A 72,089-nucleotide genomic window follows, 5' to 3' on the forward strand; every position below is an offset into this window, starting at 1 on the left:
AAGATAAAAACTCAAAAATTTTCCTTATGTCCACCAAGGTCAGAGCCTCTAGAAATTCAATTAGAAGAATTAAGCTCTCAGGTGGCTTATTTGTGGAAGTTCAAGCATATATTGAGAAAGTCGCGATTTGAGAATTTCAAGGGCTCCTATCTACTGAATCATCTGTGGTTACTCTAGTAATTTTGGAGGGTTTGAAGAGGAAGATTTCCAAGGCTGAGAGTCAACTATTGTGCATCATCCCATCTATTGAAATATTGCTAGAGTCCATTAAGGGGAGTTTGGCTAGTGTGGCTCTCATTTGTTTTTAATTTATGTGGGTTTTATGGGTCAAAATTTACTTGGTGCATTAATAGACAATAAGCACATTTAGGATCGTCAGAATATAGCTTTTGTCTTTCTATATTGGTTAGAAACAAAAGCCTTCTTTCAAAGACCAACTTCCCAAGGTTTTCATTTGATCATCGCCCGCTCTATAACAAATTATTGAATCACATCTTGATACATAGACAATTCTGATTCTTGAAAGACATGAATGATTTTGTTATGATTATTAAGGAAATGTGGAAGGAGAGGTGAATGGCACTCCTTTGTTTAGGTTTTCGTTAAAACTTATAAGATTAAAAGAAACTTTGAAGTTCTAGATAAAGAGGTAGTGGGAAACATTCATCAAAGACTTAAAGAGGTTGAGATCAAAGCTCAAAAGTATGGAGGAAAATTTGGCTACTCCTAGACGAAACAAAAAGTGTATGTAGAATGTCAAAGGTCAAAGAACGGCTATACCACTTGGACAAGAAATGAGGAATTTATTTAGAGAAAGAAATCCTGAATAGCTTCTTGACTGGTGGGACATAAAAACTAAATTGTTTTTTCATATGTCTACCAAGGTCAGAGCTTTAGAAATTCAATAAAAATAAATAAATTAAGCTCTTAGATGATTCATTTGTGGAAGTTCAAGCAAATATTGAGAAAGCCGTGAATCGATAATTTCAAGGCTTCTAATCTACTAAATCACTAGTGGTTAATCTAGTACTTTTGGAGGGTTTGCGGAGGAAAGTGTCTATGGTAGATAGTCAACTATTTTGCATCGTCTCGTCTCTTTAAAAACTACTGAAGGCCACTAAGGGGATTTTGGACAGTTAGCCTCTCATTTGGTTTTAATTGATTTGGGTTTTAGGAGTCAAAATTTACTTGGGTGCAATAATAGACAGTGATGTAAGCATATATGGGGTAGCCTAGATATAGTATTTATCTTTGTACATTGGTCAAAGACCCTAAATCTTCCTCAATGACCTACTTCCCAAGATTTTCATTCATCATTGCTCGCTATATGTCACATCTAGATACATAGACAATTTTTATTATTAGAAGATGAATATTTTTTTTACGATTGAGGAAGTGTGGAAGAAGGTGTTCAATCAGAAAATTTAAGCTCCTAGATGGTTAATTTATGAAAGTTCAAAGAGATATTTAGAAAGTCGCGATTTGAGTACTTCGGGGACTTCTATCTACTAATCACCAATGATTAATCCAATACTTTTGAAGGATTTGAGGTGGAAAGTGTATAGGACTAAGAATCAACTATTGTGCACCATCACATCTCTTGAAAAATTGCTAAAGACAATTAAGGGGAGTTTGTCCAGTTTGTCTCTCATTTGGTTCTAATTGATGTGGGTTTTATGAGTAAAAATGTACTTGATGTAATAATAGATAGGGACGTAAGCGCATATGGGATCGTCTGGATATAGTTGTTGTATTTGTACATTTGTTAGGGTCCTTAAAACCTCCCTCAATGATCAACTTTCCAAGATTTTCATCCGATCATCGCCTGTTTTATGTCTAGTTATTGAGATCATATCTAGATACATAGAAAAATTTTATTCTTGGAAGACGTAAAAGATTTTTATGCTTATTGAGGAAGTGTGGAAGGAAAGGGTTTATGGTACTCCTTTGTTTAGGTTTTCGTAAAATTTAGAAGATTAAAATAAACTTTGAAGTTCTAAACAGAAAGGTAGTGGGAAAATTCACCAAAGACTTAAAGAAGCCGAGATCAAATTTCAAGAGTATATAGGAAAGTTTGGCTGCCCATGAATGGAACAAAAAATGTATGTGGAATGTCAAAAGACAAAGAATGACTATATCACTCTAACACTAAATGTAAAATCAATATAGAGGTAGAAATCCTAATTAGTCTCTCTTAAGGAGGGAACTAAAAACTAAATTTATATGTTGTCGAAGGTCAAAGCCTTTAGATATTCAATAAGAAGAATTAAGCTCTTAAATAGTTCATTTGTGAAAGTTTAAACAGATATTTAGAAAGTCGCGAATCGAGAATTTCAAGACCTTCTATCTACTGAATCATTAGTGGTTAAATATTGTGCACCGTCCAATCTATCAAAAGATGACTAAAGACCATTAAGGAGAGTTTGGCCAGTTTGTCTCTCATTTGGTTTTAACTAATGTGGGTTTTATGAGTCAAAATTTACTTGCTGCAATAATAGACTAGGACGTAAGCACACATGGGGTCACCTGGAAATAGCCTTTCTTTTTGTACATTGGTTAGAAACCTTAGAACTTCCCTCAATGACCCATTTTCCAAGATTTTATTTAATCATTATCTGTTCTATATCCAACTGTTGAATCATATATGGATACATAGAAAATTTTGATTTTTTGAAAACATAAAATATTTTTTAATGATTATTGAAGAAGTGTGGAAGGAGAGGGTAGATGGTACTCTTTTATTTAGGTTTTCCAAAAAATTTAGCAGATTAAAAGAAACTTTGAATATCCAAAACAAAGAGGTAGTGGGAAACATTCACGAAAGACTAAACGAGGTTGGGATCAATTTTCAATAGTATGGAGGAAAGTTTGACTACTCATGGATGGAACAAAAACTGTATCTGGAATGTTAAAGGGCAAATAACTACTATACCACTCTGAGAAGAAATGAGGAATCCATTTAGAGTCAAAAATCTTGAATAGCCTGTCTCAAGGAGAGAGATAAAAGCTAAAAAAAATTTCCATGTGTCTGCCAAAGTCAGGGTCTCTACAAATTCAATCAAAATAATTAAGCTCTCAAATGACTCATTTGTGGAAGTTCAAGCAGATATTGAGAAAGTTGCGATTGGGGAATTTCAATGGCTCCTATCTATTGAATTACCAGTGGTTAATCCAGTACTCTAGGGAGATTTGAAGAGGAAGGTGTCTAGGGCGGAGAGTCAACTATTGTGCACCATCTCGACTCTTGAAAAACTACTAGAGACAATTAAAGGGAGTTTAGCCAGTTTGCCTCTCATTTGGTTTTAATTAATGTGGGTTTAATGAGTCAAAATTTACTTGGTATAATAATAAACAAGGATGTAAGCTCATAAGTGGTCACATGGATATATCTTTTATTTTTTTTTACATTGGTTAGAGGCCCTAGACTTTTCCTCAATGACCAACTTCCCAAGATTTTCATGTGATCATCGCTTGCTCTATATCTAGTTATTGAATCATATCTCGATACATAGACAATTTCAATTCTTGGAAGAATTGAAAGATTTTTTAAGTTTATTGAGGAAGTGTGGAAGGACAGGGTGCATGGTACTCTTTTGTTTAGGTCTTCGCAAAAACTTAGAATATTAAAAGAAACTTTGATTATTTAGAAAAAGAGGTAATGAGAAACATTCACCAAGGACTTAAAAGGATGAGATAAAAGTTCAAGGGTATCAAGGAAAGTTTGGATACTCATGGATTAAATAAAAAAGTGTATTAGGAATGTCAAAGGGTAAAGAACGACTATACCACTTGGAAAATAAACAAGTAATCAATTTAGAGAAAGAAATCTTGAATAGCCAATCTCAAGGAGGGAGATAAAAACTCAAAAAATTTCCATGTCCACAAAGGCCAAAGCCACTAGAAATTTAATAAGAAGAATTAAGCTCTCAGATTATTCATTTGTGGAAGTTCGAGCAAATATTGAGAAAGTCGCGATTCAAGAATTTCAAGGGCTCTTATCTATTGAATCATTTGTGGTTAATCTAGTATTTTTTGGAAGGTTTGGGGAGGAATGTATCCAAGGATGAGATTCAATTATTGTGTACCGTCCCATCTCTTGAAAATTTTCTAAAGGCCATTAAGTGGATTTTGGTCAGTTTATCCCTTATATAGTCTAATTAATGTGAGTTTTATGGGTCCAAATTTACTCAGTGCAATAATAGACAAAGACGTAAGTGCATATGCGGTCGATTGGATATAGCTTTTGTCTTTATACATTATTTAGGAACCCTATAACCTCCCTCAATGATCTACTTCCCAAGATTTGTATCCGATCGTTGTCCGTTTTATATCCAGTTATTGAATCACATCTCGATACATAGATAATTTTTATTCTTGGAAAATGTGAAATATTTTTTTATGATTATAAAGGAAGTGTGAAAGAAGAGAGTGCATGGTACTCTTTTGTTTATGTTTTACATGAAACTTAGAAGATTAAAAGAAATTTTGAAGATCTAGAATAGAGAGGTAGTGGAAAACATTTACGAAATTCTTAAAGAGGTCGAGATCTAAGTTTAAGAGTATGGAGGAAAGTTTGCTACTCATAGATGGAACCAAAAAGTGTATCTGGAATGTTAAAAGGCAAATAACGACAATACCACTTGGACAAGAAATAAGGAATTGATTTAGAGGGAAAAATGCTGAATATCTTGTCTCAAGAAGGGAGATAAAAATAAATAAAAAATTTCCATATATCCTTCAAGGTCAAAGCCTCTAAAAATTCAATCAGAAGAATTAAGCTCCTAGGTAGTTCATTTGTAAAAATTCAAGTAGATATTGAGAAAGTTGCGATTTGAGAATTTCCTATCTATTGAATCATTAGTGGTTAATCCAGTACTTTTGGAGGATTTGACGATGAAGGTGTTTAGGGTTGAGAGTCAACTATTGTGGACTGCCCCATCTATTAAAAAATTGGTCAGTTTTTCTCTCATATGGTTCTAATTGATTTGGGTTTTATGAGTCAAAATTTACTTGGTGCAATAAGTGACGGGGAAGTAATCGCATATGAGTTTTTATCTCTATACATTGGTCAGAGACCCTAGAACTTCCCTCAATGACTCACTTCCCAAGATTTTCATCCGATTATTACCCACTCAATATCCAGTTATTGAATCACATCTTGATAGATAAAATTTTTTTATTCTTGGATGACATGATAGATTTTTTTATAATTATTGAGGAAGTGTGAAAGGAAATGGTGCCTCGTACTTCTTTTAGGTTTTTCAAGAAACTTAGAAGATTAAAAGAAATTTTGACAATGTTGAAGAGAGGTACTAGGAAAAGTTCACCAAAGACTTAAAGATGCCGAGATCAAAGTTCAAGAGTATGGAAGAAAGTTTAGTAACTCATGGATGGAATCAAAAAATATATCTGGAATGTCAAAGGGTAAAGAACAACTATACTACATGGACAAGAAATGAAGAATCGATTTAGTGGTAAAAATCCTGAGTAGCCTCTCTCAATGAGGGAGATAAAACTCAAATTTTTTCATATGTTCACCAAGGTCAGAGCCTCTAGAAATTCAATCAGAAGAATTAAGCTTTTAGACAGTTCATTTGTGTAAATTCAAGCAGATATTAAGATAGTCGTACTTCAAAAATTTCAAGGGCTCTTATCTACTGATCATCAGTGGTTAATCCAATACTTTTGGAGGATTTGAGGTGGAAAGTGTATAGAGCTGAGAATCTATTATTGTGTGTCATCCCATCTCTTAATAAACTATTAGAGACCATTAAGGGGAGTTTGGCCTCATTTGGTTCTAACTAATGTGGGTTTTATGGATCAAAATTACTTGGTGCAATAATAGACATAAACGTAAGCACATATGTGGTCACCTGGATATAGGTTTTGTCTTTGTACATTGGTCAGAGATCCTAGAACTTCCCTCAATGACCAATTTTCCAAGATTTTCATACAATCCTTGCTTGTTCTATATCCATTTATTTAATCACATGTCGATACATAGACAAATTTGATTTTTGAATACATGAAAGATTTTTTATGATTATTGAAGAAGTGTGGAAGGAGATGGTGCATGATACTCATTTGTTTAGGTTTTCTAAGAAACTTTGAAGATTTAGAATAGATAAGTAGTGGGAAATGTTCAACAAAGACTTAACGAGGTTGGAATCAAAGTTCAAGACAATGATGGAAAGTTTGGCTACTCATGGATGAATCAAAAAGTGTATATGGAATGTTAAAGGGAAAATAACTACTATATTACTTGAACAAGAAATGAGGTTTGGCTTTAGAGACAAAAATCTTGAATAACCTGCTTCAAGGAAAGAGATAAAAACTTAAAATTTTATATATGTCTACCAAGGTTAGAGCCTCTAGAAATTCAATCCAAAGATCTAAGCTCTTAGATGGCTTATTTGTAGAAGTTCAAGTAGATATTGAGAAAGTCACGATTTGAGAATTTTAGGCGATCCTATTTACTAAATTATCAGTGGTTAATCCAATACTCTTAAAAATTATCAGCGCATTCCCCTGCTTCTGCTTATGTTTCTACTACGGTTGCTACTGATGGTACTACTAGTGCTATAGTTATTTTTGTGGAGCTTCCTACGGATATTCAGATGCAAGCAGGGCAGAGTTTTGCCACCTCCAGGGAAGACAACCTTACTCCCGACCTTCAACCGTGGAAAAGACGTCGACTGATCAAGAAAAGCCTGAGAAGTCCCTCTTCTATAGAGGATTCTGAACACGAGGGCCCTTCACTTTGCAAGACTCCTCTGGAAGCAACCGCTCTTGCTTGGATGAGTCGCGAGGCTTTCCTCCGGGATGGGAACGAAAACAACATTTTTCGACCCCCTTGCCATGTCTACAATAAAGGTTGCAGGGTGAAGAACCCAGTAATCGATGGCTCCTGACTCTTCCAATCTATCTCTCCCATAGACTAGGATGTTGTTAACCAGGCTAACGCTGACCTGAGTTTTGGTCGTTTTACCCACGGCATTCACCAAGTAACTTCTGATCTTTATGTTCTGCTATCTACTTCATAATTTCTATGCACTTACATTTTTTCCTTGCTTCGTAGGCTCATGTTTATGGGACTCTAGTTTTCCTGAAGTGGCGGGAGGTTGAGAACCAGGTAGTTATCCTGACTAGAGAGTATGGAGAGAAAATAACCATGTTCCAAGTTGAGTTAGCTTCTTTTAGCCAATTTTCCCGGGAGGCTAGAGAGGAGATGGAGGCTAATCTGGTTCAATTCTCCAAGGCCAATCTACCTTTGGAAGCCTCTAATAAGAAGCTGGCCGATCTTTAGGGTTTTCTTCAACTAGAGCTAGCCAGCTACAAAGAGAGAGTACAACAGAGAGACGTAAAACTAGTGGAGCTCCAAGAGAAAGTGCAACAACAGGTGCTCGAACTGAGTTCTCTGAGAACAAGTGTTGATTCAACCAGAGCTACTAAAGCTAAAGAGGACAAGACTGAAACCAAGAAGCTTCTAAGGCAAGTGCAAGCCCAATACTCTCGGCTGGTAGAGGAGGCTTCTACAAAAGCCTACCACGAAGGCTTTGAAACTGCTCAAATTCAATATGAAGAAGAAGAAGAAGGGGATGATGAAGAGGACATGGACAATGCTCCTTTGGTGTCTCCTGTTAAGAATGTTCCCTGGACCAGACGCCTTGAGCGTATTCCCTCCTTTCAACTAGATGAGGAAGGAAACCCCATTGCTATCCTTGATTAGACTCTTGGTGATTTTTTGGAGGCTAGTGCTACCTTAGAATTGAATCATGCCCCAACTGCAGATTCTTCCGTCCAGTCCAGCGATCCACCCCTACTCTCCCTTCCAACCAGCCATCCATTCTTGGTGAAGATCAGAGTGGAGTTGCTAACCTCTCAAGTACTACTACTGAAGCTGATCCCTAGACTTCTCTCTCAACTAGTCAATCTCCCCCTATTGATTAATGACATGTTCTCAGTTGTTATGCTACTACTTTTTGTATTACCCCAACTTTGGGATCTCTTCACTATACTCTTCCCCTTTACTACTAGTAGAAAAATTATGCATTTATACATTTTTTGTCACATTTGCATTTTTTTCTTACCTTTCTCTTATCACTTTTATGCTGCACACATATTCTATTAGTCTGCTTTCTAACTATATACTACGCCCTTCTTTTTCTATTGTAACTCTATTCACACTGGTTAAACTGCTCATGCACACACTGGTTAGATTGCTTATGCGCACATTAGTAAAATTGCTTGTTGCGTATTACTTATGCTGTTATTCTACTTTTACAATCAGTTCATTCTGCTTCAGCTCATTCTCATGCACAAACTGCTATCCTGCTTTTACAATTAGCTTATTTTATTTTAGTTAATTCTCATGCACAAACTATTACCTTGCTTTTACAATCAGCTCATTCTACTTCAGCTCATTTTCATGCACAAACTACTACCTTGTTTTCACAATCAGCTCATTTTTATGCACTTTCCCATTTTCCCCCCAGGTTTTACCTAAAATAATTTTTACTTTAGGTGGAACCTTTACTGGGCTAACTCTATAATGCCTATTCGAGTCACCATCCTTGAAGAAAGTTCTAATTTTACTTGAGCTTTCGATTATAATATCCAGCTAACTTTTCTACTAGTGAACTCGTGATAGAGTAGGGCCCCGACCAGCTTTTTACTTTGCCATCGAGGACAGAGAAGACCCACATAGGTTTGGATCCCGATTGAATCCACATAGTGCTTTTATTACTCATATCAGAGTTTGACCCTGACCAACTTCTTATTCTGCCACGAATGGCAGAAAAGACCCACGTAGGTCTGGATCTCGGTTGGATCCCACTTTAGTGCTCTTGAAACTCCTAACAGAGTAGTACCCCGACCAACTTCTTACCCTACTAATGAAGGCAGGGAAGATCCACGTAAATTTGGATCCCAGCTGAATCCACATAGTGTTTTTGTTACTCGTGTCAAAGTTAGGCCTCGATCAGCTTCTTACTCTGTCACAAATGGCAAAGAAGACCCATGTACACCCAAATCCCGACTGGATCCCACTCCTCAGCTAATTCCTATACAGAGATTTAGAATAACTAATGCATCACATTTATTGATAATACCTCTTCAATTACATACATTTCACGGTCTAGGCAACTCCTAACTAGACATTGTGACTAGTAATAGGCACCATTTTGGCCCACTTTCATCCCTTTATATGGTCCTTCCGAAATTGTATTCAACTTGCCATTATTACGCTCTTCCATGTTTTGGAATACACGTCGCAACATTAAGTTTCCTTCCTGAAACTGTCGGGGACGAACCTTCTTGTTGAAGTAGCCTTGTAATCTTTTGTGATAATGCTCCAACCTGACTAGCGCTCTCGTTTTTCGTCCAATGGGTTTAGTTCTGCAACTATATGTTAGTCATTTCTATCAATTTGTACTACTCTAGACCTCACTATGGGAAAATTGTTCTCTATAGGGATTACCGCTTCCATTTCATAGGCCATAATGAATGGAGATATCCCTGTAGAATTCAAGCAATTGTCTTGTAAGCCCATTTGACTCCGTGCAAGACTGCTGTCCACCTGCCTTTTACCTCCGTTAGCCTCTTTTTCAAGGTGTCTATCAATACCTTATTTGTAGCCTCGACTTGGCCATTACCCTGGGGGTACTGCGGTGTGGAAAACAATTACTTTATTTCATGCTCACTGCAGAATTCTCTGATCTGTTATTCAGTAAATTGTCTTCCATTATCGGAAACTATGGTGTGCAGCAGGACAGACCTGCATATAATGTTCCCCCAGAGAAAATTTTGGACTTCTTGCTGTTAGACCCTGGCTAATGGGAGTGTTTTCATCCATTTAGTGAAATAGTCCGTGGCTACCAGCAAGAAAGTCAGATTACCTGGTGCCTTTGACAACGGGTCTAATAAATCGATTCCCCACTATGTAAAGGGCCACGGGTTGACAAGGAAGTTGAGTTGTACTACTGGTTGCAAGATTATCTTCCCATGTTTTTGGCAGCTGTCATAGTGCTTGATGTGCAGTGTTGCATCCTTCTGTAGATAGGGCCAAAAATAGCCTTGTGAAAGTACCTTATGCGCTATAGATCGTGCCTCTAAATGATTTTCACAGTCTCCTTCATGGATTTCGCTTAACACCTCGTTTGCTTCTTTCGGGGGTAAACAACGTAAGAGTAGCCTTCCCACAGACTTCATATACAGAATCCCATCCAAGATAGTGTACCTCTATGCTCGACTCCTAACTCTCTGGTCTCCTTCGAATTACTAGGTAGCTCCTCCTACTGCAAAAAGGCTAGGATTGGGTTCATCCATCCTTGGTCCCTTACAACCGCTACGATACTAGCCAACCAGAACACTCCTGATAGCCTAACAGTAGCTCTCTCCTATCATGCCCAGCCAATATCGAGGTAATGTAGGCTAGGGTATCTGCATGTCTATTATATGTCCGGAATATATGTTCTATTTTTATTCCTCCCACGCAACACATAGTGCATCTGATCTTCTCTAGGTAGATCTACATCCTGGGATCTCGAGTCTCGAACGTCCCATTGATGTGATTTACTACTAATTGTGAGTCATTGCAGACTATGGCCTTAGATACCCCCAAACCTGTTAAAGATTCGAGGCCAAGTAGCATTGCCTCATACTCCGCTTCATTGTTCGATGTATTGAACCCCAGTCTAACCACCTTTTCTATTCTTGACCCGTCTAGGATGATCAGCACTACTCCGACTCTTGAGCCTTCAAGATTGGACGATTCATCCACGTCGGCCATCCACCCCGGATCATTTTGTAACTCTTGTTTACCATCTGTTTGGTATAATTCCTCTACCAATAGATATGTTTTCTCTTCTACTAGGAAGTCTGTCAAGAAATCAACCACTGCTTGGCCTATCAACAAGACTCTAGATTTCAATTCGAACCAAAACTCTGCTAATTGTACTGTCTACTTTACCATTTTACCTGACCCTTCCTCCTTTCCCAATATAGAATTTAGAGGGAACTCTATGATGACTTGCACCCGATGTGCCTAAAAATGTGGTCGTAGGCGTAGTACCATATATACTAAGGCTAATACTACCTTTTCGAGTCTTGAGTAGAGCATTTTTACATCCGTAAAGGTCTTACTCAGAAAGTAAATGGGCTGCTTTGTCGCTGCCTTGTTCCTGACCAAGATTGAGTTGAGCGTATGCTCTGAAATGGCCAAATACAATCCCAACTCTTCTTCCACTTCTAACTTTAAGAGTATGGGTGGTTTGTAGAGGTATCTTTTCAGTTATGAAAAATCGTGTTCACACTCTTTCGTCCATTCAAACTTGGAACTTTTTCGTAGCAATTTGTACAAGGGTCTGCACTTATTGGAAGACCTGGCTATAAAACAGTTTAAGGTAGCTACTCTCCATACAAATTTTTGGATTTGCTTCTGAGTGCTTGGGGAAGGCCTTTCCAATAACGTTCTAATCTAATCTGGGTTGGCTTTGATTCTTCTCTTCGTGACTAGGTAACATAGGAGTTTTTCTGAGCTTAATGCGTAGGTGAACTTCTCTGGGTTGAGCTTTATCCCCATCTTCCTTACCCGGGAAAAGATTTCTTTCAGATCACTAACATTGTCTTCCCTCCTCTTGCTTTTAACCAACAGGTCATCTATGTACACTTTTATTATTCGGCCCAACAAATCTCTGAAGGGCTCCATTACCAACCTCTGATATATAGCTCCCGCATTCTTTAGGCCAAAGGGCATCACTTTATAATAATAAAGCCCCTGCTCTGTAATGAATGTTGTCTTCTCTTGATCTTCTGGGTTGAGCTGTATCTGATTGTACCTAGACTAGCCATCCATAAAGGACAGCTTCTCGTGACTGGAAATCGCATCTACCAGTTGGTCTATCTTTGGTATTAGGAAATTATTCTTAGGACAGGCCTTGTTTAAGTTTGTGAAGTTTATGCAGACTTTAACCTTCCCATTCTTCTTAGGCATTGCCACAATATTCGTTTTCCACTCTAGGAACTGCACCTCCCTTATGAACCCAGCCCTGATCAACCTGTTCACTTCTTCATTCACCGCCTCCCTGAACCATAGCGCTAATCTCATTGGTTTTTGTTTGACTGGCTTGAAGTTGGGCTCTACATTCAGGTGGTAATAAATCACTTTTGGGTTGATTCCTGACATCTCTTCGATCGACTAGGTGAAGACATCCATATTCTTCCTCAAACACTCTGCTAACTTCTTCAACTCATCCGACTCCAGCTTCGCCCCTGCTCTTATTTGTTTTCCTTTTCCCACATCTACTATTTGAATGCCTTTTAGGCATGAAGGTCCACAAGGCTTGGCCTCCCCCCACTGTAATGGTTATTGTTGTCATTCAGTCTCGGACGACCCATTCCTGCCTAGGGTACACATCTGAGCTGCCACTTAATCACCCACACATCCCACATCCCCTACGACACGGGGAATCGAAGGACTTGGTAATACATAGATGGGACCGCTCGCATCTCATGGGTCCACCATCTCCCCAGAGTAACATTGTAGGGTGAACTCGCCTCTACAATCACGAACCTGGTCATCAAAGTTACCGGTCCCGCCTGTACCGACAACATTATTTCCCCCCAAAGTTGATTGGATTTCCCATCAAACCCGATCAACGACGCTTCCACTGGGGAGAGCACCTTCCTACTAAGGCCCATCTTTAAGAAAGCCGAAGCATACAAAATATCTACTAGGCTGAAGCATACAAAATATCTACTAAGCTACTATCAATTAGTACCCTCTTGAGCATGAAAGTGCTCACTCACAACGTTACCACCAGCGCGTCATAAAGGGGCCTCGCTACCCCTTCCAAGTCCTTCTCAAAGAAAACCATTGTTTGTTCTCCAAGGTGCCCCATCTATTATGTTGGCCCGCTCTTTGCTGTATAAAAGTGAGTCAAATGCTCAGCTCTTCTTCTTTTTATCCTCTCATTGGTTCTGTCCTACCCTGACTTTCTGTTCTCTTCTCTAAAGACAACATGTATCACCGCTGCCCTTCCCTCCTGCTCTTCAGCAGGTGGCTGGTCAACCATATGGTTCCTATCTCAAGGCAGGGTCTGCTCTTTGTTTTCTAAACAGGTCTCTCAACTTGCCTTACTCTGTCAGTCTTTGTAGGAATCTTCTCAAGGCTTGACATCTTTAGTGGTGTATGCCCGCACCTTATGATACTCATAGTATTTCTCATTTCAGTTAATCTAATCTCGAGGAAGAGGTATGGACCACTCAAAATACGGTTCATATGTGATGAGAGACAAGATCTCACTGGGGGCATAACAAAAGACATCCCTCCTCTTTTCCTCTTTCCATCTTGTTCAAGCGGCCTTTTCTTGCCCTACTGTTGTGGCTAATGCTGTTTATTGGACTTTTCCACAGCATGTATAACCTTATTCTTCCCTGTTGAACTTCGAGGATTATCTTCTAAGCGGATGTACTTTTCCACTCTTTCAAATAATTCGCTCAGAATTTCCAGTCTCTTTTTCACTAGGGACCTATACAACCCTGAGTTGGATGGTAAGGAATTTCTGAACGCCATCACGACCGTTCTCTTATCACAACTCTCTAGAGACATCGCTTTCTCTTTGAATCTCCCCATGAATTCTCTGAGACTTTTCCCATATCCCAACTTCATGCTAAGCAATGCATTGACATCTCCTCTACTCTTTCTGTTGCCAATGTATCATGCTACGTAGGCAGTGCAGATTTCTTCGAATGAAGTGATGGATCCCCACGGTAACTTGTGGAACCAAGTCAGTGTGTTCCCCTGCAAACTCAAGGGGAACAATTTACAAATCAATACTTCCTTCTCCTCCCACAACGCAAGCATCTACTAGAAGTGGAAAAGATGTTGGATCCTTCGTCCTTGAATAAAGGGTGAAATGCGACGGTACAAACTTCTTCGGGATCTCTTTAATTAAAATTTATGCCGTAAAGGGAGACTTCTGAATCCCCCGAACAACTTACGCAGTTACCATGCCTACATCAACATTCTTCATCATCTCTTTCTCCTTCCCGATTATCTCTCTAACCTCCTCTCGAGTCAAGCCTGTTACAGGTTCAGTCCGAGTGGTTGTAGTAGCAACCTCTATTGCACCTTCTCTCGTAGGGATCAACAGCGGTGTGCTTCTTTCTGTACTTGAAGCATGATCATCCTTGCTTACCGGTGGAGAGTCTCTTGGTAAACTATCTTGCCTTACCAGTTGTTTGTTATCGAGTGGCTGGCTCAAGTTCCTGTTCTGCTCAACTAAATCATCTATTTTTTTCTACATCTCCTCCTGTTGTTTTCTTATGGCATCCAATATCGTCAAAAGTTACGCATCTGCGGCTGGAACCACTTGTGGGGGTACATTGACTTTGTTTGTTCTCATGAATCTCAACATTATTTAAACCCAAATTAATCTGCTCTTGGTGTTCCCACAGACAGCGCCAGTTCTATGTAGTCAAAATCTGTTAAGCGGCTATGATGAATCCGACTTCATTGATTCGGAGTGGTTCCTAGCACCTCCCTCCTCATGACGACGTGGTACCTACCAAAATCACTCCGACGCTCAAGTTAGAGAAGTAGGGGAATAGTCCTTACTACTGGTTAGACTTTAATATCTCCAAAAAGATCCCTTCCAATTGTGCTTACTGTACTATTTATCCCCCCTAACTGTCCATAGGATTTTCTCTTCTATAGGCTGTAATCAAGAGATCTCTACTAACTCTACGAAGTTATTTACCTAATTGGGATCTTCTAGATCGATAGTACTTATCTGCAAAGATCTCTTCTGAGATCTCCGGGATTGACGTGCACACAATAATTTTACGATTTTCTTATGACCTGGCCTGCTTGGCAGGCCTAGTCTGGATTAATTCTATACTTCCCTTCCAGTCAGACTAATAACGTCCTTGCTCTGACCTGCCTTGCTTGTAGGGTTGATTCCCATGCACCATTCCGCATCTGGTACCACTTAGCCAATTTGTTTGTGTGTGCGCATGATGAATTCTCTTCTTCCTTTACTTTGTTTTGTTTTTTTTTGAAAGATTAGCAGGGTTAAGGCAGATTTAGACTAGCATAAGAAGGAATTCAAGGGGTTTCAACCTAAGACCTTGGGAACAACCTTTACAAGATCTTATCACTGAACTAAGTGGTCCTTCTTTCTTGATCTTACTCCCCTTCAGCTCGTGCAATGACCCTTGAACGAACAACCATCCAATTGGTTTTTGCTAGGTGTCGGATCAATCTCGTCTTTACCCTCGACTCATTTAAGCAAAACCTTATCCGCAGTAAACACCCGCAAAATATGAGAAAAATTGAAGTTCAACTTGTGCTTAAACATCCATTACGGGGGAGGGTGAGTTCATCTATATTCATTTAATTTCAGCTGTCAACATTTGTGAGTCACATCAAATTGTGGAATCCACCCAACTGAGATGTTCACATTGTGTGTCCTGTCTGTAATCCATCAAGAGTGTTTCACAAAATTATTGGTTTCATCAAAATAAATAAATAAATAATTGAAAGTAACTATTTGTAAATATTATCTAATTTGGTGGCAAATATGCATGCATTACAAAAATTAGGATTTATCTAGGACTCAAATTTTTATAATTATTTTAAAATTTTATATAAGATAATCTAAGTTTGCAACATATTTATTTGTTTTTGAAGATAGCGTATTCGAAATTTTGGAAAACTAACTAATTGCATGCCATTTGACAAAAATGACCTTCATAATAATAATGACGAATACAATTGTGGTATCCAACGACTTTACTCTTCCTCCTCTCGTTATAATAGTAAAGACACCAAAATTTTCTAGGTGTCAATGAAAATGCCTGAATTAGGCGTGGGGAAGATGGGTGAACTTATCACACTCTACTTGCTTAATATTTCAAAAATAAGTGTAAAATGATTTGGTCCAGCCCAGCCCGGTCCAAAAATGACCTGAATTCAAGTGGGTTTTGCTAGATGTGGGCCATGCCATACATAGATATTTTGTATTTGGTCCCGATTAGAATAGCCCATTTACAGTCCAGCCCAATGCACTATATGTATTAGTTATTAATTTTTAGAGAGATTCTATTGTCACACCAACTTTTGCTAGTGATACCCCTATTCATATGTAAATAGTATACATCTTAGGGTGCCGTTAGTAGAAGTTGGTGTGGCAATATAAATTCTCTTAATTTAAATAGAAGATTGAAATAAAAAACTCAGTTACAAACAAGAACGAAGCTTGCCAAGAACAGTGAACCAAGTATTGGAGTATCATAGGAAGCAATGTAATAAGGAATGTAGTAATACATCACTTCATAGTCTAAGATTAGATCAAATTTTAGAGTTTAGGATTATATCTGATTGTGGGTTATCAAATCAGTTAGAATGGTTAGGATTTTTTTATTTTTTATTTTTTATTTTTATATTTCTAGATATACCCTCTTAGTGCTATTGTACTCAATCAATCAAATTATCAAAGGAATCCTTAATTTATCACCAAAATCCTCTTATTGAACTTCACATACATGGCCTAATTTCCAAAAAAAATTTGCACAGTTTTGCTTCTTCTACTTAGACAAAGAATCATTTAATTTGCATTTAAAGTACAAAAGATAAGTTTTCTTGAATGAAATCATCAAGTATGTAGTATCTAAATCTAATCTTTGTTTTAAACAAGAAGAAGAAAAAAGTAATTTGAGTTTCTCCAAACTGACTCACCTGAAAACCATGGAGTCGTCTCACTTCAATAGATACCCATCCCACAGCTTCTTATCACGGAATCGCAGTAAGGCAATGGAATTCTTCATTAGAAGGAGAAAAGTGGAATTAATTGAAGATAAATAATGTTTTATGTATTTTGGACACAGAGTTATATGGAGGTTGAATTGTGTGTGTGTTTGTGAATTGTGAACATCGTACGGATTTAAAAGGAAGTCAAGTTAGCCTTTCTTTTTATTTTTTATGTGCCATACTTGTTGTTTGGAATTGGATTGACCGGTAGATTGAATGGTGTTGCGTGTGGGACTCGTCTAGACACGGCCCATTGTCCGGACAGAGAGAGTTAGGGAGACTCCCAACCAAACGTTCTAAAGCTCTAATAAGAAGTCTACTGTTTTAGTTGGGACCAAACCTTCTTCTTTACTTCCTCTACCCTTCCAATCTACTTTTAATTTGAGGGTATTTTCGTTATTTTGAAAGGTCAAGTCAGATGTTATGGTCATTATCATACCATGATGTTTGATGTCCTTTTTTTCTTTCTTTTTCTGGGTAAATTTTTGGATTTTTCTAACTTGAAACAACTCTTTTGAGATTGTCCTTCCTACACATGAGTGGGAAAAAAGGATTTCCAATACATCAGTTTCGGTCTTCCAGGGATTTTTATAATTTTTATTTATTTATTTAGAGATTAATTTCTAGGGAATCCCAAAGATTACTAGGGAGTGGATCCTTTGTGGTACTTCTTTCCTTGACTACTATAGATGCAATTTCTTGCACTACCTCGAAATCTACAATTTCTGCTTTGATTTTGATCTTCCTGAGCTATGGGGTGTGCCTGCAACATAATCTCTCTGACGATCTAGTCAGAAATAAGTATTCAAGTATGTAGAATTTCTCCTCTGTCCTAGAAAAATATATCTTTTGTGTGTTGTTTCTCTCTTGTTTATAGAGATTTCTCCATGATCTTTTTGGGTTTCCTTCGATATTATCTTCTCTAAAATTCGATGTATTAGTTGGAATGTATTTCCTCCTTTTTCAGGTCTAGATTCACGGAACTATATTTAGTAACGACTTCCTTAAATATAGAAAAATCCCTAGTTTTCTTTCCCATTGATCCTTTATATTTCGAGGGTTCGATTTTATGTTCCGTTTCGTTAATTCCGTGTTTCGACCCAAGACTTTATCTCTTTTATATCTCTCGGACTAGGATACTTGTGACGTCTTTCCGTATTCATGGGATTCGATTCGTATTTATGCCACGTGTCGTGATCTCAAGTTATTTCTAGAATGACTATCCACAATACCTCCTCTCAGGGGGTTCGGATTTAATTCAAATCCCTGAAATTCGACTTAATCATTTATGACATGTGGCACCCTTCCTTTTGTTAGCGTGCTTTAATTATCATGTCGATTCATCCTCAAGAATCCGATAGGCATTTATTATGGTAATTTAATGGTTGCGTAACTTGCGAAACCTGATATCGACGCACTTATTGTATTTTCTATGTGGCCTCATTTGATTGATTCTTTGGCACACATGCTTGTATTAGTCACCTCGATCATCGCATTCATTCACTGCAGAGGTTGCTCATTATTAGCACGTTCTCCTACGCCATCCCATCTGTTCATTTCGAATCACGAATCTCGATACCCCTGGGTCAATAAATACCTTCAAACTCCTTCCTTTCCTTCTTTTTTCACAATCCTTTTTACTCTCATCCTTCATCTCTCTTGCTTCTTCGTTGATTTATTGTCTATGTCTCCATCCAAGCCAAAAACTAAGTTGAAGGACACTTCTCTTTCTTCTCGATTGTTCTTCTGTGTTAAGTAAGGGCATTACATTTCATTTGGGAGTTTTCTTTCTCTTCTTCTTTGTTTTTTTTTTCTTTTCTTCTTCCATGTCTAAGGAGAAATCTTATTCCCCTTCTTGCCTTCTCATGGATGAGATTAAGGATGCCTACAGTATCCCTAATAAAGTTGGGACTTCTTATATTGAGGAGTCCCCTTTCTCACAAAATTTTCCTCAGAATACCATCATGGTATTCTGGAGACAATTTAAAGCTAGCATCTGAGTTTCGCTCAGTCAACTACTTCAGGAGGTCCTAAATTACTATAGGAGAGCCCCAGGTCAAATGAACAGTAACTTCTACTGACTTATGCATATTGCTGAGCAAATCAAAGCTCGACTAGACGAGGGTGAAAAGCTCGGCTTATTAGATATATGATCTCATTTCACCCTCAAGAGGTGCCCTGGGAGGAAGGGCTTCTTTTACCTAACAAAAAGGAGAGGAAAAACCCCCATGTTTGTTTTGCCCAACTCGGATAAGGACTAGTTCTTGTTTCCGATCAAAATGGTCGGAGAATGGGAGCATGCAATTGGGGATAAAGGCCCCTCTCTCTCTTTCAATACCTTCAACTAAACCAGTGAGTATCCCGACTTCCATTTATTCTTTTTCTATTATTTTGTGCCTTTTTGCTAATCCATTTTCCTCATACCTTTTTTCAGATCTGAGCAAGGATAAGAAAGTCCTGAACTCGGTTATCATCTCTAGTATTCTTGCCAACCGTACCCTTTATAATAGGGTCATCGACTTTCTATTTGTCGAGGTTGACGAGGAGAACGATGCAATAAAAATAAGCTCTCCAGGCCCTCTCCAACAACTTCACGAGGAAAACGAAGACCTCGACGACATGGGCTTCATCAAATCCCGCGCTTTTGTTGATGACTCTGACACTAAGTTGTACTCAGGAAACGTGTTTGCCCCTGCCATCTACTTTTTGTTCTCCCACTACTACCATCATTGCTACTACTACCGAAAAGACGTCTTCACGACCACTCAAATGACTCAGAAAGGGTGGTTTATCCTCATCCATCCCTATAGAGATTACTCCTCCTAGAGAGAATGAAGGGATCCTAGCTTGTGCCCATTCTTCTTCTCCTCCCTCTTTTGGCAAAGGGTCAAGTTTAAGGGGTTCCTACCCATCTAACTTGGTCTAAGATCCTAAGGGTTGGTGACCTTCAAGTCATCGACCAGTACTTCGTATTCAATAAATCTCAAATGGAGAGTGTTAATTTCATATTTTGTCAATCCCGAGACTTATGTTAAGTGTCGGATCAGTTTGCATTTGAAGGCGTATGAAGACTCCAATAAAGCAGCTCAACCTCAAACACCTTGACAAAAAGCTTCAATGTGTGTGCACAAAACCTAAAAGGTAATGAGACCACCAAGAAATTTCCCCAACAGCTAGATGATTTTTAGGTCGGCTCATTTTTAAGACTATCTTTTTTTTCGACCCGTTTTTTCATCGAAACTTTCGAGAGTCGAAAATGGCTTGTCGGAAGTCAAAATGGCTAAAAGGGTATTTTTATAATTTTACCACAATTGGGTCATCCCCCATCCCTTAATGAGTGTTTGGGGATTTTATATTGGCAAGAACTTGGAAATCCTTGAACCCTTTAATCATCGAACCTCCCGAGAGCTCAAAATGACCCAAAAGGGCATCATGGTAATTAACCTGTCGCCACCAAATAAAATGATTAGGGCCCCCGGCAACACGTACCATGTTACACTAGGGCCGCTGGGGTGTTTACTAGGGCCACCGGTAGAGTCACTCCAACTGTCCGAAATTTTGAAAATATGATCGTTGGAGTTACCCTCACCCCTAATAATTAACTCGATGCCACCAGTAGGTTAATTTTGTTTACCAAATGTCTTTAAAATTCAGATCTTGAGTTCATTCTTTGGTTAGCTCAGATACTAGAGAAGACTTGCTCCCATCCCATATCATCTAGAGAGTCTCCTATAGCCATGGAAGGTCCAAACCTTAGTTGAACCCACCTTCAACCTTAGTCCTTCTTTGTTTGACCCTCTTCATCCCTTTACCCTTGCCTTGCAAACATATTAGAACACATCAATAGAGCTTGGAGCATCCTCTTGAAGCAAGGAGTACAAAGTGATGAAGAATAAATCCTCAAGGACGTGAAAAACTTAAGCAACTAATTAGAAGATCAATCAACTTGAGTCAAGTCCTTGTAAGTATTTTTAATTTTCTTTCATTATCTAAAGGTTCTTAGTTCCAAGTCAAAATTGAGCTCTTGAGAAGAGTTGATGACTCTACTCATGAAAATTAGGTTGTGGATTTTCTAGGGATAAAATCCACAAGTTTGAGGAATAAGCATTGTTCTCAAACCATAAGCTTAGATTTAGCCTAAAGAAAATTTTAAGTTTTAAGGTTCTGAGATGAACTATAAACCTTATTTGTTAGTGGAACCCAAGGCTTGAAAGTAGGGTCTTGGTAGTGAATGTAGGCAAGTTGCCGAACTATTATAAATCTTGCATCTCCTTTACGATTATGTTATATGCTCTATTTTAAATGAATGACATGAATTCCATAACTGACATATCAAATGTTTACTAAAATTTCTATATTATATTTTAGAGTTGTATGCTTTGTCATGAATGACTTAGGTTGATGTGACATCCCGCCAAACGCTAACACAAATCCCAAGGCCGCCTCGAAGTACTAAGTAGCGCCTCGAAATTTTAGTATGGTCTTCTCTGTTTATGTTAGCGTTTCACGGAACTCAAACCTGGTAAACCAATCCAAATAATCCTGTATAAAGTAATATATCCACAATGAATAAGCAACGGAAGATAGAAGATTTTATGAACAACAAAAAACAAGGTCAGAATTGCGCAAAAGGGATAGAATTATACAGGATTACAAAATTTTATCCTCACTCTAACATAGCCATATCACTTGGCCCAAAACACTATGTACACCTCCTAGGACGAACTAACTCCTAGGAGAAATAATCCCAATGCTCACCGGGACAATGGTCGTCGATCTAACCAACTAGATGCTCCTGAACGGATGGCTCAACACTCGCCTCCCCAAGCACTGGCTCTACAACTAAAAAAATATGGAAGGAAAAGGTGAGTAACAATGGTTACTCAGTAGGTCCACAAACAATTCCTACTAATAACCTCACCTAACGTGATCGAATAATCATACTGCATTATTTCAAAACATGCATGTTTTACAATTGAAACTACGATTAACTGGTACATATAGCCAGGGATGAGCAACTAAACAGTTTAAAAATTACACATAGCATCAATCATTCATACTCATTATACATTTTCCATTTATGTAAATACCGTTGACAACATTGAAATGATAGACATGCTTTTCAATTTATAATTCGAAATATAACAACAGATACATAGTACAAGTGGTGGAGTAATGGAATTTGAACTTTGGGATTCACAATTGGATCGCTCCTAGTCGGGACATGATGTTACAACATAAATCTGACTTTTAATTCCTGATTTAGTGGCCGGTCGCTGCGCTTACCACACTGGTGACCATTTATCCGACTTAGGCGGGCCGTTTGACGTGAGCATAAGCAATGGATCTCTTTTCGATGTGTCAGAACGTTCGACTACTACTAGATTATTAGTGATCACTGACCAATCATCTTCGTCTATGCCTATCAGGCGTGCATATGTTCCAAAATAACACTCCACTCGTATACGACCACCTTTACAATACATTTTCACTAGTAAATATAAGAAAGGAATGAACCCGGATTCCAGTTGTGACTCCACTCTCATACGCGTCCCATACCACGTATGAGCTTAGTGGTCCCTACCGTACATCCCAGGATAGTACACCCCTCCGGATGATGTGACGCACTATCTCTTCAGGCATTCACAGACCCTTTAATAGCTCACAAAATAACTACGTATATATATGATTTTTCATTTAAAACAAAAGAGAAATTAACAGAACAGGGTTGAAAATGGATATCCAGTTCCTACCATGCAACTGTGGCTACCCGGCCTAAAATAAATAATAGTACTCAGCACACACGCTAACATAATCGTAAATAAACATGCAACCCTTTCATTAATAATCTGGATATCCTTTCACCAACCTACATACAACATACAATGTAAAATGCAAACATCACCCCTCGGGTGTGATTCTGACATTTTACCGTTCATTCCCTTTTCCCATTCACTCGACATTCTCACTTTTTATTCTTCAAGTCAAACCATTCATTTCTAATCTTTCAAAATCATTTTTGGTCTTTCCATCGAAAACCATCAAGGTTTATTCAAAACGGGGTCCCGACAATGCACGGGACCAAAACTGTTAAGACAAGGAAAGTTGGTGAAAATTTGACTAAGTGTCGAAAACTCAATTTTTTAAAGTTCTCAAAATTGAAAACGGGTTTTTCGAAATGAAAGTCTCGATCACGAGATTCGACACCATATAGTTTTTGTAATCTAATTCAAAGTAATGCGAAAGTTATTACATTTTGAAAATTTACCGAAAACGTCGAAATTTACGTTTTGTTCTTGAAACCTGTAGACACCCCATTTTTGCATCCGCCTGATTAATCAACTTGTCAACCCGATCGCAACGATTCCCAATGATAAATGTTTATTCCATTACTTTATTTTGTTATCAGATATGTTTCAGAAATCCGGATGAGGTATCTTGAAATGACAAAACTGTAGAAATCACGCTATGCTAGGAAAATATAGTCCCAAAAACTTAGAAATCATCATTTTTTAGACAAAAAGAAGCTTCATGATAAAAATCACTAAAAAATGATCAAATTATCAAAATACCCCTAACCTTAAAATATTCCTAGAGCCTACGTTACGCTTAGAAAAACCCATAATTTAACAAATCGAAATCAAATAAATCATTTCGCCAATTTTCACAAAATTTGACAAAATTACGAAAATGCCCCTCATTAAGTTCACGATCATTTCACACAAAAAAATTCTTAAATGATACAAACCAACATTCCCATTGAATTCCCTATGAAAAACCGATTCTAAAACATCCTAAAACATCAAACATCGACTTGAAACGCGAAAAGTCCTCTCCGAGGGTAAAACGGTAATTTTATAATTTTCATAATTAAAAATTTTGAAATTAATAAATAAAATATAAAATAATTAAAGTGAAACATTAATAAATTTAATTTAAAATTTTGAACCAAAAAAATCGATCAATTAGGCTCTCAGACAAAATTGTTGAAGGTTGCCAAGATATTTCTTCAAGGACCCCTCCGTTTGGTGGTCCAAAGAATTAAAGATATAGTAGATGGCGGTTCTCCAAAAAATTAAAGTCAACCAAGCAAGACTAAAGTCAATGTATTAAAGTCAGTCAAGTAAGACTAAAGTCAAAATTAAAGTCAATTAAACAAGACTAAAGTCAAGATATTAAAGTCAATCAAATAAGACTAAAGTCAAAATCTTAAAGTCAATCAAATAAGACGAAAATTCAAAAACCTAATAGAGTTCTAATTAACTAATAACTCTATTTAATAGAATTCTAACTAAAATATAACTCTACCCAAAATAATTCTAATTAAAATACAACTCTACCTAAAACAATTCTAACTAAAATACAACTCTAACTAAAAGAATTCTAATTAAACACTAATTCTATCTAAATCAACCTTTAAAAAAATCTATAAATAGGGGTCCTCATACCCTATTTTCGTATCAAATGGAAAACCCTAAAAGAAGTAGGTCAAAAAGCCTCCCTAACCTCCTATAAATCTCAATTTTGAAGCCCCAACTCCTTACCTAACACCCATACTTCAATTTTAGCTTAAAAAACCCTTAGAAATCCTTCAAAAATATCTCAAAATTCATAATAAAAAAATTCGAAGAATTCAGATCTAAGAGAGATATACCTTGCCTCGGAGATCAGAAATCAAATTCGGAGGCAAAACGAAGCAAGAAGTACTGTACAATGAGCAGTTTTATCAAATCTGAGGGAATAGAATCTTTGCGTATCGAAGTTAAAATCTCTTTTATTTTTTTATCTAGGTTTTTTTAGCAATGTAATCTTATTTGGCATAAGTAGAGACCGACATTGGCCGAGCGGGATTGGTGCCTAACACCTTCCAACCCCATAATGTGATCCCCGGATTCAGTTTTTCTTTAGTAGATTAGTCTATTTATCTGTTTAGAGTCAGTATTTGATTCCTAGACCGTAATAACTAGGTGGCGACTCCCAAACCTCAAGGGTCAAAAGCGGATCTGCTCACCCCGCGGATCAAGGGAGCTTTTAGTAGCGACTCCACTGGGGATCATTGAGGATCAGACTTGAAAAATCCCAAGTATGGGATGCATTGCCAGTAGGACCTTTTTATTTGATTTTTAGTTATTCATTTATTTGTTTATTTTATTTTATTTTTTTTTCATTTATTTGGGCTTAATTATAGATCATTTGTCATGTTTCAATCTATGATAATTCAGAATGACCTTAAATAATTCAAGATAGCAAGAGGATAATAGTGTGGAAAAAATGGTTGTTGAACCATTCTCATTATTTGGTTTATTTTATATTTTTTTGGTCTTATTATTTTTTCTTGGCATTATTTAGATTGATTTTGGATAGGTCATTTTTTAGTATCCTTTTTTATGATTCAATCTAGGGTCGTTTTAGGATGACCCTAAATAATGAAAGATTCAAATTGACATAAATTGAGGACAGAATGATGATGGTTGGGATGAGAGTTATGATTTTTTTTAAAAATCTTGGATGAATTTTTTTATTGCGTTACTAGGTATATGCGGCAAGTTGTGAAAATAAATTATTTGTGAGTAATGTGTTAAAAAACAAAAAAAAATGTCTTTCTTAATATTGTTTGGGATGAGGAGAGAATTCCAAGAAAAAAAATCACAAAAAAAAAAAAAAACAAAATTTTTTTTGACGTGGTGTGCCGTTAGTAGAAAACAGTCTTTACTGTTTTTATCTTCTTCTCCACAAAGAAGAAAACGTAAAACAGCAGAAAAATTGAGAGGACGTCTCTCCAACCTCTCTCTCTCTCTAGCGATGAACATAAGATGCTTACTTGCAAGGAATTCAACAAAGAATCACATGTATTCGATTGGAAATTGTTCATAATAAATTCAAGTCGATTGATGTTGGTGCGGATTTTCTTAGCAAAACATAACGAAAAAACCCTCTTTTTCATTCTCTAATTTCTCTCACACAGAAGAGAAAATGAAAGAAAAGATGTCTGTCTTTAAATCCTTTCCTCCAAACAAAACCTTCTTCTCTCCATCTCCAACTCTCCAAGAAACCTTAATCTCAACTCTCTTCAACAGTTCCATCTCTCATCGAGATCTTTTCCTCTCAATTCCAAACCTGTTCGATACTTTTTTTTTCTCTCTTTCTCTGCCCTCTCTTTGCGAAAAGATAAAAATATCGCCATCATGTCGATCCGTATTAAAGTACTTGAGAACTCCTCTTTCATTCGATCTACACAGCAAATACAACGTAATATCTACTTCAATTCGCAAAGATAACGAGGTTCAAATTGTTTGTGAAACCTTCCAGGGTCGAAAAGGCAAAGTTGTTCAGGTCTGTCATCGCAAATGGGTAGAGAGGATTACAAGAGAGAAGGATAATGGATTTACTGTTAACGTCAGCATCAATCCATCTAAGGTTGTTGTCACCAAACTCAGACTTGATGAGAATCAAAAGCGTTTCTCAAACGTTGATTCTAAAAGCTGCAGTAGCTTTGATGATTGGAAAACTCTCAATATCCTGTAAAAGCTACAGATCCTCCAATGGTGGTAATTAAAAGAGAAGAAAAGAAAAAAAATTCTATATTATTTGAGAGTGGCTATGGCCACACCAATTTTTACCAACGCTATATCGGGTTTTTTGGATTTTGTTAAAAACAAGAAAAGAAAAGGGGTTGGCAGGAACGCTTCAATGTTTTTATCAATAAAAGAAAGGGAGTACCATCTGCTTGCGTTTTAAATTACAAAATTTTTCTACTCTGTCAAATATATTAACAAACCATGGCTAGGGCCCACATTTGACCCACTTTTTATTAAATTTGTAACACAATAAACTGTTGAGGTGGAAACATGACCCACATCAAAGTGAGTTTTACTGTGCAAATCTACAAATTGCAACTTTTGTAAAAAAAAAAGTGTGTATTTTTTTTTTAAAATCAACTTTGTTGCACATCAAACTTATATTGGGGCCCATTTTTTTTTCTTTTTTAATAAAAAAAAAAGGATTCAAATTTTCAATCCCACTTTTGAGATTAAATATTTGTTCAATCAGGTGTAATAATGTGAGTCATTGGTTAGTTAATGGCATTCAAAAGGGAAGGATATCTCACCAATTTAGTAAGATTTGAAATCTTGTTAAAGGTCTTTGACCTCCCCACGTGACAACAACATTCTAAAAAAAAAAAAAGAGCGGTCTTTTGCGTTGTTTGGTAAAATAAAAATCAATTAAAAATAAAAAAATAAATAAAAAATCTCCTTATCTCAACAACTACCATCATATCCTCAATTCAATATTCTTTGAAAATCTCGATTTGTTTAGGGTTGCTCAAAGCAATCCTTGATTATAAAAAAAAAATCCTTTTGTTTTGAAATTTTTTTTTTGTGCCTATCTCAATGTATATGTGCCATCTTTGATTGATCACTTTCGTTCTATTTGGCTATGATCTAATTGATTGTCTATCTAATATGCCATGATTTAATTGATATATCTCTATGATGTGCATGCCTAGATCTCAAATTGAATGCTATGGATTTTGTTTTTCTTGATCAATATGTGAGATCCATACTGTAATAGTTTGATCTGGCCCCCGGGCCTGTTTGCTTGAAAAAAGCCCTGGGCACACCCCACCCTGTTTTGCAAACACCACTAGCACGTTTACTGTTTTGCAAGTCCCATATTGCCAACGTGGCACTAGTACGTGGCCCGGTCTCTTCGAAAATGCGACGTCATTCATAAAAACCACAACTCTAGTCACGTACCTTAAAGTATATAAAACTGGGACATCAGTACCATCTAATCAGGTGACTCTGAAAGGTATATTGATGCACCCAGGCTGGAGTGACCTGACCTTTTTACCTATTGTGAGCCACACAGTCACATGTCCCGATTGCCAACGTAGTACTAGTACATGGTCGGTCCCCTCGTAGGATGCCAAACCATTTATGAAAGCTACAACTCTTGACTCGTACCCGTAGGTATATCAAAGATAATCCAAGTACATCAATTGCACTTCTTGGTCAAAATCAGTGCCTAAACGAGATCCTACCCCGCTGTACCCTATTGTACGAGGGGGATAGACTACGTCTATTCTAGACGAGAGGTATTTAAGTGGGCCCTTGCTCAGCATCGTGCGCCACTTCTCAACTGGGGATCAAACTGGCTATTTTTGGCTTCAGAGAAATAAAATATTGGAATAATCATTCATTATTAGGAACCGTCGTAATCGGATTGATGAATTGATTAATCAGGTGAGTGCAAAAATGGGGTGTCTACAGATGCCCCTCTTTGGTAGAGGGTTGAAGCAAACTAGATAGCAAATCTATTTTGGTAGATAGTACGATATCTGAATGCCAAAGCTAGTGACAGTTCATTTTGCATCCTGATTTAGCAATTCGTTAGGATGTTTGAATCCTTGAGGGTAAAACTCTCCTCGAACAAAAAGGTTTTAAGGTCCTCGAGCGCAAGCTCTCACTAATGGCGTCAGATCCTTGAATTTTAGAAAATTCTCCCTGACTAAAAATGTGCAATTGTGTATACTCGAAATCTGAGATAAATCTCAAAGATGGTCTGAGCTAAATCTAAGCATAAATTAAGTACAATGTGAGCATAAACTGAACATAATCTAAGCAAAATCTGAGCAAAATTTGAGTAAAAGTTGAATGTCTTACTCTACAAACCCTGGGTGAAAGAGTATTTTTTTTTTGAGTCCTACTCTACCTACTTTAGGTGAAAGAGTAATGAACTAATTTTCTGGGAGTCCTACTTTACCTACTCAGGGTGAAAGAGTAATGTACTAATTTTCTAGGAGTCCTACTCTACCTACTCGGGGTGAAAGAGTAATGAACTAATTTTTTGGGAGTCCTACTCTACCTACTCGGAGTGAAAGAGTAATGAACTAATTTTTTGGGAGTCCTACTCTACCTACTAAAGGTGAAAGAGTAATGAACTATCTGAGTAAAATCTAAGAAAACCCTTGACGGTATCTGACTGAGCATAATCCAAGAAAGCCCTCGATGGCAACTGGCTGAGCATAATCCGAGAAAACCCTCAGCGGCATTTGAGCAAAATCCGAGATAACCCTCGGTGGCAATTGAGCAAAATTCAAGATAACCCTCGGCGGCATCTGAGCAAAATCCGAGATAACCCTCGGCAGTATTTGAGCAAAATATGAGAAAATTCTCGACGATAACTGAGCAAAATCTGAGATAACCCTCGGCGGCATCTAAGCAAAATTCGAGATAACCCTCAGCGGCATCTGAGTAAAATCAGAGAAAATCCTCAGCAGCAACTAAGCAAAATTTGAGAAAACCCTCAGCGAAATCTGAGCAAAATCTTAGATAACCCTCGACGGCAACTGAGAAAAATCTGAGAAAACCCTCGACGGTATTTGAGCAAAATATGAAAAAATCCTTGGCGATAACTGAGCAAAATCCGAGATAACCTTCGGCGGCATCTAAGCAAAATTCGAGAAAATCCTCGGTAGCAACTGAGCAAAATCCGAGAAAACCCTCGGCGGCATCTAAGCAAAATTCAAAATCACCCTCGGTAGCAACTGAGCAAAATCCTAGAAAACCCTCTACGCCATCTTAGCAAAATTCGAGAAAGCCCTCGGCAGCAACTAAGCAAAATTCGAGATAACCCTCGACGGCATCTGAGCAAAATCCGAGATAACCCTCAGCGGGAACTAAGCAAAATTCGAGATTACCCTCAGTGGCATCCGAGATAACCCTTGGCGGCATCTATGCAAAATGAATAAATCTGGAGGAGAATGGATGAATCTGAGAAAGAATGAATAAATCTAGAAAGAAATCAAAGAATCTAAGAAGGAATGAATGAATCTGAGAAAGAATGAATGAATCTAAGAAAGAATGAACAAGTCTGGGAAAGACATTAATGAATCTGGGAAAGAAAGAATGCCCTATCTTTTATTCTAGGTGAAAGAGTAATGAGATCAGAAATGCTTCTGTTTGAATCTCAAGGTTTTTCAAATATTTTATGAATTTTTTAACTTCTTTGTACCACAGGGATTTTCAAAAAATTGCTATCAAGATAATAACCTTAAGTTCAGGGTTCCCATTATCCTTTAGGATTAACATTGATCAAGTTTGAGAATAAAATGTACCTAATTTGACAGGAAACATTGTATTGAACACATCTTGTAAAAAATGCCCCTAATATAAGAAGGAAACTACATATCAAAGAAGAAAGAAAATATCCCTTGTATGAAGCTTTGAAATATTTGATTACCACAACCACAATAAAGATTTAACTTTTAATTTTGATTGAAGATTTTGAGTCAGGCTCAAGAGAGCAAAACATTTCCTTTTGAGACTCATCACGGAATTCACCCTTCTCTCCCTTGGTCAACTTGGGGAAGCAAAAAAAATTTCAGATCAATCGTAGATAAAATACTTGTGGCTTCTGAGTCATTATTTAGTTTAAGCTAAGTGTTGAATTTGATCATTCGGACTTTAGATGTTTCGACTCGGACCACCTTTTAGCTTTTCAACTCTATGGAGATTTTCTTCTATTTTTCTTTTTTACTTTAATTTTTTCCTAGATTGTCCTTTCAGATTTTTAAATTAGCGAGCATACTCTAGCTTTTGCCTAAATCAATTTTTTAGGTTTTCGATCTAGCAAGCTTTTTTTCTTTTTTCTTTACTCTGATTGTTGTCAAAGTCGTCCTTTCAGATTTTCAACCTTGCGAGCTTGCCTTAATTTTTGCCTAATTCGTCCTTTCAGATTTTCAACTTAACAGGCTCTTATTTATTATTTTTTTTGCTCTAATTGTTGCCAAGACTGTCCTTTCGGATTTTCAACCTAGCAGGCTCCATTTTTTTTTTTTTTTTTTTTTTTTTGAAATTTTAGAGTTACTGTTTGATCATGATTTGCTCCCTTCCTTGACTTTTTCACATGGTATTTAGGAGGACTTTCATGGGTAAGCTTAGGACTAGGTATAAAAAGAAAGGAATTTTGAGGCTCAAATACCTAAATGCCCCTTGTGTGGCATTTTCTCTTTTTTCTTGAATTTTCTTTCCCATTTTATAATATCTTTTTTTTTTATTTTTTTTTCATGTAGGGAAATCTATTTTTTTATTTTTATTTTGATGTGGTCGGGCCTGAAGTAACTTCTTAGGTTGCCTACATACCCCAAACTTTTGGGATCAGACCAAAACGTAATTCGGATTTTCCCTCCCCTGGGTTAGGTGATCAGGCTGAGAAAAAAAAAGGTTTTTTATTTAAAAAAAAGGTTGCAAAGGGCTGAAAAAGAAGATACTGAACTGGGTAGCAGAAAAATTGATTCGGCCAAAGATGACCTCTTTAAATGTAGTACTGCTTGATCTGGTCAAAGTTGGTTGGTTCTAATAGTTCAATTCTATCATGATCTTGAAGTCTTACGGCTTTTCCAAGAATATTTTCTTAATGAATGAATCTCTCCAATTGGATTCAGACTTCCTCCTATAGTAAAGGAGGGGTGCTCAATTTTCTTTGAAGTCTAATGGTTAAATCCTTGACCTGTAAGTGGTGAACTTTGACATTCTTGTAAGTGAATTTTTTCTGATAAGTTTACATATGGTACAGAACTTCTAGGTTCTTTTTTTTCAATCTGGTTTAGCTCTTCGTACCCAATGACGAGCCTAGTTTGCTTTTAGCAATTGACTTTCCATCAAGACCTTGAGATACGAGATTTCATTTTTAACTGGTAAGACTACTTCCATGCCATACACTAAGGAGTAGGGAGTAGCTCCAATAGAGGATCGAATTGAAGTTCAATATGCCCATAGTGCAAATGGTAATTTTTTTACCAATCTCGATATGATTGACACATTTTTTTGATAATTGTCTTCAGATTCTTATTGGTCGCTTCAACTGCTCCATTGGTTTGAGAACGGTAAGGAGATGATTTATGGTGCGAGATTTTGAACTTTGAACACAGAGTAATGACTTAGGCTTTGAAGTACGACCCATTATCAGAGATCAGTTCAAAAGGTACCCCCACATCGGCTGATAATATGTGATTTGCAACTCAAGATGATGTAAGGATAGCACTGATACATTTTATAACATCTCTATCGATATTTTCATTTCATCGGGCGAGTATCTATTCCGTGTTGAATAACACCCAAGCTTACACCTAACATTATCCCCTCATGTTCCTCTAGGGATAGGAGGGTTTCTATTTTAATCTCTTTAGAAATTATTTTTTGTTTCGAGTTCAATGACCTTTGTTTTCTCGATTAAAAGTTGAGCCCAACCCTTATCTTCTTGTTCAGGAGAGAAATCTATCTTTGAAGTTAATCTATTAATGCGCTCGAGGTATTCAAAAATTTCATTTATTAAAATGAGGTGATAGACATCATTCTAGACTTGGCAAACAAACTCGACTCAACAGGAAAAGAGTAGACTTCATCTAAAAAGAACATGACATTGATGGATTATTAAAAAAATTGGACTCAAGCTAAACCACATGACTCATAAAAACTCAAGATAACTACCCACAACGGGCTTGATTAGGACTGAGGACTGGGACATTGCTTACAACCGACAAGATTGAGACACGATGATCTTCAGGGAACAATTGTGTAATTTTAAAAAAATTTGGAGTCATTTCTAGCTGTTGACTTGATATTGACGTTTATTCTAATAGACCGGATTTACAACCCTAGCTAGACGATGGACGATTGATAACCTTGTAACCCCATCAATTTCAGTGTTACCCCCTTGATAATATTTTAAATGAATCCTAAAGTTTCATTGAACTTTGTGCACCAATCCATTAAATAATTCCTTGATGCAATGATTATTTCAAAAGGAAAAATAATTTTATTGAATTATTGAAAATCATTGACAAATAATATTTTCATTGAATAACAACTTTGAACAAATCTGATTTAAATCATTTTTTTATTTTTTTGCAAATCATTTTTTCCTTTGAAAAATATTTTTCTTTTGGAAAACATTTCTCTTCTTTTAAAATGGGTTGAAATCCGAATTAGAAAATAGTTTGAATTCCATTTTGATTCAAATGGCTCGGCCTACTATGATTATAGGATCGAGATAGACTGGGTCATTATGAATCATTGCCAAGTTTTTTTTAAAATGGACTCTTTATTGGATTGGTGCACCCAGTAATACAGTAATTTCGAATCAGGTTTAAACAAAAAGATCACTCCTTGAGGACAAAACCATACATTCCTGATCTCATCATTTGTAATATCCAATTCCAATAAGCAACCCGGGAACACCCACGATAAGTTCGAGTCGTGACCTATAGGGGAGGTTTCTAGACTCTAGGTTTACTACGTGCAATGCATTTTATCTGGCCACCCTTTCCCAAGTACACCTATATACCTCTCAATATTTGATGACCTGGTTTGATATACCGTATATGTGATAATCTAAGACTCCAACTCAAATCTCTGAAGTCAAAAAGCAGTCAGTTTAATTTTTACTTGAGAGGTGATTCACGATGCTGAGCAAGGGCCCACTTAAATACCTCTTGTCTAGAATAAATATTATCTATCCCCATCGTACAGTAGGGTACAGCGAGGCAGGATCTCGTTTAGGCATTAATTTTAATTAAGAAGTACAATTGGTGAAATTTGATATACCGTATAGGTACAAGTCTAAGGTTGGCGATCGAGACATGTGACTTTGCGGTTTACAATAGGACAAAGGCTCAGGTCGCTCTAGCCTAGGTGCATCGATATACTTTTTAGTGTCACCTGATTCAATAGTACTGATGCCCCAGTTTAATAAAGGTACGCGTAGACACCCCATTTTCGCATTTGCCTGATTAATCAACTCGTTAACCTGATCGTAACGATTCCCAATGATGGATGATTATTCCAATGCTATATCTGTTACTAGATATGTTTCAAAAATTCAAAGGAAGTATCTTAACAAAATTGTAGAAATCACACTACGCAAGGAAAATATAACTCCGAAAACATAGAAATCATCATCTTGTAGACAAAAAGAAGCTTTATGATAAAAATCACTAAAAAATGATCAAATTACTAAAATACTCATAATCTCAAAACATCCCTAGAGCCTACATTATGCTTAGAAAAATCATTTCAAATACATAAAATAACAAATCGAAATCAAATAAATCATTTAGCCAATTTTCACAAAATTCGACAAAATTACAAAAATGCCCTTCATAAAGTTCACGACCATTTCGTACAAAAAAATTCATAAATGAGACAAACTAATGTTTTCATTGAATTCTTTATGAAAAATCGATTTCAAAACATCTTGGAACATTGAAAAATGACTTAAAATGCAAAAGATCCTCTCCGAGGGTAAAACGATAATTTTAAAATTTTAATAATTAAAAATTTCGAAATTAATAATTAAAATATTAATGAATGTAAAGTGAAATCCTAATTAAAATTAAAGTTAATCAAGTAAGACTTAAGTCAAAATCCTAAAATCCAGTCAATCAAGTAAGACTTAAGTCAAAATCCTAAATTTTAGTCAATCAAGTGGGACTTAAGTCAAAACCCTAATCAATCTAGTAAGACTAAAATCAAACCCTAACCCTAATAGAATTTTAATTAAAATCTAAAACTATCTAAAAGAAGAATTCTAATTAAACTCTAAAACTATCTAAAAGAAATATAATTAAACTCTAAAATTATCTAAAAGAAATATAATCTAACTCTAACTCTATCTAAAAAGCTCTTAAAAAAATCTACAAATAGGGGTCTCTACAACTTATTTTCATATCCAAGAGAAAATTCTAGAAAAAGTAGGTCAAGGAGACTCCCCAAACTTTCCAAAACCCTAATTTTAAAGTCTTAAACCCTTACCTATCATCCAACCCCCAAATTTTATTCAAAAAACACTCAAAAACCCTTTGAAAACACCTAGAAATCCATATAAAAAAATTAGAAAACTCACAGATCTAAGAAGAAGATACTTCAACTTGGAGATCAGAAATCAGATCCGGTGATGGGTGAATAGTAAGGAAATACATACAAGGATACTTTCCGCCAGTGCTGAGGGATTCGTTGTAATCCGCAAGGTAACTTTTTTTTATTTATTATTTGTTGTCTTTAGTTTATCTTGCAATGTAATCATTTTTGAGAATTAGTAGAGACATGCATTTGCCGAACGGGGTTGGTGCCTAATACCTTCCAACCCTGTAACGTGATCCCCGGGCTCAGTATTTTCTTAAGTAGATTAGTTATTTTTATCCGTTTCGAGTCGATGTTCGGTTCCTAGACCGTAATAACTAGGTGGAGACTCCAAAACCTCAAAGTCAAAAGTGGATTCGCACACCCCGCGGATTGAGGGCGCTTTCAATGGCAACTCTACTAGGGATTATTGAGGATCAAACTTGGAAAACCCCAAGTATGGGAACATTGCCATTTAAACCTTTTTTTTATTTATTTTTTTATTTTATTTGATTCATTTATTTTTGGGATGGTATTATGGTCTCTTGGCATCATTTTTTAACGTATTATTATGGAATATTATTTGTTATGATTTAGGGTCGTTTGGGATGACCCTAAATAATACAGGATATTAAGAAGATGATGATGTGAAAAAATGAGTATTGACTCATTTTTTGTTTGAATTCTTTTTGGGTCTGTAATATCCTTTATTGGTATCCTTTGGTTCGATTTTGGATACTTTGATTTGGTATATAATCTTTTTTTGTATGGTTCAATCGAGGGTCATTTAGAAAGACCATAAATAATGAAATATTTAAATTGATATATGAATGGAGGACGAAATGATGGTGGTTGGGATGAGGAGTCATAGACTTTTTTTTTTTTTTTTAAATTTGTTTAGCACGTTAATATGCATGAGTGATAAGTTGTGAAAATAAATTATTTCTGAGTAATGTGCTAAGAAATAAAAATAAAATAAAAAAACTTATTTTTTTTAATATTGTTCGTGATGAGGAAATGATTCCAAGAAAAAAAAATCACAAAAAAAACATTAAAAAAATTATTTGTTTCTGTGTGATGTGCCATTAGTAGAAAATGATTTTTTATTTTTCATCTTCTTCTCAAATAAATTATTTGTGAATGATGCGCTAAAAAATAAAAAATTTACCTTTTTTAATGTTGTTCGTGATGAGGAGAGGATTTCAAGAAAAAAAAAATTTTGTGGGGTGTACCGTTAGCAAAAAATAGTTTTTACTATTTTTATCTTCTTCTCCACAAAGAATAGGACGAAAATCAGCAAGAAAAGAGAGGCGTTTCCTCTCTCTCTCTCTCTCTCTCTCTCCTATCTTTGTTCTCTTTCAAAGATTTAACAACCCCTTTGAAACGCATTCGATCTAAAAACGATTTTAACGAAAAATCAACCTCTCTGTCGTTTGTTGAAGAAAGATTTCAAGGTGTTGATTAATGATAGATTCTTGATTCGGAATGAAAGATTAAGATCTCGATCAAAAAAAAGATTTCTTTTTTACAAAAAATTTACATCGATTTAAAAAAAAAAAATCTATTTTTGGGTTTTACATTTGAATCAAGAAGCATATTAATCCAACCAGTAACGTTGGAAATCTTGCAATTGTTGAGTCCGAAATAAAAAGGTTGAAGTGTTGGCAGCATGTTGTGATTACAACATGATGATAAAAAAAAAGAAAAAAAAAAGAGTGAACGAAGATGAGGTGAAGTGTATTTGCTGTCATCAATGTTAAATTTTTTGTGGCAGCACATTAAAAACAAAAAAAATAAAAATAAAACAAAACAAACAAAAATGTAGAGTTTTGGGTAGTTAATGTTGCTGGCAGCATCATGATTTTTTTTTTCTTTTTCTTTTAATTTTGTTTTTCGTTTTATAATAATAATAAAAAAAACAAAAACAAAAAGAGGAATGGACTAGTCTTACAAGCTTAGTACGGTTCTTTTCTTACTAACAGTCATTAACCTTGCCACGTGGCACCTAAAAAATGATCCAATGCCACGTGTTTATGGTGGATGAAATTCTATATAAAAAAAATTCAAAAAAATCTTTAAAAATTAATCTTCATTTCGAATTTTGGTTTTCAATTTGATTTCATAACCGCTTATTTTCAAAACATTGGACCAAAGTAAAAAATGTGAATTTCATTTTTGGATCCAAATTTTTCTATCAAATCTAGAAGGTTATGGTACTGGATTATCGATGAGATGGCCACGTTGGCTTAATAAATTTTAGTAAAATTTGAAACCTTATGAGTTATTCAAGTTAGCCAATGTTCTCCAAAGATTTTCTATGCATGTTTTTCAAAAAAAATTGTTTATCGCTTCATATCTATACAACTATCAATCTATTTTCAATTCAATATTCTTTGAGAATCTCAATTTATTTAGGGTCACCCAAAGCATCCTTGATTAGACCATAAACAAAAGAAAAAAAAAGGGTTTGTTTTTGTGATTGGTCGATGATTAGTTATGGTTGTGTTATCCTTGTTGATTGTCTATCTAACATACCATGATCTTGATAGATATATTTTGATGTGCATGCTTTGATCTTAATCTTGATATGATGAATTGTGTGGGTAATATTCATATGATATTCATGTTGTGATGTAATGATCAGGCCCATGGGCCCATTTGTTTGAAAAAAGCCCCAGGCACACCCCACCTTGTTTTGTACACAGTACTAGCACGCTTATTGCTTTGCACGCTTGCATGTCCCTTATAGCCAACATGGCACTAGTGCATGGCCCGATCTCCTTGGAGATGTGACGTCATTCATGAAAACCACAACTCCAGTCATGTATCTTAGGGTATATAAAACTAGGGCATCAGTACCGTTCGACCAGATGACACTGAAAGGTATATCGATGCACCCAGGCTGGAGTGACCTGAGCCTTTGACCATTGTAAGACACATAGTCACATGTCCCAATTGCCAACGTAGTACTAGTACGTGGTCGGTCCCCTCATGGGATGCTAAACCATTTATGAAAGCTACAACCCTAAACTCGTACCTATACGGTATATCAAAGATAATCCAAGTTCACCAATTGCACTTCTCGGTCAAAATCAGTGCCTAAGCATGATGCTGCCCCGTTGTATCCTACTGTACGAGGGGGATAGACTACGTCTATTCTAGACAAGAGGTATTTAAGAGGGCCTTTGCTCAGCATTGTGCGCCACCTCTCAACTGAGGATTAAACTGGCTGCTTTGATTTCAGATAAGCGGGTTGGAGTTTTAGATTATCACCTATACGGTATATCAAACCAAGTCACCACGTACCGTCTGATTGAGCACGCTTGAGAGGTATGTAGGTGCACTTGGGTAAGGGTGGCCAGATAAATTGCATTGCACGTAATAAACCTAGAGTCTAGAAACCTCCCTATAGGTCACAACTCGAACTTATCGTGGGTGTTCCCGGGTTACTTTTCGGAAACGGACTTTACAAATATTGAGATCAGGAAGTTACAGTTTTGTCCTCAAGATAACCAAACTTGTTGTTTAATCTAATTCAAGGTTATCATATTGCTGGGTGTACCAACCCAATAAATAATCCATTTTCATAATGACCCAGTCCATCTCAGTCCAACAATCATGATGGGTCGAACCATTCAAATCAAAATGGTATTCAAACTTTTTGCTAAATTCGGGTTTCAACCCATTTTAAAAGAAGAGAAATATTTTCAAAAATAAAATATTTTCCAAAATAAAAATGTTTTCCAAAATAAATATTTTCCAAAAGAAAAGAAAATGAAAGAAAAATGATTTACAAAAGATCTATTTTTGGCATAAACCTTGAAAAATTATTAAAATATGTTTTTCAAAAAGGAAAATAATTGCAAAAAATAATCAGATTTGTGAAAGCTTTTATTCAATGAAAACATTATTTGTCAATAATTTTCAAGAATGCCATAAAATTATTTTTCGTCTGAATAATCATTACATGAATGAATTGTTTAATGGATTGGTGCATAGAATTCAATAAAATATCAGGATTCATTAAAATGTTATCAAGGGGATAATACTGAAATTGGTAATCTGCCTTTGATGGGGTTACAAGGTTATCATAGAACTTAAGCTCGACCGTTCACCATTTTATTAGGGTCACTAGTCCGGTCAGTCAGAATGAACATCAACGCCAAGTGAATCATCAGAAATGACCCCAAAATCTTTAAAAATTACATAGTGCCTCAATCCTGCTGGTTGTAAGCAATGTCTCAGTCCTCAGTCCTACTCAAGCCTATTGTGGGTAATTGTCTTGAGTTTTTATGAGTTGTTCGGGTTAGCTCTGTAGACACCTCAATTTGAACGGGCCACTTCTCGAAAGGGCCCAAAAATATCAATTTTCCAAATAAATGGGCCAACGGGCCTTAAGGGCCCAACTCATTGAAAATGGACATTTTTACCAAACCGAGGCCCCTAAGACCTCTCAATGGTTTAGGAGGCCACCAAAAGGACTCGGCCTACCTTACGACTTCCCAACATTCACCGCTCCGCTTCCAAAATAAAAAACGTCAAATTTTCGATAAATTTCACTAACGGGCCTAAAAAGCCCGATTCGCCAACACGTGGCATTTTTGATCAAATTAATGATTGCAAAAATCTAAAAAAATTAAAAATTAAAAAGGTGAGACTTGAGATGCCTACCCCTCCTCTACTATCACCGCTCCGCCTCCGTATTCGTAAAAACCATTTCTAAAACCCAAGCCCAACACTACAAAACCCACAAATCATTAACCATATCCAATTCATTATCCAACCCACAACCCTAACCCATAAACCACAACCCACATCAACCAATCACTCTTTTATCATCAAAAGATGACACATGTCATCACCCCATCTCACCTCCCTCACCCAACTACCTACCCCATTAATTTGCTTTAAATCCCATCTACCCACACATCAACCCATCACCTTTTCTCTCAAATCAAACACATCTACCCACACCCCTAACCTATACCTCCCCTAATCTACCCTCATCATTCCCTACAAAACCTACATCTACAACCTAAACCTACACCATCCTCTCAAGTCAAACACTCAACCTCTCCCATCAACCTATCCCAACCCTTCATTTTCACCCACTTTAACACATGGCATCATCTCCTTCATCCTCCCAAAATATCATCAACCACCTCTTTAAATCCTCCATTCTCTTAAACCAAACACCATTTAATCTCAACCACCATCTTAAACTTACCTCACCAAACACTCCACCCAAATGGGTTGGGTAGGATCCAAACCATTTGGGTCAAAACTCACCCATTTAACCCCCCTTCCCTAAATACCCTCCAATCTCCTCTAAATTACACCCACTTCTCTCTCAAACTCATAACCATTCTACCCATTTTCTTCATTTCACCCCATTATATCCCTAAAATAACTCCTAAACATCTATAAATACCCTCATCCTCTTCCCAAAAATGGCCCCCAACCTTCACTACAAAATTCTCTCCAACTTTCTCTACTAACAACTATCACCCCTTCACTAAGAAAAATCTCATCAATTCCCTCACACTAACCCTCCCCAAGTCTCATAAAAAAAAATCACATACTACACTCATCTCCCTTATCATCTCTTCTCTACTCCTTCAATCAAAGAAAAAGAGTTGTATTTGGTTAAAATACTAAGGACTCAAGAAGACTCAAGCAAGAAGAAGAAAAGAAGAAACAAGATACAAGGTGGGTTCAAGGCAATCCCCCCCTCTCTCTTCTACACCCTCTCCTCCTCCCTCTTCTATCACCCTCTCCCCTTCATTTTATTTTTTAGGATGAATGGACCCCAAGGCTAAAGGTCTATAAGGGTCATTTCCATCAATGGAATGACCCTATGATCAAGCCGAAAATGAATCCCTATCTAGGGTACAAATGCACAACACGTGGCACATCATTTTTCATATTTTTTTAAAAATCAAAATGACCGAGTTGAATTGAGGTTACCACTATTTAGTGGGGAGAAAAGGGTGCCTAACACCTTCCCTTTTCTCCAACCGAGCCGCTTACCCCGGATCTTAAGGTTTGATCCGTACCTTATCCACGTGAGTCACTAAAATGCCAAAATGTCACTTTTTCAAAAATGCACATCGGGTGACCATTCACACCCACTTACAATATGAATGGTGGCGACTCCAAACCATCGTAGATAGGGTCATCGTAATGGCGAAATCTCGCGTCTACAGCTTGGCGACTCCGCTGGGGAGTAAAGGCTCCACCCTCGTGTCAACTCGGTTATTTTGGTAAAAAAGGAAAGGTTTCAATTTTTATTTTTATTTTTTTATTTTTGCAAGCTAACAATACTTGTTGTGTTTGTTGTATTTATTTTTTAGGTAGGTTTCCTTTATTTATTTACTCGCTTGAAAAAAAAAAAAAAAAAAAAATCCGATTTTCACTTTATTTCTCCGATTATGTCATTTTAAGCATGCGTATCATCAAACAAATGAAAAAAAAAATTTTCTTTTTTGGCCCAAGCCAAAAACCAGAGGCAATGTGCCTCAAAATGTGTATAAAAAAATAAAAAAAATAAAAAAAAATAAAAAAATAAAAAAAAAGTCGTTTTTCTTCTTTTTTGGCCGAATGGACAGTCGAACTTAAAATGATCATAACTTTCTCGTCCGATCTCCGATTAGCTATTAGTGCATATCGATTTGGGGTAGAACAAAATTTTCTACCAAATGTGACAAAGTCAGAAACATTTTGACAACTCAGAATCGGTTTTTGAGCTCATTTACTATCGTTTACGCTATCATTTCCGTTTGACGTCTCGTCGCGATACAAAATGAGTAGGAAAGAAAAGCATAAAAAAGGAAAAAAATTTGGCCCAAGCCAAAAACCAGAGGCAATGTGCCTCAAAATGAGCACATAAAAATTTTTATTAAAAAAAAAAATTAAAAAAAAAAAAAATTAATTAAAAATAAAAAAAAAAAAAAAAAAAATTTTTTTTGCTCAACTTGTTCCTTACATCAGTCTTGGAAACTTTCCTCTTGGAACTTATTTTTATTTTAAGTTTTAAAGCTTCAAAAGATCAAACGGATCATCTTTTCCAAACTCAGGGCGTACCGCTCGCCACTTTTTGATTGATCAAAATGAAAATTCAAAGTGATCATCGGTTGGACTATAAAAAAAGAGAAGTCCTTTTATGATTAGTTCATTCGTAAAATTGAAAAAAATGATGAAAAAAAAAAAAAAATTGATTGGTTGATGATGAATGTGCGACTCTTACGGACTAATTATCTAAAATGCTATGATCTGGCCAACGGGCCCACTCATCTGAAAAATGCCCCGGGCGCACCCTATCTTATTTGCACACACCACTAGCACGTTTAATTTACTGTACTGCACGCTTGCATGTCCCTAATAGCCAACGTGGCACTAGTGCGTGGCCCGGTCTCCTCGGAGATGCGACGTCATTCATGAAAACCACAACTCCAATCACGTACCGTAAGGTATATAAAACTGGGGCATCAATACCGTTTGATCAGGTGATTCTGAAAGGTATATTGATACACCCACGTTGGAGCGACCTGAGCCTTTGTCCTATTGTAAGCCGCACGGTCACATGTCCCGATTGCCAACGTAGTACTAGTACGTGGTCGGTCCCCTCGCGGGATGCGAAAACCATTTATGAAAGCTACAACTCTTGACTCGTACCCATAGGTATATAAAAGATAATCCAAGTACATCAATTGCACTTCTTGGTCAAAACCAGTGCCTAAGCAAGATCCTGCCCCGCTGTACCCTACTGTACGAGGGGGATAGATTACGTCTATTCTAGACGAGAGGTACTTAAGCGGGCCTTTGCTCAGCATCGTGCGCCACCTCTCAACTGGGGATCAAACTGGCTATTTTTGGCTTCAGAGAAGTGAATTGAAGTTTTAGATTATCACCTATACGGTATATCAAACCAAGTCACCACGTACCGTCTGATTGAGTACGCTTGAGAGGTATATAGGTGTGCTTGGGCAAGAGTGGCCAGATAAAAATGCATTGCAGTAGTAAGCTTAGAGTCTAGAAGCCTTCCCTGTAAGTCACGACTCGAACTTATCGCGGGTGTTCCCGGGTTGTTGAAAGAAACTCGATGATTGATGTATGTGAATGATCAAAGTGTATGATTGTCCTCAAGGGTCAAAATTTTGTTTTCAGAAATTAAAATGGGTACACCGACCCAATAAAGAATCCATTTCTTGCAAAAATTCAATAATGACCCAGTCCATCTCGATCCAATGATCATGATAGGCCGGGCCATTTAAATCAAAATGAAAATCAAATTTTCAAAAAAGAAAAATATTTTCAAGAAAGTGTTTTCCATAAGAACAAAGATTTTCAAAAGAAAAGTAACTTTACATTGACCTTGGAAATGTACTGAACTATTCTCTTGTGTCAACTCAGGATGCTGGCTGCAGGCAATAACCCAATCGACCAATTGGTCAAAACAGCCATCACGGGGATGCACACCGTAGAGAAATTCAACTTTGCAAAATTCATGTTGAGATGCGCTCTGTACTTCCATGAGTTTGAGATAGATTGGAACCTTTTGCACGCTATGGCTAAGCGTTGGAATCCTTATCTTCACATCTTCCACATTGGGCATATGCACTTGTGTCCTACTCATGAAGACTATTGTGGTATCATGGGGATATCTACTTCAGGTCCTCTAGTCAGGCCTTCATTGAAGACAGGATATTCTGGTGATCTCGTCACAGGCCTAAACATTTCAAAGGAAGAAGCCAAGGCCTTAGTTCGTAACGGGAGATTGGATTTAGTACCCTTATTGAGTCCATCCATGTAAAACCAGAAGCTTGGAGAGCCACTAGAGACTATCGATTATGTTTAGGGATCCTAGCCCAATACATACTGACCTCCAAAAGCGAGGGTCAAACTGTTCCTGAGTCTTTCATAGACATAGCTTCCCAGCTCTCTAGAAAAGCCAATCCCGTACCTCTTATTCTAGCTGAAACCTTCTCAGGTTTGGATGCCATAAAAAATGGTGAGGGAAGGGATTTCAAAGGAAGCCCTCACCTACTTTATATGTGGCTCTGCGACCGTCTCAAAATTGTGGACATTCCTTCAACCCTCGAGTATAGGCCAGAGCACTTTTCCAAGAGAAACATGTTAGTGCGTCACAACTCAGTCAAGGCTTGGGGCAAATGGTTGGATTCTCGTCTTGCACGTCATATTGGTTTGAGATGCCCTTGGTGGATGACGGACTACCCTGTTTTAGGTACCAAAGGATCCTATTATGTCCGTTTGATCGGACTAGATGAGACATCTTTTTACCAACCTGCTTTGATCCCAGAACAGTACGGAGTACCTATAGAAGTTTTCGCTACCTCAACACAAACAATTCTTTTCTCCCGAACCATTGACTGAAAAGTTAGTGCATCTCATTGAGAAGGCGTGGAACAAACGCACCTTAGGGTATCCAGATGGACCAGCAGAGTTCAAAGAGTCAGTCGTTAGAACTAAAAGAAGCAAGCCTAATTGTCCCAGCAATCCTGATGACGATCAAAACAAATCCAAGCGTCCATGTAAAAAATGTAAAACAGTTATTGAAAGTTGTAATTCAATGAAAATCCTATTTGTCAAACAATTTTCAATAGTTCAATGAAATTTCTTTCAGTATATTTGTGGATAATCATGGCATAAATGAATTGTTTAATGGGTTGGTGTACAAAATTCAAAATGTAATCTTCTTTTTCAAAATGTCTTACCGACTCCGTGTCGATGCCAGCTCCATGCTGATGTAATCATTTTAAATTTTACCGACTCCGTGTCGATGCCAGCTCCGTGCTGATGAAATCTTTTTTAAAATGCTTTACCGACTCCGTGTCGATGCCAGCTCCGTGCTGATGAAATTTCTCTTTTAAAATGTTTTACCGACTCCGTGTCGATGCCAGCTCCGTGCTGATGAAATCGTTTTTAAATTTTACCGACTCCGTGTCGATGCCAGCTCCGTGCTGATGAAATTTCTTAAAAAAAAAAAATGCTTTACCGACTCCGTGTCGATGCCAGCTCCGTGTTGATGAAATTTCATTTTTTCAAAATGCTTTACCGACTCCGTGTCGATGCCAGCTCCGTGCTGATGAAATTTAAAAAAAATGCTTTACCGACTCCGTGTCGATGCCAGCTCCGTGCTGATGAAATTTCATTTTTTCAAAATGCTTTACCGACTCCGTGTCGATGCCAGCTCCGTGCTGATGAAATCGTTTTTAAATTTTACCGACTCCGTGTCGATGCCAGCTCCGTGCTGACGAAATTTCTTTTTCAAATACTTCACCGACTCCGTGTCGATGCCAGCTCCGTGCTGATGAAATTTCACTTTTTCAAAATGCTTTACCGACTCCGTGTCGATGCCAGCTCCGTGCTGATGAAATCATTTTTAAATTTTACCGACTCCGTGTCGATGCCAGCTCCGTGCTGATGAAATTTCTTTTTCAAAAATGTTTTCCCGACTCCGTGTCGATGCCAGCTCCGTGCTGATGAAACTACATTTTTCAAAATGTTTTCCCGACTCCGTGTCGATGCCAACTCTGTGTTGATGTAATTCTTTTTCAAAATATTTTGCTAGTCCCGTGTTAATGCCAACTTCGCGTTAATGTCGGCTCCAAACCAAAGAACTCTTTCTTTAAAACTCGTTCGCTTTAAAATAAATAACTTTTACCCGACCTAATAAAATGTCAGGCATTTTTCTTTTTGTAAACAAGATAGTAATGCTTGGTCTTCTGTACCCAAAGGTGGCCAAACGAAAGAAGTACAAACAACCTGAGAAGCCTCCGTATTTCCTTCGATCTACATCAACTATGAGCAACTCAGAGGACCCACAACCTGCGACAAGTGAACTTGCTGAAGCTAATGCAATGATAGCGAAGTTAATAGAAACAACGAAAAGACAAGAACAAATGTTGATGGCTGTTTTTAGTAATACTAACTTCCTACAAGCGCAAGCCGCTCAGCACCAAGCATCTGGATCAAATCCAGAACCCCTTGAACAGACACGACCAGATCAACAGACCACCACACCTCCTACGGTGCCAATGTATCAGGGCCCTCCACTTTACATCCCACAGAATCAACCACCTCCGGTGGTAATCCCAGATGATGAGTGTGACTTCAGGGTGCCTGAGGCCAAAAATGCCACTGATAACAAAATGGCCCAGCAGATAGAGTCTCTCCAAGAAGAAATGAGACGAATGAAGGGTGCAAATACTTTAGGAGGGACAAGATTCAGGGACCTTTGCTTTTATCCTAATGCACAGTTGCCGGCCAAGTTCAAATGTCCGGAGTTTGAGAAGTACAGTGGGGTGGGGTGTCCTCTGTCACATCTAAAACTATACTGCGGATCCATGTGCCAATACGGCGAAGATGACAGGCTACTGGTGCAATTGTTTCAAAGAAGCTTGACAGGGCCAGCACTTAAATGGTTTTCCGGATTGGACCATACGCTTATCAAAAGTTGGCAAGACTTGGCTGAAATGTTCTGGCATAATTATCGGTTCAACACTGATGTAGGTTTGGATCGAAATGATATGGCCAAGATGACTAGAAAGCAAAGGGAAACAGTAAAAGAGTACGCCCAGAGATGGCGGGAGTCTGCCTCACAAGTGAGGCCTGCAATGACTGAACAAGAGATGAACACCACGTTCATCTCAACACTAGGGCATGCCTTTTATACTCATCTAGTTGGACATACCACGGGCACTTTCTCCAATCTTGTTCAAGTGGCAGACCGGGTCGAGGATGGGATCCGAACTGGTTTAATATTTGACTTCACAGCCCTAAGTGCAGCAGCAGGGACATCGGCACAGAAGAAGTTCGTGCCTTTTGTCAAAAAGAAAGAGGAAACTCAAATCAACAATGTACAACCCAGCCAACCTCTTTTCATTCAGGCACCAGTTCAGAGGCCGCAGGCACCACAAGTCCCTTGGGCGCCAGTACCTCGAGCTGCTTGGGCTCCAGCACCGCAGAACCCCTTTCAGACAGTTCCTCTGCAAGCACAACCAGCACCACAGTATGGGCAAAACCAACAGGCACGACCTAACAGGGTAAACAGAGTATTTACCAGATTGCCCATGACACTATCAGAATTACTGCCACTCTTACTCAGAGGAGAATATCTGGTAAAACGTCCACCAAATCCTGAGGCTGTGAAAGGGCCAGGGTACAACCCTAACCTGCTCTGTGAATTCCACATGGGTGCACCAGGACACTCCACAGATCAGTGCTGGCAACTCAAGCACCAGGTGCAAAATTTGATAGATAAAAAAGCACTCATACTGGATGGACCTGCCAACCCACCCCAACAACAGAATATCAATCAAAACCCCCTACCTACTCACAATGGAGAGGGGAGTGGGCATAGGGTAAATGTCATCTGCGGAGAACTCGACTTCAATCCCTCGGATTTGATAGCGCCTATCGGTGCAAAAGTCAGGGTACGCTTCACGAAGGAATCAAGGACGTCAACGGTTAACACAGTCAACCGTTATACAGATTCATCGCAGAATTCACAGCTACCTCTCAGAATGGCCAACCTCACCATCCATCCCCCTCATCAAAATACCGCTACCCGACCACCTTTAGTTATACCTTACGGATCACCCCATCATCAAAATTCAACCCGACCTCCCCTTGTTATACCCTACACACCACCATATTCCCAAGGATCAACTCGACCCCCTCTCCATATACCATACACCTCATCTTCACGACCACCGCTCATCATCCCATACACTCCATCAAAACCATCGCCACCACCTCTCATCCTCAATGTAAAACCCGATCCACCTCCCATGACCATACACTCACCCAAACCATTCCCTTATAACTCTATCCAGGCAGTTCCCTGGAGTTACGAGACAACCATCACCACAACCTCCGGGGTTGAAGCCATGAAGAAAGCAATGGTGGCCGACATTGGGCATATGACAAGGGCAGGGCGATACAAAAAAATATCGAAAAATGGGGTGAAAATCAAGGAAGAAGGCAAAGGGGTGACCGACGAAGAGAAAAGAGAAGCAAAGGGAAAGGGTAAGCTGTATAAGGAGGAGAAGACGGAAGAAAAAGTGAAAGTGACAGACGAAGAAGCCACAGACTTTATTAAGCTCGTCCTCAAGAGAGAGCATAATATAGTGGACAGATTGAACAAACAGCCAGCTCAAATCAGTATCCTAGGTCTAATGCAAAAGTCAGAAGAATACCAAGAGGCATTACTGAGAGTTTTGGAAAAATCGCATGTACCTGCAACTACCTCACCTACGCAACTAGAACAAACGATTGGCCAGATAATGGCCCCCAATCCCATTATTTTCACTGAAGATGAATTTGTGCCTGGAGGAACGGGGCACGTCGAGCCACTAAACATCATGGTCATATGCAAGGGCATGATGGTTGCCAGGGTGCTGATTGATAATGGCTCAGCGCTTAATGTTTGTCCACTTGAAACCTTCCGGAAGCTCAACGCTGATTGGTCTCATGTGAAGCCCAACAACAAGGTCGTCCGAGGCTTTGACAGCTCAAGAAGAGACTCCTTGGGAGAGGTGGATTTACCCATCACAATAGGCCCGTGCACCTTCGAAGTAACATTTGAAGTCATGGAAATACCGACAACCTTCAATTTATTACTGGGCAGGCCATGGATCCACATAGCAGGGGCAGTACCTTCTTCTCTACACCAGAGAGTCAAATTCATCATGGGACAGAGAATGATATCCGTTTTGGCAGAAAACTTGATCCCGGCCGGCAGAGCTCCGGACGTGCCATTTATTGATATAGAGATGACGAAGGACAAGGCACTCTACCATTCGTACCAATTCGCGGCTGTCAATCACATCGAGAAGGGGAAGGAGAAGGTAAGAGCAAAGCTATCAAGAGCAAACCTTATGATTGGTCGGATCATGAAGAGGGCAGGTTATCGACCCAAGCAGGGGTTGGGACCAGGAGGAAGAGGAAGAGCTACACCGGTCGAAGCAAGAAAGGATACTCATTATTTTGGTCTGGGGTTTAGGCCCACAAAGAAGGATATAGCAGAAATGAAAGAAAAGAAGAAAGAACTTCGACTAGCAAGAAAGCAAAATCGGGAATCGAATGTCTGGAACCTCGGCCGAGTCCCTCACATTAGCGTTAGCTTCTCAAAGTCTCATATCAGACCCGACAACCTATCGGAACCACCATTGGCAAAAAGGGCAAAAACGGTAAAAATCGCACCACTGCACTTTCAAGAAGACTCAGTTGTTGAGTCCCAACCATCCTTCGTAGAAGGCATTGATGTTTTATTCAATGGGGATTCCAACGAAAGTCTATCCGAGACCGTTTTAAAATCAACCAAAGTGGAAACTACTACGACCAAGAGAAAAAATCACCCTTTTCAACGGGCATTGACTGGGCATCAGTCGTCATCCCACCAAGCTTGGGAGGGACCATGCCCCAATCTGACAAAAATCAATCGGAGATCATGGTTATCTCCGAACCACCAACCAAATCACCCAACACATCACTCTCACATCTCATCCGCCCCCTCAGAGAAGGGGAAGTTCTGAACAATTGGGAGGAATTCCCATTGACCATTGAGGCTGTTGAGGCCTCCAAAAAAAAACTCCGTTAAACGAATCTAGTTTGCCCGAGGATCATAACGAGCCCTCGTCCTCGGGTAAAGACTGTTTTGAGGGCTCCCTATCTTTATTAACGAATTCGCATGATTGTTCTTCTTATTTCAGGTATTCGAAAAGCAACAAAAAAACAAATATTCCTCAAAAAACAAAAAAATCAAAAATTTATCAAAAGTCAAAAAAATCAAAAAGCTTTCAAAATTACAAAAAAATAGATATTTTCCAAAAAAAAAAAGTTTTCAAGGGATATGTCTCAATCAAATGAGTACCCAGATAAAACAGAATTTGAAAGGGACGAGTATGATTTCGATCTTGAACTCGACTTTGACCTCATGGGGATCGAAGAAGAGTCTGAGGACGAAATGGAGTACCCGCCTAAAGAAATCAAAGACTTGGTAGAACGTCACGAGAAAGGTGTTCAGCCAAACATTGAGGATACAGATTCAATCAATCTTGGTACCGAAGAGGACCCACGAATTGTCAAGATCGGAGCCTTATTAACGTCACAACAAAAGGAAGAAATGATCAAACTCTTACAAGATTATCAAGATGTCTTCGCATGGTCGTACAGGGATATGCCGGGATTGGACACAGATCTTGTCGTGCACAAGCTACCAATTGCCTCCGGAAGTAAGCCGATTAAGCAGAAGTTGAGAAGATTAAAGCCAGAATGGACTCTCAAGGTCAAGGACGAAGTCATGAAACAGTTCGAAGCCGGATTTCTTGCAGTCTCTACGTACCCTGAGTGGTTGGCTAATGTCGTCCCAGTACCCAAGAAAGATGGGAAGGTACGCATGTGTGTTGACTATCGGGACCTAAACAAGGCCAGTCCTAAGGATGATTTCCCACTTCCACACATCGACACTCTAGTCGATAGTACGGCTGGGCATGGCATGTTCTCGTTCATGGACGGCTTTTCAGGCTATAACCAGATAAAAATGGCGGAAGAAGACCAGGAAAAGACTGCATTTATCACGCCATGGGGTACTTTCCACTACAAAGTCATGCCATTCGGGCTGAAAAACGCAGGGGCGACTTACCAACGGGCAATGACCGCACTATTCCACGATATGATCCACAAGGAAATGGAGGTCTACGTAGACGACATGATTGCTAAATCCGGCATTGAAGAAGATCATCTGGTGAATCTCAAGAAGTTGTTCGACAGGCTCAGAAAGTACAGTTTGAGGCTCAATCCTGCAAAGTGTGTATTTGGGGCAACATCGGGCAAACTACTGGGTTTCATCGTCAGCAGAAGAGGCATCGAGATAGATCCGGCAAAAACCAAGTATATCCTCGAGATGAAAGCACCCGTTTCAGAGAGAGATGTTCGGGCATTCTTGGGAAGAATACAGTATATTAGTCGTTTCATTGCACAGCTTACGCCTATCTGTGAGCCAGTCTTCAAACTACTCAGGAAAGACACACCGAAGAAATGGAACAAGGACTGTCAGGAAGCGTTCGACAAGATTAAGCAATATCTGCTCAATCCACCAGTCCTAGTCCCTCCTACTCTAGGGCGACCTTTGCTGATGTACATCTCGGTACAAGAAACGTCAATGGGGTGTGTGCTAGGGCAACACGATGAATCAGGACGGAAAGAACAAGCCATTTACTATCTCAGCAAGAAATTTACCGAGTATGAAGCAAAATATTCAACACTTGAGAAGACTTGCTGCGCATTAGTCTGGGCATCTCAACGACTACGCCACTATTGCTTAGTTACTCAACTATGCTTATTGCTAGAATGGACCCCCTGAAGTATCTTTTCGAGAAACCAGCATTAACAGGTCGCACTGCAAAATGGCAACTATTGTTATCTGAGTTTGACATCACCTATGTCACTCAAAAAGCCATCAAGGGCAAGCAATCGCCGACCACCTAGCCGAGCACCCGTTGCCTGATTACGAGCCATTAAAAACGAACTTTCCTGACGAAGCCATACTGATCACTGAGGTTGAAGACGATAATGATGAACCAGGTGGAAAATGTACTTCGACGGAGCGGCCAATCAGAAAGGAAACGGAATAGGGGCAGTTCTGATCAAGCCAGATGGATCCCACGTGCCAATCGCAATCAGACTAAAATTTCAATGTTCCAACAATGAGGCTGAATACGAAGCATGCATAGCAGGGTTGAAGGCAGCACTGGATCTCGAGGTAGATGAAATCGATGTTTTCGGAGATTCAAGCTTAGTAGTCTATCAGACGACTGGAGAATGGAAGACCCGAGAGCAAAGACTGGTTCCTTACCACGAGTACTGGAAGAACTAAGCTCACGCTTCGATAGGATTTCATTCACGTACATGCCGAGAGCTAAGAATCAGTTTGCAGATGCACTAGCTACACTTGCCTCTATGATCAACATCTCGGAAGACCTAATCATCGACCCTATTGAGATTGGAATTCAAGATGAGCCAGCCTATTGCTTACCCGTCGAAGTAGAAGAATCTGAAGAAAAGCCATGGTATTTGACATCAAGGCATATCTTGAAGATCGAACACTTCCCTCAGACGCAACGCCAAATGATAGAAGGACCATTCAGAGGCTAGCAGGACAATTTTTCTTGAGCAACGGTATTCTGTACAAGAAGTCGCACCATGAGATCTTACTTAGGTGTGTGGCAGAAACAGAAGCGAAACGACTAATTGAGACTGTACATGGAGGAGTCTGCGGACCTCACATGAATGGTCATATGCTTGCTAAGAAGATCATGAGGATGGGATATTATTGGTCGACAATGGAAAGTGACTGCTATCAGCATGTCCGCAAATGCCATCTATGCCAAATATATGCCAACAAGATCAATGCCCCACCTTCAGAACTACATAATATGACTACTCCTTGGCCCTTCTCACTCTGGGGCATGGACGTCATTGGGCAGATCTCGCCAAAAGCTGCAAATGGGCATCGTTTCATCCTTGTTGCTATCGATTACTTCACAAAATGGGTAGAAGCTGCATCCTACGCCAATGTTACCAAGAGCAACGTCATGAAGTTTGTCAAGAACAACATCATTTGTCGGTATGGACTTCCAAGCGGATTGGTAACTGATAATGCTAAGAACTTCAAGAACAAAGATATGATCAAAATGTGCGAAGACTTCCAGATCACCCATCACAACTCTGTACCCTACAGACCTAAGATGAATGGAGCAGTCGAGGCAGCCAACAAGAACATCAAGAAAATAATCGAGAAGATGGCAGTTACATACAAAGATTGGCACGACATGTTGCCTTTGCCCTACACGCCTACCGGACTTCGTTCGAACTTCGACTGGGGCAACTCCGTATTCATTGGTTTACGGAATGGAAGCAGTCTTACCCGTAGAGGTTGAGATTCCTTCCCTCCGAATCTTAAAAGAAGCAGAGTTAGATGAAATTGAATGGATTCAAGCTCGGTTCGATCAGCTGAATCTGATTGAAGAGAAACGCCTTGCAGCCATTTGCCATGGACAGATCTATCAACGACGAATAGCTCGCGCCTATAACAAGAAAGTTAAGCCTAGGGATTTCTCGCCAGGAGACTTGGTCTTAAAGAAGATTCTGCCAATCCAAGAAGACGCCAGAGGAAAGTTCAGACCAAACTATGAGGGACCATTCATCGTACAGAAGGTAATGACAGGAGGAGCTCTGATTCTCACAGAAATGGACGGACAAGTCTTCCCGCAACCGATCAATGCTGACACTGTTAAGAAATATTACGCCTAAGACCTGACCCTGAGATGACGAAAGGCCATTTTTGTTATCCCAAACAAACCATCACACCCTAGTCAACCCTTTTGAGCCATCACGTTCATTTCTTAACCTAAGACTGGGGTAAGTCAACAACTACAAAAAAAAAAAAAAAAAAAAAAAAAAAGATCAGAAAGAAATAGAAAAATCAAAAGCATCAAAAGTACTCCTGGCCCGCATGAGGATAAACTGTGAACGGCTAAAAATACAAAAAAAATCAAGAAAGTCAAAAACTCGAACACTTGATCTTGGCTCGACCCAAATCTCCAGCCTAAACAAGTTCGAGAGACGCTGGGAGGAGACATAGATCACTTTTCCGAAACAAAAATAGACGAACCCCATGTTTATTCCACTTTAGATCCAGACCTTAACCTTTTTGTAACCTTCCACTACCATAAGCCTAAGCCAACGTTTCGTCCTACTTAAAGTCCTTTTTGATCAGGAAATGTTCTAGGGCAACATAACGACAGTGGCAACACCAATGATCTTGCAACTTGGTCCGGACCTCAAAGTCTTGTCAGTCGTTGGAAGACTCGAGAGGGGAATCCAGATCGGATATTCGAAAAAAAAAGAGTACCCCTACAAGAGTAGAGTCGTCGATCTTGCAGCTCAACTTAAGTCACCAAGCCACAAAGACACAGAGACTCCGAGCAGAATTGTAATGAAAAATCTAGAAAAATACAAGCATGGTCTGAAAGGGCATAGTGAAAACCTGAAAGGGCGCTATGAGTAAAAGAATCAGACTATGGCAAGATCAAAGCCACCAGCACGATGAAAATCCCAAAAAGGACGTCGATGCGTAAAAATGTGGAAACCGGGTCTGATGAAAACCGTAATTGGCATCAGGGGCAATAAAGGTTAAAAAAAAAAAAAAAAAAAAACACAACTCCTGGCCCGCAAGAGTATAAACTGTGAACGGCAAAATCTTTCCAAAATCCCGAGACCCAAAATAGTCTTCCAACACCATGGCACTGGGAATGACTCTAAAGGAATCAAAAGAGTAATTGACGTTTATATCCTCTGTGATTGGCAAAAATACCAAGATCGTCGCAACCAAAGGTTTTACAAACTTTGAATTTATCGTACTCATTTGATAAAGATATTTCATAAAATTTTAAAAAAAGAAAAAACTACTATTTTGGCCGATGATGAAGATTCTAGGACTTATTCAAACTTCAAGTTTTCAAAGCATTAGATACACCTGAGGCCAAGTAAGTACAAAACCTATTTTCTTTGCATTAATCTTTCAACATTCTGTAAAAAGAGTCAAGACGTTCCTACAAAGCACGGATTCGGGCAGCCCGACTCATCATCAATTTTTCAGCCTGACTCATCATCACGACTCACTAGACAAGACGCGAAGGCATCGAAGAAGGGACCGCAGGCAAGACCCCTCCTAAGATCACTCTCCGGGCCTACTGAGGTAGATAAACCATTGATCATCGAACTTACAGTTGCAACAATGGAAGAGTTTATAAGAATGACCTAACTAGGGAAATCCTTATGGATGCGTGGCCTTAACAATGCTTATGAGATTCTAAGTGAAGATGAGTACATACAAACATTCCCAAGGGGAATTGGACCAAAACTATCGAAATCAGAAGCTTCTCGAGAAACTGCCGTTGTTATCATGAATCACATTAACCTTGTTGAGATCCTTATGGATGTGAATCAGTGGTCCACCGTGTTTTCTAACATTGTTTCAAAAGCAACAACTCTTGAAGTCGTATCAATAGGCGTAGCAGAAAACTACAATGGAGCCCTTCAAGTGATGACAGTAGAATTTCAAGTCCCTTCACCTCTGGTTCTGACTTGAGAAAGTTTCTTTGTAAGGTATTGTAAACAACATGCTGAGGGAATTTGGACTGTGGTCAATGTTTCCTTGGATCATTTGCGTCCTAGCCCGATATCGAGATGTCGAAGAAGGCCATCAGGTTGTTTAAAACAAGAAATGTCAAATGGTTACTCCAAGGTTATACGGGTCGAACACGTAGAAGTGGATGATAAAGCAGTTCATAGTATATATAAAACACTAGTTAACTCCAGCCCTGGGTTTGGCGCAAAGCGTTGGGTTGCTACCCTAGATCAACAATGTGAACGCCTTGCAAATGTTATGGCTAGTAACATGCCCGCTGGAGATGTTGGTGTGATCACAAGTCAAGAAGGGCGAAAGAATACGTTGAAGTTAGCTGAAAGAATGGTGATGAGTTTTTGTTCTGGTGTAAGTGCTTCTACTGCTCACACATGGACAACATTATCGGGAAGTGGCGCTGAAGATGTAAGGGCCATGATTGGAAAAAGCATAGATGATCTCAGCAGGCCTCCTGGTATTGTGCTAAGTGCAGCTACTTCTTTCTGGCTTCCAGTCTCACCAAAGGGAGTTTTCAATTTCCTTCGCGATGAGAACTTTAGAAGTGAGTGGGACATTCTTTCTAATGGTGGTGCTGTTCAAGAAATGGCACATATTGCTAATGGTAGAGATCCTGGTAACTGTGTTTCTCTACTGCGAGTAAATACTCCAAATTCCAGTCAGAACAACATGTTGATATTACAAGAGAGTAGCACCAATGCAACAGGTCTTGGTCGATTCGGTTCCAACTGCAAAACTCTCTCTTGGATCAGTGACAGCTGTTAACAACCATATTGCTTGTGCTCCAACTGCAAAACTCTCTTGGATTTGTGGCGACTACTAACAACCTCAGTGCTTGCACCGTTGAAAGGATCAAAGGTATCAAAGGACAATGCATGAATTGAGAGGGTTAGCGTATGATAGAAACAGAGCAAAATCAACAAAAGAAGGTAACAAAAAAAAAAAAAAAATCAAAAGAATTTCAAAAAACCCCTCGAGTTGCACTCAACTCCGATTTGTCAAAACACGATCGAAGAAATAGTCGGATTTCAAAACTCATCAAATTTTCATCAAATCAAAGATCTCACACGAGCTCCGCGCCATCGAGATCAATGAATTAATAAGGCAAAACTCTATCAGACCCCGTGCTTGAGTAACCATTTTCCACAAAAATCTTCAATACAATCGATAATTCAAGATCGTGTTTTTACAGAATTTTTCTGGCCCGTACAAATAGGGGTTTAGTCTATTCTTTGCAGTTCTTTGCACGCAATTCCTGCAAAGAAGGGCAGCTGTAGACACCTCAATTTGAACGGGCCACTTCTCGAAAGGGCCCAAAAATATCGATTTTCCAAATAAATGGGCCAACGGGCCTTAAGGGCCCAACTCATTGAAAATGGACATTTTTACCAAACCGAGGCCCCTAAGACCTCTCAATGGTTTAGGAGGCCACCAAAAGGACTCGGCCTACCTTACGACTTCCCAACATTCACCGCTCCGCTTCCAAAATAAAAAACGTCAAATTTTCGATAAATTTCACCAACGGGCCTAAAAAGCCCGATTCGCCAACACGTGGCATTTTTGATCAAATTAATGATTGCAAAAATCTAAAAAAATTAAAAATTAAAAAGGTGAGACTTGAGATGCCTACCCCTCCTCTACTATCACCGCTCCGCCTCCGTATTCGTAAAAACCATTTCTAAAACCCAAGCCCAACACTACAAAACCCACAAATCATTAACCATATCCAATTCATTATCCAACCCACAACCCTAACCCATAAACCACAACCCACATCAACCAATCACTCTTTTATCATCAAAAGATGACACATGTCATCACCCCATCTCACCTCCCTCACCCAACTACCTACCCCATTAATTTGCTTTAAATCCCATCTACCCACACATCAACCCATCACCTTTTCTCTCAAATCAAACACATCTACCCACACCCCTAACCTATACCTCCCCTAATCTACCCTCATCATTCCCTACAAAACCTACATCTACAACCTAAACCTACACCATCCTCTCAAGTCAAACACTCAACCTCTCCCATCAACCTATCCCAACCCTTCATTTCCACCCACTTTAACACATGGCATCATCTCCTTCATCCTCCCAAAATATCATCAACCACCTCTTTAAATCCTCCATTCTCTTAAACCAAACACCATTTAATCTCAACCACCATCTTAAACTTACCTCACCAAACACTCCACCCAAATGGGTTGGGTAGGATCCAAACCATTTGGGTCAAAACTCACCCATTTAACCCCCCTTCCCTAAATACCCTCCAATCTCCTCTAAATTACACCCACTTCTCTCTCAAACTCATAACCATTCTACCCATTTTCTTCTTTCACTTCACCCCATTATATCCCTAAAATAACTCCTAAACATCTATAAATACCCTCATCCTCTTCCCAAAAATGGCCCCCAACCTTCACTACAAAATTCTCTCCAACTTTCTCTACTAACAACTATCACCCCTCTCACTAAGAAAAATCTCATCAATTCCCTCACACTAACCCTCCCCAAGTCTCATAAAAAAAAATCACATACTACACTCATCTCCCTTATCATCTCTTCTCTACTCCTTCAATCAAAGAAAAAGAGTTGTATTTGGTTAAAATACTAAGGACTCAAGAAGACTCAAGCAAGAAGAAGAAAAGAAGAAACAAGATACAAGGTGGGTTCAAGGCAATCCCTCCCCATCTCTCTTCTACACCCTCTCCTCCTCCCTCTTCTATCACCCTCTCCCCTTCATTTTATTTTTTAGGATGAATGGACCCCAAGGCTAAAGGTCCATAAGGGTCATTTCCATCAATGGAATGACCCTATGATCAAGCCGAAAATGAATCCCTATCTAGGGTACAAATGCACAACACGTGGCACATCGTTTTTCACATTTTTTTAAAAATCAAAATGACCGAGTTGAATTGAGGTTACCACTATTTAGTGGGGAGAAAAGGGTGCCTAACACCTTCCCTTTTCTCCAACCGAGCCGCTTACCCCGGATCTTAAGGTTTGATCCGTACCTTATCCACGTGAGTCACTAAAATGCCAAAATGTCACTTTTTCAAAAATGCACATCGGGTGACCATTCACACCCACTTACAATATGAATGGTGGCGACTCCAAACCATCGTAGATAGGGTCATCGTAATGGCGAAATCCCGCGTCTACAAGCTCGAGTCCTTTTTTTTAGCAAGGTCATGTCTTCTTTAGATCAAGTTTACTCTTTTCCTGTTAAGTCGAGTTAGTTTGTTGAGTCTATAGAGGTTCCTGTTATCCCACCTGAATTTGATTGGATAAAGGAAATTTTTGAATACATCGAGCACATTAATGGATTAACTAATAATTTGACTTCAAGGATGATAATGGTCGAGCTCAATCCTTAATTAAGAAAACAAAGGTCATTGACCTCGGAAAAAATAACTCCTAGAGAAATTTAGATAGAGACCATCCTATCCTCCAAAAGAACACAAAGGGATAATGGATTTTGTAGACACCCCATTTTTACATCCACCTGATTAATCAACTCGTCAACCCGATCGCAATGGTTCCCAATGATGAATGTTTATTCCAATGCTCTATTTGTTACCAGATATGTTTTAGAAATCCGGATGAGGTATCTCAAAATGACAAAACTGTAGAAACCACACTACGCTAGGAAAATATGACCCCAGAAACATAAAAATCATCATCTTGCAGACAAAAATAAGCTTCACGATAAAAATACTAAAAAATGACCAAATTACCAAAATACCCCTAACCTTAAAATATCCCTAGAGCTTACGTTACGCTTAGAAAAATCCATTCAAACACACAAAATAACAAATCGAAACCAAACAAATCATTTCACCAATTTTCACAAAATTTGATAAAATTACAAAAATGCCCCTCATAAAGTTCACCATCATTTCACACAAAAAATTTCATAAATGATAAAAATCAACATCCCCATTGAATTCCTTACGAAAAATCGATTCTAAAACATCCTAAAACATAAAAAACTGACATAAAACGCGAAAAGTCCTTTTCAATGGCAAAACGGTAATTTTACAATTTTTATAATTAAAAATTTTAAAATTAATAAATAAAGCATTAAATAATTAAAGTGATATTTTAATAAAATTAATTTAATAATTTAAAATAAAAAAATTGATCAATCAGGCTCTCAGGCAAAATTGTTGAGGGTTGCCAAGATATTTATTCAAGGACCCCTCCATTTGGGGGTCTAAAGAATTAAAGATATAATAGAGGGGGGTTCTCCAAAAAATTAAAGTTAATCAAGTAAGACAAAATCTAAGGTATTAAATTCAATCAAGTAAGACTAAAGTCAAAATTAAAGTCAATTAAGTGAGACTAAAGTCAAGATATTAAAGTCAATCAAATAAGACTAAAGTCAAAATCTTAAAGTCAATCAAATAAGACAAAAAGTTAAAATCCTAATAGAGTTCTAATTAAATAATAACTCTATTTAATAGAATTCTAACTAAAATATAACTCTACCTAAAACAATTCTAATTAAAATACAACTATACCTAATAGAATTATAACTAAAATACAACTCTAACTAAAAGGATTATAATTAAACACTAATTCTATCTAAACAAACCCTTAAAAAAATCTATAAATAAGGGTCCTCACACCCTATTTTCGTATCAAATCATAAACCCTAAGAGAAGTAGGTCAAAAAGTCTCCCTAGCCTCCCATAAACCCTAATTTTGAAGTCCCAACTCCTTACCTAACACCCATACTTCGATTTTAGCTTGAAAAATACCAAAAAGCCCTTCAAAAACATCTCAAAATCCATAAAAAATTGAAGAATCTAGATCTAAGGGAGAGATACCTTACCTCGGAGATCAGAAATCAGATCAGGAGACAGAATGAAACAAGGAGTACGGTACAAAGAACAGTTTTATCAGATCTGAGGGAATATAATCTTTGCTTATCGAAGGTGAAATTTCTTTTATTTTTTTATCTAGGTTTTTTGTTAGCAATGTAATCTTATTTGGGATAAGTAGAGACCAGCATTGGCCAGGCGGGGTTGGTGCCTAACACCTTCAAACCCCGTAAAGTTTTTTTCGGATTTAGTTTTTCTTCAGTAGATTAATTTCTTTATCCGTTTAGAGTAGGTATCCGGTTCCTAAACCGTAATAACTAGGTGGCGACTCCCAAACCTCAAGGGTCAAAAGCGGGTCTGCACACCTCGCAGATCGAAGGCATTTTCAATGGTGACTCCACTGGGGACCATTGAAGATCAGACTTGAAAAACCCCAAGTATGAGATGCATTGCAAGTAGGACCTTTTTATTTGATTTTTAGGTATTTGTTTATTTGTTTATTTGTTTATTTGCTTATTTATTTATTTTTATCATTCTTTTTGGTTTGATTATGGATCATTTGTTTGGATTCCGAATACTTTATTTTGGCACATTTTCATGGTTCAATCTATGATCATTCGGAATGACCTTAAATAATTCAAGATGCCAAGAGGATAATAGTGTGGAAAAAATTGTTGTTGAACCATTCTCATTATTTGGTTTATTTTATATTTTTTGGTCTTGCATTTTTTGAATTGATTTTGGATAGGTCATTTTTGAGTATCCTTTTTTATGATTCAATCTAGGGTCGTTTTAGGATGACCCTAAATAATGAAAGATTCAAATTGACATAAATTGATGACGGAATGATGGTGGTTGGGATGAGAGTTATGATTTTTTTTTTTAAATCTTGGATGAATTTTTTTATTGCGTTACTAGGCATATGCGACGAGTTGTGAAAATAAATTATTTGTCAGTAATGTGTTAAGAAACAAAAAAGTTCCTTTTTTAATATTGTTCGTGATGAGGGGAGAATTTCAAGAAAAAAAATAAACAAAAAATTAAAATATATATATATATATATATATTTACGTGGTGTGCCGTTAGCAGAAAACAATCTTTACTGTTTTTATCTTCTTCTCCACAAAAAAGAAAACAGAAAACAATAGAAAAAATGAGAGGACGTCTCTCCAACCTCTCTCTCTCTCTCTCTAGCGATGAACATAAGATGCTTACTTGCAAGGAATTCAACAAAGAATCACATGTATTCGATTTGGAATTGTTCGTAATAAATTCAAGTCGATTGATGTTGGTGCTGGTTTTCTTGGTAAAACATAACGAAAAAACCCTCTTTTTCATTCTCTGATTTCTCTCACACAGAAGAGAAAATGAAAGAAAAGATGTATATCTTTAAATCCTTTCCTCCAAACAAAACCATCTTCTCTTCATCTCCAACTCTCCAAGAAACCTTAATCTCAACTCTCTTTAACAGTTACATCTCTCATCGAAATCTTTTCCTCTCAATTCCAAACCTGTTCGATGCTTTTTTTTCTCTCCTTCTCTGCCCTCTCTTTGCGAAAAGATGAAAATATCGCCATCATGTCGATCCATATTAAAGTACTTGAGAACTCCTCTTTCATTCGATCTACGTGGCAAATACAACGTAATATCTACTCCAATTCGCAAAGATAACGAGGTTCAAATTGTTTGTGAAACCTTCCAGGGTCAAAAAGGCAAAGTTGTTCAAGTTTGTCCCCGCAAATGGGTAGAGAGGATTACAAGAGAGAAGGATAATGGATTTACTATTAATGTCGGCATCAATCAATCTAAGGTTGTTGTCACCAAACTCAGACTTCATAAGGATCAAAAGCGTTTCTCAAACGTTGATTCTAAAAGCTGCAGTAGCTTTGATGATTGGAAAACTCTCAATATCCTGTAAAAGCTACAGAATCTCCAATGGTGGCAATTGAAAGAGAAGAAAAGAAAACAATTCTATATTATTTGAGAGTGGCTATGGCCACACCAACTTTTACCAACGCTATATCGGGTATTTTGGGTTTTGTTAAAAACAAGAAAAGAAAAGGGGTTGGCAGGAACGCATCAATGTTTTTATAAATAAAAAAATGAGTACCATCTGCTTGGGTTTTAAATTACAAAATTTTTCTACTCTGTCAAATATATTAACAAACCATGGCTGGGGCCCACATTTGACCCACTTTTTATTAAATTTGTAACTCAACAAACTGTTGAGGTGGAAACATGACCCACATCAAAGTGAGTTTTACTGTGCAAATCTACAAATTGCAACTTTTGTAAAAAAAAAAAATGTGTATTTTTTTTTAATAAACTTTGCTGCACATCAAACTTATATTGGGGACCATTTTTTCTTTTTTAATATAAAAAAAAATTCAAATTTGCAATCCCACTTTTGAGATTAAATATTTGTTCAATCAGGTGTAATAATGTGAGTCATTGGTTAGTTAATGTCATTCAAAGGGGAAGGATATCTCACCAATTTAGTAAGATTTCAAATCTTGCTAAAGGTCTTTGACCTCCCCACGTGGCAGCAACATTCTAAAAAAAAAAAGAAAAAAAAAAGAGCGGTCTTTTTGCGTTGTTTGGTAAAATAAAAATCAATTTAAAAAAAAAATCAAAAATCAAAAATCTCCTTATCTCAACAACTACCATCCTATCCTCAATTCAATATTCTTTGAAAATCTCGATTTGTTAAGGGTTGCTCAAAACGATCCTTGATTGAAAAAAAAATCCTTTTATTTTGAAAAAAAATAATTTGTGTCTATCTCAATGTATATGTGCCATCTTTGATTGATCACTTTCGTTCTATTTGGCTATGATCTAATTGATTGTCTATCTAATATGCCATGATTTAATTGATATATCTCTATGATGTGCATGCCTAGATCTCGAATTGAATGTTATGGATTTTGTTTTTCTTGATCAATATGTGAGATCCATACTGTAATGGTTTGATCTGGCCCACGGGCCCATTTGAATGAAAAAAGCCCCGAGCACACCCCACCCTATTTTACACACACTACTAGCACGTTTATATTATTGTATTGCACGTTACATGTCCCTTATAGCCAACGTGGCACTAGTGCGTGGTCCTGTCTCTTCGGAGATGCGACGTCATTCATGAAAACCACAACTCCAGTCACGTACCTTAGGGTATATCAAACTGGGACATTAGTACCGTCTGATCAGGTGACTCTGAAAGGTATATTGATGCACCCAGGCTGGAGCGACCTAAACCTTTGACTTATTATGAGCCACATAGTCACATGTCCCGATTGCCAACGTAGTACCAATACGTGGTCGGTCCCCTCGTGGGATGCCGAACCATTTATGAAAGCTACAACTCTTGACTCGTACCTATAGGTATATAAAAGATAATCCAAGTATATCAATTGCACTTCTTGGTCAAAACCGGTGCCTAAGCGAGATTCTGCTCCATTGTACCCTACTATACAAGGGGGATAGACTACGTCTATTCTAGACGAGAGGTATTTAAGGGGGCCCTTGCTCAGCATCTTGCGCCACCTCTCAACTGCGGATCAAACTGGCTGTTTTTGGCTTCAGAGAAGTGAGTTGAAATTTTAGATTATCACCTATACGGTATATCAAACCAAGTCACCACGTACCGTCTGATTGAGTATGCTTGAGAGGTATATAGGTGTATAGATAAAAATGCATTACACGTAGTAAGCTTAGAGTCTAGAAACCTTCCTTGTAGGTCATGACTCGAACTTATCCTGGGTGTTCCCGGGTTGTTCATCAAATGGAACCTTATGATTAATGTATATGAATGATATGAATGATGAGATCAAGTGTATGATTGTCCTCAAGGATAAAAAATTTTACTTTTGGAAATTAGAATGGGTGCACCGACCCAATAAAGAATCCATTTCTTGCAATAATTCATAATGACCCAATTCATCTCGATCCAACAATCACAATGGGCCGGGCCATTTAGATCAAAATGGAAATCAAATTCTTTTCTAAATTCGGATTCCAACCCATTTTAAAAGAAGAAAAATGTTTTCCAGAAGAAAAGTGTTTTCCAAAAAAAAAATATTTTCCAAAAGAAAAGAGAAGGAAGGAAAAATGATATACAAAAGATATATTTTTGCATGAACCTTGGAAATTGTCTTTTTTTCATGGACTTTGAAAAATTACTAAAATGTATTTTTCTAAAAAGAAAATGACTTGCAAAAAATAATCAGATTTGTGAAAGTTTTATTCAATAAAAACATTATTTTCCAATAATTTTCAAGAGAGCAATAAAATTATTTTCCTTCTGAACAATCATTGAACAGATGAATTATTTTATGGATTGGTGCACAGAATTCAATAAAATCTCAAGGTTCATTTAAAATGTTATTAAGAGGGCAACACTAAAGTTGATTAAATCCATATTCGATTAGATTTCAGGGTTATCATTGTACCTAAACTTAATCGTCCATCGTCTAGGTAGGGTTGTAAATCTAGTCAGTTAGAACAAACGTCAATATCAAGTCAACAGTCAGAAATGATCTCAGAATTTCTCAAAATTACACAGTTATTCCCTGAACATCATAGTGTTTCAGTCTTGCCGGTTATAAGCAATGTCTTGAGTCCTTAGTCCATAATCAAACCCATTGTTGTTACTTGTCTTGAGTTTTTATGAGTCATTTGGATTAGCTCGAGTCCATTTTTTTATCAATCCAGCAAAGTCATGTTTTCTTTAGATTGAGTTAACTCTTTTTTCTGTTGAGTCAAGTTAGTTTGTCGCCCCTTCTGAATTTGATTAGATAAAGAAAATTTTTGAATACCTCGAGCGCATTAACGAATTAACTAATAATCTGATTTCAATGATATATTTTTCTCTTGAAACAAGAAGATAAGGGTCGGACTCAACAACTTTCAATCAAGAAAGCAAAGGTCATTGACCTCGGAGCAGAAAATAATTCCTAAAGAGATTCAAGTAGAAACTATCATATCCTTAGAGGAACACGAAGGGATAATGAATTTACTTAGAAATTTCAAAATACTTATTCACGTGGTCTGGTGAGGATATGTTAGGTGAAAGCTTAGGTGTTGTCCGACATGGAATAGATACTCGCTCAATGAAATGAAAACACCAACGAGATCAAAGAAGATGTTACAAAACGTTTCAATGTTATCCTCACTGTAGCTATCATAAGTCAATACAGGGTACCTTTGGGATTGATATCTGATAACGGGTCACACTTCAAAGTCAAGGATTACTTTGTGTTCAAAATTCAAGATTCGGCATCATCTCCCTACCGTCCTCAGATTAATGGAAAAGTTGAAGCAGCCAATAAAATATCTCAAAACAATCATCAAGGAAATGTATCAATCACATCAGGATTAGTTAGAGAAGTTACCATTCACATAGGGGCACATCATACTTCAGCACAGTCTTCCACTGGAGTTATTCCCTACTGTATGATATGGAAGCAATCTTACTAGTTGAAATGGAAATCCCGTATCTCAAGGCCTTCAAGGAAAGTTAATTGTTAGAAATAGATTGCGTTCGTCAACGATATGAAGAATTAAATTTGATCGAAGAAAAATGACTATGAGCTTTGTATCACGTGCAAGATTATCAAAGAAGAGTCGCCCGTGCGTTTGACAGAAAGATCAAGGCCCATCATTTACAAGTCGAGGATTTAAAAAGAATCGGACACCTATCTTCGACCCTAGAGGGAAGTTCAAACCAAATTAGAGAGGTCCGTTCATCATCAAGGAAATATTATCAGGAAAAACTGTAAGGCTTCAAGATCATGATGGAATCGAAGTATCAGAACCAACCAACCTTGACAAAATCAAACGGTACTACATTTAAGGAGCCCATCTTTGGCCGAATCAATTCTCATATTACCCAGTTCAGTATATCCTTTCTCAACCCCTTTGCAGCCTTTTCAAAAAGACAAAAAAATATTTTTTCTTTCTCAGCCAGATCACCTAACCTAGGGGAGGGAAGATTAGAACTACGTTTTGGTTTGATCCCAAAATTCTGGGGTACGTAGGCAACCTGAGAAGTTACTTCAGGCCCGACCACATCAAAATAAAAAAAAATCTATTTCCCTACACAAAAAAGATCTAGAAAAAAAAATTTCAAAAGAAAAAAAAATATCTTCAAAATGGGGAAGAAAATTTAAGGTAAAATAAAAGAAATGTCACACAAGGGGCATTCAGATTTTTGAGCCTCAAAATCCCTTACTTTTTATAATCAGTCCTAAGCATATCAATAAAAGTCATCCTAAGTGCCGTGTAAAAAGTCAAGGAAGATAGCAAAGCATGATCAGACAACAATTCCATAAGGAAAAAAAGAAAAAAAAAAAGGCCTGCTAGGTTGAAAACCCCAAAATGGCGACTTAGGCAAAAAAATTAAGACAAGCTCGCAAGGTTGAAAATCTGAAAGGACAACTTTGGCAACAATCAGAGCAAAAAAAATAACAAAAAAAGAAAGCTCGCTAGATTGAAAAATCCGAAAAGGCGATCAAAGCAAAAGTTAGAGCAACAAAGCAAACCAGAAGAAAAGCTAAGAGCAGTCCAAGCTGAAACATCGAAAGTTCGAATAATACTTAGCTTAAACTAGGAACAGACTCAAAAGCCACAAGTATCTTGTCTACAACCGATCTAAAAATTTTTACTTTCCCAAGTGAACCAAGGGAAAGAAGGGTGAATTCTATGACAAGTATCAAAAGGAAATATTTTATTTTCTTGAGCCTGACTCAAAATCTTCAATAAAATTAATCAAAATTAAAAGTTGGATCTTTATTGCGCTTGTGGTAATCAAATATTTTAGACCTTCATACAAGGGGCATTTTCTTTTCCCTCTATTTCCCCCTTATATCAGGGGTATTTTTTTTAATTTTTGCATGATGTGTTCAATTATCTTCAATGCTATGTTTATTGGCAAACTAGGGGCATTTAGTTTTTTTATCAATGTTAATCCTAAAAGATAATGGGAACCCCAAACTAAAGATTACCCTCTTGACAATAGTTTTTTGAAAAATCCTTGAGGTTCAAAAGAAATAAGAACTCAGGTTTTAAATTCATAAAACTTTTGGATAAAACCTTGAGGTTCAAACAAAAGCACTTCGGATCTCACATTTGACCGTGCCCAGAGATTAACTAATAATTCATTTACCTAGAATATGAGATATGGCATTCTTTCGTTCCCAGATCCATTCATTCTTAGATTCGATCATTCTCTTCCAGATTCATTATCTTCCAGATTTATTCGATTCATTTTAATCAGTCTTCTCCAAATTTGTTTATTTTTTTCCAAAATTTATTCATTCCTCTGTTAGTTTTGCTCAGTTGTCACCAAGGGTTGTCTTGGATTTTGCTCAGTTACCGCCAAGGGTTATCTTGGATTTTGCTCAGATGCCGTCAAGGGTTAACTTAAATTTCACTCAGTTTCTGCCAAGGGTTATCTTGGATTTTGCTCAGTTGCCACCAAGGGTTATCTTGGATTTTGCTCAGTTGCCGCCAAGGGTTATCTTAGATTTTGCTCAGTTTCTGCCAAGGGTTAACTTGGATTTTGCTCAGTTTTCGCCAAGGGTTATCTTGGATTTTGCTCAGTTGCCGCTAAGGGTTATCTTGGATTTTACTCAGATGCCGCCAATGGTTAACTTGGATTTTGCTTAGTTGCCGCCAAGGGTTATCTTGAATTTTGTTCGGTTATCGCCGAGGTTTTTCTTAGAATTATGCTCAGTTTATGCTCAAATTATACTCAGATTATGCTCAGTTATGCTCAATTTATGCTCAAATTATGCTCAGTTATGCTCAGTTTATGCTCAGTCTATGCTCAGTTTATGCTCAGATTATACTCAGTTATGCTCAGTTTATGCTCAATCTATGCTCAGATTATGCTTTGTTTATGCTCAATTTATGCTCAATTTATTTTCTCTTTGTGCTCAGATTTACTCAGTTCCAACTTAAACTCTTTGAAATTTGTCTCAAATTTTAAGCCCATGCACTTGCATAGTTGTTACATCAGTCAAGGAGAATTTTCTAAAATTCAAGGATCTGACACTACCAGTGAGAGCTCGCGCTCAAGGACCTGACATTTTATTTATTTATTTATTTTTTTAATTCGGGGAGAGCTTTACCCTCAAGGATCTGAACACACCGACGAATTGCTAAATCAGGCTACAAAATGAACTGTCAATAGCTTTGGCATTCGGATATCTCACTATCTACCAAAATAGATTTGCTATCTAGTTTGCTTCAACCCTCTGCCAAAGAGGGGCATCTGTAGACACCCCATTTTTGCATCCGCCTGATTAATCAACTCGTCAACCTGATCGCAACGGTTCCCAATGATGGATGTTTATTCCAATGCTCTGTTTGTTACCAGATATGTTTCAGATATCCGGATGAGGTATCTCAAAATGACAAAACTATAGAAACCATGCTACGCTAGGAAAATATGACGTCAGAAACATAGAAATCATCATCTTGCCGACAAAATGAAACTTCACAATAAAAATCACTAAAAAATAATCAAATTACCAAAACACCCCTAACCTTAAAATATCCCTAGAGCCTACGTTACGCTTAAGAAAATCCATTCAAACACATAAAATAATAAATCGAAACCAAATAAATCATTTTACCAATTTTAACAAAATTCGACAAAATTATAAAAATGCCCCTCATAAAATTCACGATCATTTCATACAAAAAACTTCATAAATGACAAAAATCAACATCCCCATTGAATTCATTACGAAAAATCGATTCTAAAACATCCTAGAACATCAAAAAGTGACATAAAACGCGAAAAGTCCTTTCCGATGGCAAAACGATAATTTTACAATTTTTATAATTAAAAATTTTAAAATTAATAAATAAAGCATTAAATAATTAAAGTGAAACATTAATAAAATTAATTTAATAATTTAAACTAAAAAGATTGATCAATCAGGCTCTCAGGCAAAATTGTTGAGGGTTACCAAGATATTTATTCAAGGACCTCTCCATTTGGGGGTCCAAAGAATTAAAGATATACTAGAGGGGGGTTCTCCAAAAAATCAAAGTTAATCAAGTAAGACTAAAGCCAAGGTATTAAAGTCAATCAAGTAAGACTAAAGTCAAAATTAAAGTCAATTAAGTAAGACTAAAGTCAAGATATTAAAGTCAATCACGTAAGACTAAAGTCAAAATCTTAAAGTCAGTCAAATAAGACCAAAAGTCAAAATCCAAATAGAGTTCTAATTAAATAATAACTCTATTTAATAGAATTCTAACTAAAATATAACTCTACCTAAAATAATTCTAATTAAAATACAACTCTACCTAATAGAATTATAACTAAAATACAACTCTAACAAAAAGGATTATAATTAAACACTAATTCTATCTAAACAAACCCTTAAAAAAATCTATAAATAGGGGTCCTCACATTCTATTTTCGTATCAAATCATAAATCCTAAGAGAAGTAGGTCAAAAAGCCTCCCTAGCCTCTCATAAATCCTAATTTTGAGGCCCCAACTCCTTACCTAACACCCATACATAGATTTTAGCTTGAAAAATTCCTAGAAGTCCTTCAAAAATACCCCAAAATTCATAAACAAATTCGAAGAATCTAGATTTAAGGGAGAGATACCTTACCTCGGAGATTAGAAATCAAATTCAGAAATAAAACGAAGTAAGGAGTACGGTACAAGGAGCAGTTTTATCAGATCTGAGGGAATAAAATCTTTGCGTATCGAAGGAAAATTTTCTTTTTTTTTTATCTAGATTTTTTGTTAGCAATGTAATCTTTTTTGGGATAAGTAGAGACCGGCATTGGCCGGGCGGGGTTTGTGCCTAACACCTTCCAACCCCGTAATGTGATCCCCGGATTCAGTTTTTCTTCAGTGGATTATTTTCTTTATCCGTTTAGAGTCGGTATCCGATTCCTAGACCGTAATAACTAGGTGGCAACTTCCTAACCTCAAGGGTCAAAAGCGGATCCGCATACCCCACGAATCGAAGGCGCTTTGAGATTTACTCAGAAATTTCGAAAGACTTGTTCACGTGGTCCTATGAGGTTTTGTTAGGTGCAAACCTGGGTGTTATTTGACATAGAATAGATACTCAGTCGATGAAATTGAAATACCAATGAGATCAAAAAAAATGTTACAAAATGTATCCATGTTGTCCTTACTGTATCTCTGAAAGCGCTCTCGATCCGCGGGATGCGCGGATCCGCTTTTGACCTTTGAAGTTTGGGAGTCGCCACCTAGTTATTACGGTCTAGGAACCGAATACTAACTTTAAAAAGGCAAATACTACTAATCTATAAAAGAAAAATACGGGTCTGGGGATCACGTTACGGGATTTGAAGGTGTTAAGCACCAACCCCACCTGGCAAACGTCAGTCTCTATTATTCCCAGATAGAACTACACTGCTAAAAAGACCTAATCAATAAAAAAAATTAAAATCTTTACCTTTACGAAGACAACGGTCTTGTTTCCTCAGATCTGGTAGAATAATTCTTCGTACAGCGCTTCTCACTTCGTTCTGTTATCAGATTCGCTTCGGATCTCCAAAATAAAGTATCTCCTTCTGAATATTTTTAATCTTTTTATGAATTTCTAGGGTGTTTTGGAAGAGCTTCAAGGTATTTTTTGAGTTAAAGTTGGGGTATGGATGTTAGGTAAAGAGTTGGGACTTCAAAATTAGGGTTTATGGGAGGCAAGGGGAGCTTTTTGACCTACTTCTCCTAGGGTTTATTTTTTCTTACGAAAATAGGTTGTAGGGACCCCTATCTATAGATTTTTTTAAGTGCTTATTTTGATAGAGTTAGTGTTTAATTATAATTCTTTTAGAAAGAGTTATTGTTTAATTATAATTATTTTAGGTAGAGTTATATTTTAATTAGAATTATTTTAAATAGAGTTATTACTTAATTAGAATTATTTTAAATAAATTTATTATTTAATTAGGATTCTATTAAGATTTTGACTTTTAGTCTCACTTGATTGACTTTAAGATTTTGACTTTAGTCTTACTTGATTGACTTTAATATCTTGACTTTGGTTTTACTTGATTGACTTTAAGATCTTGAATTTAGTCTTACTTGAATTACTTTAAGATTGACTTTAGTCTTACTTGATTGACTTTAATTTCTTGACTTTAGTCTTACTTGATTGACTTTAAGATTGACTTTAGTCTTACTTGATTGACTTTTAAGATTTTGACTTTATTCTTACTTAATTGAATTTAAGATTTTAATTAAGAATTTAATTTACATTAATTAATGTTTAATTATTAATTATAGAATTTTTAATTATTAAAATTGTAAAATTATCGTTTTACCCTCGGAGAGGTCTTTTTGCGTTTTAAGTCTGTTTTCAATGTTATAGGATGTTTTGGAATCGGTTTCTCGTAAGGAATTCAATGGAAATATTGGTATTTATCATTTATGAAATTTTTTACGCGAAATGGTCGTGAACTTTATGAAGAGCATTTTGGTAATTTTATTAAATTTTGAGAAAATTGGCGAAATGATTTATATGGTTTCGATTTGTTATTTTATGTGTTTGAAAGGGTTTTCCTAAGTGTAACGTAGGATCTACGATGTTTTAAGATTAGGGGTATTTTGATAATTTAGTCATTTTTTAGTGATTTTTATCGTAAAGCTTCTTTTTGTCGGCAAGATGATGATTTCTACGTTTTTGAGATTATATTTTTCTAGCGTAGTGTGATTTATATAGTTTTATCAGTTTGAGATACCTCATTCATTATTGGGAACCGTTGCAATCGGGTTGACGAGTTGATTAATCAAGCGAGTACGAAAATGTGGTGTTTACAGATGTCCCTATTTGACAGAGGGTTGAAGCAAACTAGATAGCAAATCTATTTTGGTAGATAGTGCGATATTTGAATGCCAAAGCTAGTAACAGTTCATTTTGGATCCTGATTTAGCAATTCGTTAAGACGTTCGAATCCCTGAGGGTAAAACTCTCCCCGAACTAAAAAGTTGTCAAGTCCTTGAGCGCGAACTCTCACTGAAGGTGTCAGATCCTTGAATTTTAGAAAATTTTTCCTTGACTAATGAAAAAAATGTGCACGTGTGTGCACTTGAAATCTGAGATCAATCTCAATCCATGTAAAACTGAGTAAAATCTGATCAAAACATAAAATCTAGGAAAACCTGAGAAAAAATTTGACTTTAAACAAAAGTTGAGAAAAATTTGAGGCTTGAGAAAAATCTGAGCAAAAAGTTGAGAAAAAGTTTAATGTTCTACTTTACCTATCCTGGGTGAAAGAGTAATGAACTAATTTTTTTGGGAAGTTATACTCT

General features: G+C 37.5%; 1 pseudogene; it reads left to right on the forward strand.

The window, feature by feature from the left end:
* Positions 1-25,995: 25,995 nt before the first annotated feature.
* Positions 25,996-56,703, forward strand: LOC147400328 (homeobox-leucine zipper protein MERISTEM L1 pseudogene; annotated as a pseudogene).
* Positions 56,704-72,089: the final 15,386 nt, after the last annotated feature.

Source organism: Akebia trifoliata, chromosome 6 (assembly GCF_017979445.1).
Source record: "Akebia trifoliata isolate Shusen 1 chromosome 6, ASM1797944v1, whole genome shotgun sequence".
In the NCBI taxonomy this organism is placed as follows: Eukaryota; Viridiplantae; Streptophyta; class Magnoliopsida; order Ranunculales; family Lardizabalaceae; genus Akebia; species Akebia trifoliata.